Source organism: Pinus tabuliformis, chromosome Q, assembly GCF_031772625.1.
Source record: "Pinus tabuliformis cultivar Carrire ecotype Pingquan chromosome Q, CPIR1, whole genome shotgun sequence".
NCBI classification, from domain to species: domain Eukaryota; kingdom Viridiplantae; phylum Streptophyta; class Pinopsida; order Pinales; family Pinaceae; genus Pinus; species Pinus tabuliformis.
In genome coordinates, this window is record NC_142296.1 from 20020427 (window position 1) to 20092515 (window position 72089).

Here is a 72089-nt window from a genome sequence, read left to right on the forward strand (position 1 = left end):
AGAGCCATTGTAACCTGGAAGCCATTGTTATCACTGTATTGCCTGTATTGACAGTGATTCCGTTCCGCGGACGTTTGGGCAGACCCATGAGCTAGGCCGGTGTATTACCCGCCATCCTTACTGGATGCTATATTCTTCCAGTGACCGCACGATGAACTTGCAGTTCGCGCAACGCCATGAAGTAGTACCATCCGCCATATCCCAGAACTTCAATAACCTCGTACCTCTTGTCTAATTCGAACAATTTCACTTGCGTCAGACGTATATCTTCTCCACGATATTCCACTTGTACTATGAATTTCCCCTTGCCTGGAGACAAATTCGTAAATTGTTCTGTAATTGTTGATCTGAGAAGAGGCGAGATCGTGAACGTTGATTGAAAGACTCAGAATACCGTTGAGGCTGGAAGAAAGCTCTAAAGGGAAAGTTCGCCCCTTTAGCTTCTTCAAGGAATTTGCTCCGAGGTTGTCAAATTTCTTCCCAACAATCTCAGTCTGGCTCCCTCTTGCTCGCTATTTGCAGGTTTAATTGACGGCCAAAATAGTCACAATTTGGCCTGTATCTCTGCCTGAAATTGTTGGAGGTTTCGAGGATTTGTACTGGGAAGGGGGCCGAACCCACGACCGCAAGGATATGGTATGGGAACTGATTTGGTATTGCGCGTTTTATTTCATGTGAGTGTGAATGTCCGAATGGTAATGCTGTGAGTCAAGTATTGCGCAGTTTATGTAAGCAGTCTTTCAAAGCAGTCAAAGTATTGTGCAATTTTCAAAGCGTTTATTTATCATTCAGAGTATTGCGCTGTTTTTCAAAGTGTTTATATATATCAATCAAAGTGTTTGGTATTGCGCGATTTATTACACAGTTTTCTTTTGAATGGTAATGCTGCATTGAAAAGTTATCATTTCAATGCTGATGCTTCTAGCAAACATTAGAGGGATTTGAAGGCTGTAACGTAAGGAAGTTTTTTTTTATCAGCAGAAGTAATTTTTTTTTACAGAATGCATTCAATCATTTCTATGGTAGGAATAGTTCTCACTGGCAAGGAGAACTATCCTGAATGGTCCCGGATGGTAAAACACACCCTCATCTACAATGAGTTGTGGAAAGGAGTATGTGTCGGAGAAGAAGACAAAGACCCTGTGCAGCCTACATCAGATAAAGAGCTTGTCATTTGGGAAAACAAGAACAACAAAGCCTATGCATTGATCGCAGCATCTGTAAATGAAGAAGTAAGTCGTCATATTTCATCTTATTCAACTGCCTTTGAAGCTTTACAAAAGCTGAAAGAACTCTATGACTCACATTCGGCACTTGAAGTTGTTCAGCTCATGATTAAACTCTTCACTCTTGAACTGAAAAATAATGATCCTCTTGCTCTTGCATCTGAAGTAAAGTCTATAATGCATGATATTAAATCCACTAAGGTTGAGCGGGATATCCCTCTTATTGTTTTTCTCAAGGCACTCTATCCTACCTACTCCAATTATCTTGAGTCTTTACAAGCAAATGGAAATCTTAAAGATATAACCTTTGACTCTCTTGTGAAAAAGTTTGCTGAAAGAGAAAAAGCCTTTGGAAAGAAGACAGTTCCTGAATCTTCTGAAGAGACTGTGTGCCTTGCTCATAAAGAAAAGCATCCTGCTCAAGACTTTACAAGAGGAAGAGGTGGACGAAGAGGAAGAGGAAGATATTTCAGAGGCAGGGGGGGCAGACATTCTCAAGGAGAAAAGGCAAATCTGCATTGCATTCATTGCAAACGAAATGGATCACATGATGCTTCTACATGCAAGCTACCATGGGACAAAATTGAGCATAGAAGAAACCAGCAGAAAGGTAAAACTGATGATACAGACAAAGGTAAAGCACCTGAATCCGCTCACTATATTGAGGCACAATGTAACATTGGAGTAAATGAAGATTTGTTTAATGCTTCACTTGCTTCTTCGAAAAATGATTAGTTGCTTGATTCATGAGCAACCTGTCATATGACTCATAGGAAAGATTTTTTTGAAGATTTCACTGACAGTGTTGATGGAGCAGTATACTTTGCAGATCAGTCAAAAATCAAGCCATCAGGGCTTGGCACAATCAGGCTTAAACTGCCTGGTCTTCCAGACTTTCTTCTGGATCACGTTCTATATCTCCCAAAGCTCAAGAGAAACTTGCTGTCCTTGGTCCACATCCACCAGCAAGGTCACTCCATTCATATGTTTGATGGCAAGGTTGAGGTGAGAAAAGCATCTGACCACTCACTTGTCATGAGGGGAATAGAAGAAGAAAGACTTCTTAAACTGCAAGGAACCTCTGCTCATGCACAACATTTCTCATATATTTCTCATCATGAAGAAGGTACACTTCCATCAAGTTTATTATGGCATGCTAGATTTGGACATTTAAACTATGACAGTCTCCGCTTATTGAAGAAAAATGGTGTTGCTGGTTTGCCTACAATTCCTAGGAAACATAAGCAATGTGATGCTTGCATTCTAGGAAAGCATATCAAACAGTCTTTTCATGATTCACATTCAAGAGCACATAGGAAGCTTGAACTCATTCATTCAGATTTATGTGGTCCAATGCCTGTTCCTTCTGCAAATGGAAATAAATATATCATAAAATTTATTGATGATTACACCAGAATGTGTTGGGTTTATTTATTGAAGAACAAATCTGATGCTTTTCAAACATTCAAGAATTTTCATAAGTGGATTGAAAATGATGCACAATCTCATATTGGGTCTATTCGCACTGATAATGGAAAAGAATATACATCAAATGAATTTGAAAACTATCTTCGACAACATGGGATCAAACATCAAACAACTGTGCCTTATAATCCCCAACAGAATGGTGTAGTTGAAAGAATGAATAGAACAATCTTGAATATGGTACGATCCATGATTTTCTTCAAAAATGTAAAGATAATGTTTTGGGCTGATGCTGTTCTATGTGCTGCATATATAAAGAATAGATGTCCATCAAATGCTATAAGAAACAAGACTCCTTATGAATTGTGGTATGGACATGTTCCTTCGGTAAAACATCTCAGGATCTTTGGTTCCACCTGTTATGCTTTAATACCAAAGGTACATAGAAACAAACTTGGTGCTAGAAGTCATAAGTGTATCTTCCTGGGGTATTCAAACACCTCTAAAGCATACCGTCTCTATGATGAAGTAAATAAAAAGTTTGTTGTATCTAGAGATGTCATTTTTCTTGAATCATCCAAATTTGACACTGTTGTTGAGTGGCAACTTGATCGCTTGGATAGATTCACAAAAACGAAATCATTTCAAGAGTTTGATAATCAGATTCCACATCTTGAAGGGGGGATTCCTATACTAGATCAACATGTGGAATCTTCTTCTGAAGAACAATCTCCCCTGCATGAAAATCCAACACCGGATGATCCTTTAAGTGATGTAATTGATAGAATTGGGAGACTCAATCTTGATTCAGTCCCAACTCAATCAACAGAGCAGCCTGGACCATCTCAGAAAGGTCCCCCAAAGTGGCTGACAAAGACACTTGAAAGTGTTCATCCTGATGAAATTGGAAAAACAGGAACCAGAAATACAAACCGACAAGATGGAGGTGATGTAGATGACTCTAATTCACCTGTTGATATGGATGTTACTTATGATTGTGAATTGAACTTGTCTACAGATTTTGAACTAAATTCCTTCAAAGAAGCTGCTTCTCATGATGAATGGAAAGAAGCGATGCAAAAGGAGTATGATGCCCTCATAAAGAATGGCACTTGGAAGCTAGTTGATCCTCCATTTGGAACCAAACCAATTGGCTGCAAGTGGGTCTACAGGAACAAATACAAAGCTGATAGCTCACTTGACAAGCACAAAGCTAGGCTTGTGGCAAAAGGTTTTGCACAGAAGGAAGGGGTCGATTATGAGGAAACTTTTGCCCCCACAGCAAAATGGGCCACCATCCGGACACTCTTTGCACTAGCTGCTCAAAACGGTTGGAAAGTCCATCAAATGGATGTAAAAACTGCATTCTTGAATGGAGATCTAAAAGAGAATGTTTTTATGTCCCAGCCTGAAGGATTTGCGGTGAAAGGACATGAACATAAAGTATGCAAACTTGTGAAGTCCTTGTATGGCCTCAAACAAGCACCACGAGCCTGGTATGAAAAACTAACTGAGCATCTTCTGAAACTCAACTTCAATCATTTTGATCTTGATGATGCAACTTTATTTGTCAAGAAAGTTGGAAAAACAGTTGTATATCTTGTGGTATATGTAGATGATCTTTTAATGACAGGGAACAATGAAAGCTATATTGCATCCATAAAGAAAGAATTAGGAAAAAGTTTTGAAATGACTGATTTGGGCTATGTTCATTATTATCTTGGCATTGAAGTAACCCAACATCCAAAATCCATATTTCTTTCTCAAAAGAAATACATTGGAGATTTGTTAAACAGATTTGGCATGACAGAGTGCAATCCTCTTTCTACTCCAATGGAACAAAACTTGAAGCTCACATCTATTGAAGGAAAGGAATTTGAGGATGCAACAAAGTATAGACAGCTTGTAGGAAGTCTCATCTACCTCACTACTACCAGACCAAACATTTCATTTGCTGTTGGAATCCTCTCCAGGTTTATGCAAAAACCTTGTGAGGGACATTGGTCTGCTGCAAAAAGAGTTCTAAGGTACTTGAAGGGAACTCAAGACCTTGGAATCAAGTATACACAGGTGGACGACTTCAACTTGATTGGATACTCTGATTCAGACTTCGATGGAGACAAAGAAACTGGGGTATATACTTCAGGATATGCTATGAGTCTTGGATCAGGAGCTGTCTCCTGGAGATCACGCAAAAAATCAGTTCCAGCAGATTCCACAATAGAAGCAGAATACGTGGCAGCAGCTGAAGCAACGAAAGAAATTGTGTGGCTCAGGAAAATTCTTGAAGATTTGCAGGTAAAACAAGTACAATAAACTCCACTCATGATTGATAACACCTCTGCAATAAAGTTGGCCAAGAACCCAAAGTTCCATGATCGTACTAAGCACATCAATACTAAATATCATCTGATCCGACATCATGTTGAGGCCAAAACAATCCATCTCTGTCATTGTTCCACAAATGAGCAAATTGCAGACATCTTCACCAAAGCGCTTGGAAGAGAAAAGCTTGAAAGACTCATAATGATGCTTGGACTCACCAACATCCCTTCAGATTAAGGGGGGGAATTGTTGACACCTAATCCTCAGCGGTTGGGTGTACCCGGAATGTGAACAGTCATCAAGAAGATGAACTGATCAGTCACATTCATGTATATAAACAATAGTTACCTAATGAAATATATCAATCAGTTTTTTCTACCAAGCCTGGAGTTACCCTGGCCTGACAGAATTGCATGCATACATGACTTGCTCTTCTTGGAATAACAAGAGACAACATGCAAAAGGCATCCCATGATTCAGGGAGCTATTATTAGCAGCCGAGGGTTACATGCAAAGTTGTTTTAGAAGTTTCCCTCCAAGTGTCGCTTTTTCCTACATTTGTGGTATGCGCGTCATGAGACCAAACTTATTTATTCGACGCATCAGAGATCATTCATTCACATCGATCTTGGATATCTGACATCCCACAACACATCCAGGAATCTTCGACACATCCGACTCAGCTATTCACAGGTAAGTGGCCTCAACTTGTCTTTTTCAGCATCGCTGTCACTTTTTGTGTATTCACTTATGTGAGTGTTGTTTGCTTGATTTCTTTGAATGCTTGTTGTCGTTTACATGTATAATATCTTTTCTTAGATCTGTTTCGGTTTTCGTTGCTATCTCACTGCTATCGCATGCATGAAACTGTTTTGCCCAGACGTTCGCCCAACCTGCAAACTGCCTCACCCACGTGCATGTTGATCTGTTTGTTGAATCTTTCATTCATGTTTTGCATGCACTGTTAATCACTTCCACTATCACTTAGTGTTGCCATGCATTTACTGTCTTAGTTGCTTTCAGTTGTCCGTCAGTGAGTCGGGGCCAACCTTGGCCCAGACTCTGCCCTCACCAAGGCTGCATTGCACAACCTGGGGAAGGAAGGCTCACCTTCCTCTTCAGATTTGCACATTCCTGCCCAGCACTAACCTCCAGGCCCGTTTTGTGCATTTCTGGAGGACAGTGGCTGCTTGGCCCAAGAAATTACGCAAATCTATCCCTAGGCCAACAATCCTTCCCAGCTGGAATTGCGCAATCACAACAGTCAGCAGCCAGGCTGAACTGTGCATTGCAATGTTCCAGCAGTCAGTTAGTCTCCCAGCAACCCAAACTGTGCCTTGTGCAGTCTTGGCAGTCGATCTCCCGACCTCCTGGCTGAAATTGCTCAACCTTCATGATTAGTCACACAGGTATGTTGCAAGTCAGTTCTCAAAGTTCATTTTGGTTTTTGACTGACAAATTGCTTTCCATGAGTGTTGCCATGTCCCCAGGTATTGCAGGTGCTTATCTGCCTCTCAACAATGCAAGTACAATGGTTTCCAAGAGATCAGAGTCAAAGACACCGTTCAGAGCACACCTGGAGATGCAGTCGATCAAGTGTCTATGAGCTTGCCTACTCACGAAGACATAAAGTTGTTCGTAGACAAGGACAACAAGCAACAACATCACAACGAGCAACATCATGAACAACAACTGAAGGCAGCACACCAAATGTAGCGAATGCAAGAGGAAGGTTGTTAACAACACAGAGGCAGAACAAAGTTGAAAAATCAAGTAGATCCACTAATAATAAAAGCAACTTTGGAGACTCAGGGTATGAGGTGATGGCGTGACATGAAGGTCGTGTGAAGACAGAGAATGGAGCGAAGAAGGAGTTGCATGTGTCGAAGCAACAACTCAAGGAAGAACATGAAGTTGCACAGACAGACAAATGAGTTGCAGCAGGATTAGGAACGATAGTGGGCGCAACGTGCACTCACGGATGAAACTGCACCCGTACAAGTTAAAGATCCATCCCAGTAGCTGAAACGAAGCAGACATGGTGGGCAATGTTGTTGATTGCATGCAAGGGATTCAACAACATCCATGTCATTGTACGCACGCATCCAATCCAACCCATTCAACACACTCACCAAGGCAAAGATAAGAAGCAAGTCCAACTGAAGCTGAACATGTACTTCGGCAAGTTGATGCGTATGACCACCAACACAAACTTGAAGATCAACACGGACATTATGCATCAGTGTGTTGCCGATTCAGCCACACCGAAGAAGACCATGTGCATGTTAGTAGACGAGTTAGATGAAGGGGCCGAACCAATGCACCGTTTGCAACAGAGGCAAGAGTTCGCTTCAGCAAGATGTCACCATGAGGTGCATGAACACTATCACAGATGACAAAGCTTGGCATCAGCTCACCGCTTTCACCATCACAAGCATGTCAAATAGTTGGTCTCATGTAGCAAACCGAGTGTCAGTGATGTCTTGCATGGCTTACTCAAGCCATGTTGTCTCACATGGGTACATGTGAATTGTAATGTTGAGTTATGTCAAGTGTAAGTCAAGTCTCAATAGTTGGATGTAACAGTCATAGAGTAGGTGAAGAGTCATGAGGGTAGTTGAATTGTCACAAAGGGGAATGTCAAGGGTCACCCCACCCTTTGCTATAAATAGTCCTTCATAATTCATTGTAATGGCTTTTGGTCAACCAAGCTTCCGATAAGACTATCTTGGAAAGAGTTTAACGCACCTTGGCTTCTCCACTGCACAGAGCTAGTTCATCTCTTTGTAGGAGCAGACAGATGTGGATGTAATGTTCCACTGATGGGGCTAGCAAGTTTACATGGATGTATTGTATGATTGGAACTTACACTTCTTTATATAATAAGAGTCAACACGTTTTCATGCGTTCGTTGTTATTGTAGTTGGACTGCTCCGGTTTCCTTAATGATATATGTTGTTTAACTTACGTATTTGTGTATGAACTGATTTGTATGCAACTCTATGAGTCTTGTTGCAAATATGTTGTATATGATGTTAATGTTGTCCCGTCCGTGTTGACTGCTCTGCGGGACATCAGACAGACCTTTCACATGAACCTTGCTATAACAACTGTTGCACTCGTTCAGACTAATCCGTGGGTGCTGTATGTGTTATCTTACCTTGTATGATGTGATAGCGGCATCTGAGTGGACTACTCCGTCAAAAGCTGTGCATGTCCTTTTATGTTGTGTGTTCCTAGCCGAGTTGGGACTGATCCCTTTCAACCTGAACTCACTTTCACCCTCATCTCATCCCCTATGTGTTAGAACCTCTCATACACCTTCCTTGACTCACTACAGTAGTCACACCCTTGCTACTGACAGAGTTATCTTACTTGCCTCTATGCGACATCGCGGTCAAGGAATTACCTTACGACCCACTGCTGGGACTCCTACACCAAATGGTCTGAGGTCTAATTTACTGGGGAGATCCCCTTGACATGTTGGCTGGTTTAGCACCATCAACATTTCTGGTGCTAGAAGGAGGGCCTGATGACAAGCTGTGTCTCTCATTCAGTTTTGAACCTTTGCACATATTTCATGGAGTCTTGCACTCTTCTTTCCCTGCGATGTTTTTTGAATCGTGAAGATGTATCCATCATGGGGAAGCTTTTCAATCTCTTGTCCACTCACATGTATGATGGTGAAGGCGAAGTGGTCTAGCCTGAGCACTTACATAACTTTCTTTCCATGTTTCATGAGGAAGATGAGTTTTTTGATGAACAGACCGGTTTGTTGCTTGCATTCACACTTCGCGAATCTCCATTTTGTTGGGTGCTCAGCCTACCGGCTAACACCGTGCACTCATTTGAGCACTTCTATGATCTCATTGAAGACATGTTGTATCATTTGATCCAGACCATTTTGACTGGAAACTATTACAGCAATGGAGCGCTCCGCATGAATTAGTTATTGATTTTTGGCAGTGGTTCCATGACTTGCAGTTTCAAGATCCGAGGAGCTGGATGAAATTTTCTTATCTTTGGGACCAGTTTGAGCATTGGCTTAAGAAATCTTCTCATCCCAAGAGAAATATTGAAATCAAGCCTCGCTCAACATTCTTCATTGATGGAGCTGTGCACTCTCATGTGGATGCAGACACCATCTCAACTGGCCGTCTGCCTCCCTCTCATTCAACAACTCCACCACTGCCAAGTGATGCTGAAGAGCATACTCACACACTTGTTCATCCTTCACACTCTCCCAACATCACTTCACTCAATTTTCACGCAAATTTGGTTGTGAGTCCTTCGAGTTCTCATATGCATTCTTGTCTACGACCTCCGTCTTTGCACTCGGGTGTTCCTCCGAATGATGCTGTCTTGTGTTCGTCCATTCCGGACTCTTCACTTGTTGTGAACAAGGAGCAACCCATTAACGGAGTTGGTGTTGCAAAACCAACATGCGTTGTCATTCATGAAGAGTATGAGTAGGAGTTTGAGCATCAACACTCGGTGAAGGATGACTCCTTTCGTCCGAGCCCCCTCTGTTCTTTCCTAACCTCTTTGGTGAACCTGCCATCCATGATTTTGCATGTGTGTCTTCATCCACGGATGCACCCATTGTTGATCGCTTGCAGGACTCACCGGATGTTAGTCCATCACTCGACAACATAGGAGATAAGTTACTCATTGAATATTCACTTGATCCTTCATCAGTCTTTTCCGGAGATACATAGGATGAGTTTCTTCGCTTTCCATCTACCCCTCTGTTTGATTCATCTGGTCATGAGGATGCCGAAGAATTCATTGCTTTTTCAGATCGTGGTGGTCGTGATCCATTTACTTCCATATTTGATCATGATCATGACTCTATCGCAGTTGATCTTTCGAAGCCACCCGTTTATGATGATCTACCTGATGATGAAGTTGAGACACCCAAAATTGTTGAGGCACTTCAGCCTGAGCTGATGGTTATGTCAGGTCCTCGCTCTCTTGGGGATAGTATTACTTCCGATCATGAAATTGTTCAATCACCCAAGGCTCCTCATCACTCATCTGTATGCATTGAAAATCCATCTCACTCACATATCACACTTCCTCCACTTGAACTACACGATCCCATTGCTCATGCATTGGAGTCTTACGTTGCAAGCACTCGTTTGCGATGAAAATTATCTTTGTTTCTTTCGTTTGCTTGCATGTCACAGTCAAGATTGTGCTTACGCTTCAAAGATGCACATAGTATCACACAACACCATGATAAGTCCATAGAATGTTCACCATGCACATGCACTCACTTATGTCCCGTGGGCACTTTGAAACACGAAGTGTGGCTGTTTTCATTGTTATATCTTTCTTGCTTGCTGGTTCGCACAACCGGGTTGCTCATGGACCAAGCCTTCACCAACATGGGTCTACCAATGCGTCGGTGGCTACATTGGAAGTATCACTTCACGTGATCGGACCCATGCACTGTTAGTGTAGGAGTAGGAGTAGTGTTTTCTTTTAGTTAGTTTGCTTGCATGCTTGTTTTCTTATTCGCTTTGTTTGCTTGTTTGCTTAGTTGCTTCGCTTTCGCTTTTGCTTCTACTTTTGCCTTTGATTTGTTGTTGGTTAGTTCGTTTGCTTCGTTCGTAGGTTAGTCTTACATGAAACCATGTATGACCCTTGAAGCAAGTTGGGTAAAGTACACGAGGGCTTGTACAGTTATCACTACTTAGTTATTTTTTATCTTGCCTCTCTATGATGAGCTTGTTACTCTTAGTCCATTATACGTCGAAGGAAAATATGTATTGTTCAAAGCAAACCTTGGTGATAACACAACGCTTGTGCGCTAACTAGTGTCACCTTCTCTAGTCGGTTGTTTTTGGGTTAACCCTTGTCATCTCAGTCAAGTAGAGTAAGGTGAGGGGGGAAACCTTAACAAGCACGTCAAGGATACAATAAATTAATTCTCTGCTGGAACAACCTCTTCTGCGCTCAATAAGTCGGGATCCCTCTTCTGCCTCTGAAATGAATAAGTGTTATGCACACTTAAAAATGAAAAAACGAAAAAAAAAAGGCGAAAGAAGAGAAAGGCTTCCTACGCAGGGAGGTGATGCAAGTAACTCTGCTAGGGTACTGACCAGGCTCGCTCGCAGCGGAGTCATGCTTGTGTTCGTATGTGACTCCAATAGGGTACTGTCCAGGCCTGCTGGTAGTGGAGCAACACCAAAGATGAACCTAAGACTGTGATGACTACACAGCTTGTGCACTTATATACCCCTCTACCCCAATTGAAAAAACTGTGTTGCCTTGGCTTGGAATGTGTGTTAATCGACCAAGGGTTTCGCAGATGCTACATCTTACAATCAAGCTAGTGTGAATCCAAGACGAGTTGAGAGTTGAACAATACTTCTGGAGGTGTTAGACTTGTTTTTAAAGAACAAGGTCCATTTAGAGAGCTAGAGTTCTACCAGTGTGTTGCCAATTGTTGTAGTGGCTACAACCACCCTCCAAAATTTTGCCTTAGCTTGTTTTGGAGCCTCCCTACCAACCTTTCACAACACTTTGTCTTGCTTCATCAAGTACTCAAGCTTCAATGTTTTCCTCGCACAAAAGCAACCTGTCGATCACAGTCGATCCATTCCCCTCACAAGCTGTTCACTCGGACTTGGTCCAGCTGCAAGCTGATCAGCTTCCCCTAGAAAATTGCGCATTTATGGAGGAAAACTAGCCTTCCCTCTAAAAATTGCGCAATCCTCTCTGGCAGCTTGCTGAGCTCTAGGATTGTGCAATCCTACCAACCAATACTCCCAGCAGGATTTGTGCAAATTTCCCTAGTAGGGCTGCTCAGCCCAGGATTTGCGCAAATCTGGGTAGTGGTCATCTGCTCTGCCCAGAAATTACGCAATCCTCCTGGGCAGTCAGCCCAGCTCCCAACCAACTCCAATTGACCAGTTCCATTCGGGACCAAGGAGACTTGACTTGCATGCATGCATGACTTGATCTTCCTAGAATAGCAAGAGACAACATGCAAAAGGCATCCCATGATTCAAGGTGCTATTATTAACAGTCGGGGGTTACATGCAAAGTTGTTTTATAAGTTTCCATCCAAGTGTTGTTTTTTCCTAGATTTGTGGCATGCGCGTCATGAGACCAAACTTATTTATTCGACGCATCAAAGCTCATTCATTCACATCGATCTTTGAGCTCTGACATCCCACAACACATCCAGGACCCTTCGACACATTCAACTTGGCTATTCACAGGTAAGTGGCCTCAACTTGTCTTTTTCAGCATTCCTGTCGCTTTTTGTGTATTTGCTTGTGTGAGTGTTGTATGCTTGATTTCTTTGAACACTTGTTGTCGTTTACATGTATACTAGCTTGTCCTGGCTCTTTTTCAGTTTTCGTTGCTATCTCACTACTGTCACATGCATGAAACTGTTTTGCACGGACGTTCGCCTACTTGCGATTTGGCTCATAAACATGCATGTTGATCTGTTTGTTGAATCTTTCATTCATGTTTTGCATGCAATGTCAATCACTTCTGCTATCACTTAGTGTCGCCATGAATTTATTGTCTTAGTTGCTTTCGGTTTCCCGTCGACGAGTCGAGGCCAACCTTGGCCTGGACTCTACCTTCACCAAGGCTGCATTGCGCAATCTGGGGAAGGAAGGCTCACCTTCCTCTCCAGATTTTCGCGTTCCTGCCCAGCGCTGGCCTCTAGGATGTTTGTTCTGCATTCTTGGAGGACAGTGGTTGCTTGGCCCAAGAAATTGCGCAAATCTGTCCTTAGGCCAGCAGTCCTTCCCAGCTGGAATTGCGCATTGCACAATCCCAGCAGTCAGCAACCAGACTGGACTGTGCATTGCACGGTTCCAGCAGTCAGTCAGTCTCCTAGCAGCCCAGATTGTGCCTTGTGCAGTCTTGGAAGTCGGTCTCCCGACCTCCCAGCTGAAATTGCGCAACCTTCATGATCAGTCATACAAGTATGTTGCAAGTCAGTTCTCAAAGTTCATTTTGGTTTTTGATTGACAAATTTCTTGCCATGAGTATTTCCATGTCCCCAGGTATTTCAGGTGCTCATCTGCCTCTCAGCAGTGCAGGTACAATGGTTTCCAAGAGAGCAGAGTCAAAGACACCGTTCAGAGCACACCTGGAGGTGCAGTTGATCAAGTGTCTATGAGCTTGCCTACTCACGAAGACATCAAGTTTTTTGTAAACAATGACATCAAGCAGCAACATCACAATGAGCATGACCATGAACAATAGCTGAAGGAAACATACCGAATGCAACAAACGCAACGAATGCAACGAATGCAGCGAATGCAAGAGGAAGGTTGTTGACAACACAGAGGTGGAACAAAGTTGTAAAATCAAGCAGATCCACTGATAATAAAAGCAACTTTGGAGACTCAGGCTATGAGGTGACGATGCGACATGAAGTTTGCGCGAAGACAGAGAATGGAGCGAAGAAGGATTTTCATGTGCCGAAGAAGAAACTCAAGGAAGAACATGAAATTGCATAGACAAACGAATGAGTTGCAGCAGGATCAGGAACAATAGTGGGTGCAACGTGCACTCATAGATAAAACTACGCCCGTACAAGTTAAAGATTCATCCTAGTAGCTGACACGAAGCAGACATGGTAGGCAGTGTTGTTAGTCGCATGTAATGGATTTAGTAGCATGCATGTCATTGTACGCACACATGCAATCCAATCCATTCAGCACACTCACCAAGGCGAAGACAAGAAGCAAGTCCAACTGAAGCTGAACATGTACTTCGACAAGTTGATGCGCATGATCACCATCACACACTTGAAGATCAACACAGACACTATGCATCAGTGTGTTGCCAGTTCAGCCGCACACAAGAAGACCATGCGCATGTTAGCAGACGAGTTGGATGAAGGGGCCAAATCAATGCACTGGTTGCAATGGAGGCAATAATTCGCTTTAGCAAGATGTCACCATGAGGTGCATGCACACCATCACAAACGACCAAGTTTGGCATCAACTCACCACTTCCCCATCACAAGCATGTCAAAGAGTTGGTCTCATGTAGCAAACTGAGTATCAGTGATGTCTTGCATGGGTTGTTCAAGCCATGTTGTCTCACATGAGTACATGTGCATTATAATGTTGAGTCATGTCAAGTGTAAGTCAAGTCTCAATAGTTGGATGTAACTGTCATAGAGTAGGTGAAGAGTCATGAATGTAGTTGAATTGTCACAAAGGGGAATGTCAAGGGTCACCCCACCCTTTGCTATAAATAGTCCATCATAACTCATTGTAAAGGGTTTTGGTCATCCAAGCTTCTGATAATACTATCTTGGAAAGAGCTTGGACAGTATTGTAACGCGCCTTGGCTTCTCCACTGCATGGTTCTATGTTTTGATTTTGTAAATTGTAAACAAATTGTTCCAAATACTCCTCTAAACTTTCATCCTCTTGTTGATTCATTCTAAAGATATCATCTATAGAATCTTTCGATCTACAATAAGGTTGGTATTTCTTTAGGAATATTCTTCTCATGCCATCCCAGTCAGTTATTGCATGTTCACCAAGTCCCATGAACCATCTTAATGCTGATGCTTTTAATGTTGTTAGGAAGAGTCTAAGCCTATGGGCATCATCTGTGTAACCATATGTTCGACATACTATGTCAAATTCAAACAAGAATGAATCTGGATCTTTTGAAGCCATGCCATAAAAGTTTGGTAACACAGATGGAGTTATGTTTTTCATTTTTATTTCCTCATCATAATTTTCCCCTGGTTCTTGAATAGGAAATTTAAAGGTTGACTCTTCCTCCTCTCTTCGACCTTGATTTTGTGGTCCTCTTGCTGATCCATCTCCTTCCTCGGCCATTTTGATAGGTTCCTCTGTTGATTTAATTTCTTGTTCAGTATCACTTGTTTCAAAGAGAAGTTGTTCTAGTGATTTTTCTCCTTCTTAAGATTTTTCAAAATCAGTAGGTTCAAGGAGAGATTGTTGAGTTATTTTGCTACTTTCTCTTGTTATAGAGGATTCAGGGAGATGTTTCTTCTGTGATTCGTGTGCCAACAGAATTTGTCTCTCAATGAGTGTGAGTCTTTGCCCTGATTTCAGTTTATCCTCTAATTTTTGTATGGTGACTTTCCTAGCTGGTGTTGTGTGTTCAACTTTTCCTAAAGGGTCTGCTCCTAGTGGTGAACTAGTTTTTGGATGGGGGTTTTTATGAATCTACCTTTATCATCTCTAGATCTAGACATAAGTAAACATGACTTCTAAAATGATGAATCAAAATTAAATCTATGTTTTTGTTTATGTTTTTTTTTTTTTTTTTTTTTTTTTAGAAATCCTTTAGTTGCGCCTCCCCGGCAACGGCGCCAAAATGTAGTTACCAATCCAGGGGTCTAGATTAGACTAAATTTAATGTCAACCAAGGTAAGTAAACTTAGAGGCACGTGTCTAAAATTTATAGACCTAAAAGGATCTCATATACCTAGATAAGTGTCTACTGTGACAAGCTACAACACTCTTTTACAAGAGATTGGAATATGTTTCCTTTCACAATTTAAACACCTATATCACCTAATTTAATTAGTTGTTCTAAAACAAGGTGTTACTAGTCTGAGTTTTCAATCCTCTTACAAGGATATAGTTCACAAAAACTCTTTCCGGCTAACACACTAAGCATTCATGAAAACCAAAAACTCTTTTAAGCATACTAAAACTCAAATTCATGAAAACAAAGTCCATAGAGATACTTTGAAATTCAATGTTCAATTAAACCTTTTACAATATCTTTTTCAATAATTTAGCAATTGAATTTTCAAGCTATCACCATGAATCATACAATAACACTCGCCATAACTTCTAATTGAATTAATAAACTCACAAACAAGGAAATAACATCAAACGCTATTCAGATCTGAAGGCTAAATCCTATGAAAATGAAACAACAATGTACCAATCTTCACGTAGGGCCTTTCCACGCTTCGATGGCACACTTAGAAAACTTCAGTGATGAAAACGTTAACACATAAACACTACAATTGATGAAACGCTGCCTGTGATTAAGTTCTGGAAAATTAATTACATACTAGAACAAAGTTATGGAATACACAGTCTTAAGTCTGACCTTCCTCCTATTTATTACCATTTACATCCAAACGCACATGCATTATCGCTTTAGATGTTTCTGCTTTTACAATAAAAAAGGCTAGGTTCGTTTTTTCTAATCCTAACTGATTTCTAAAACAAAACGAAATCAGTTTAGGTAACTTCAGATTTTTGCTGCTTTTACAACCAAAAAGGCTGGGTTTGACCAGCATTGACCATGTATTCAAGAGTTCCAGATTCGACGCTAAATAGATCTTTCACCATGTATGTACATCCTAGATCACGTCCTTATCATCTTTTTCGATTTTCCTGCCATGCCACGTGTCACAACATAAACCAATTACAGGAAGTCATGACATCCCGTAATTTTGTTGAAAATTTCCAATTTTTAACATAAAAATCCACAAATTAAATTTAATGTAAAATAACAATTATAATGCTTCATTAATCAATTTCAATGGACTATGAGGGGTTTATGGGAGAAAATGATAGATAAATGATGGATTTTTAGAAGAAAAGAATGGCAATAAAATAGTACCAATAAAGCCTATTGTAGCTGCTTGATCCTGCCTTTCACGGCTTGATCTTTGCTTCCTCTTGCCTTCTTTGTCTTTCTTGCTCCAATGCCAAAATTGCTCAACTGATAAAGAGTGTCCAAGTGTCCAAGAGTGAGTGAGAGAGAGAATAATGAAAGAACTCCAAAACTCAACTGACAAGAGGTTACCAACTAATCCTCAAAAGCCTTTTCTATGAATGAGACCTCTATTTTCTTCATTTTCCATCATTTTCCTTTAATTTTCTCTTCACATACAATCCGTGACCTTTCACATTCATTTTCTCCTAATTTCCATTATTATCATAAATAAATGTGTCAAAAAATTCATTTTATCTTTCCAAAGCCTTAGCCATGTCCTTTGTCAATTTCCTTAGCCATAAAAATCAAATGAACATCCACTACGATGTCTTGCCCAACATTCAGCATGGAATAAGTGTCCCATCAACTGTGGTTATTATTTTTTCCTTTATTTAATTTTATTACATGGAATTTTCACTAGGGTTGTTAAATGAAACGCTAAAAAATTGTGGGCCCAGATGGGGTTAGTTGGAACATTAACTTATCGAGGTCGTAATTTTGGCACATGATCTTCATTAGACACACACCACAACCCATTAGAAATGTCTATCTGAGGACAAAAACTTCCGATTGCAAATGTGGTCTTTAGGTCACGTTTTCTAATTTACCCAAAAAAATGTCGTTTAGGGCGCCTCAAAATGACTGCAAAAACTCAGGGCTCGAAAAATTTCCAAAAATAGAAAATTTCCAAAATAGGAAATTGTGCTATAATAAGAACCTGAAAGGAAACAATGTTGGGAGTCTTAGTGGAAAAGGTGGGTGGCCACAAATATCCACCCAGATCAAAGATTGAAGTGGATTCCCACCAAAAGGAGAGATTTTCTGGTAGATACCCTTCTCTTGATGTTTAGGCTCTCCAATCACCAAAACGTTCCTTGCCTATGGATTCACACTAGGCCTTATTTTATAAGCTTATCCTTAAAGAGGCCATAAATTAGAAAGAGAAGAATTAATGGAGTAAGAAAGAGTTTGATTACCAACAAAGTAGACTAGTCCCTTGTCCCTTGGGAGAATGAAGTCTATGATTTGATAGGAGAACCAATAAGTTTCTAAGGAGGCCAAAATTTTGATGCCCTAGCAGCCAAAAGTTTAAGCAATTATCTATGCAAAGAATAACAAATCTTTTATGGGAGAGCCAAGAAAGGTTCACCAATAGTACATTCATTCACATGCTATGCAATGAGTACTACATGCAATATAATCTATATACCAATCAATATGTATTCAACAAATTAGGGCACAATAACATAACCTAGAACACACATTATTCCATACATTAGACATGGAGAAATAGATATTCACAAATTACGTATACTTACAAGATAAAATGCAAATATTACATTCATTGATTCAAAGAATAGCTCAAGGGATGAGCAAAATTAGCTCCAAATGTAAAAATGCATTCATAGATTCCAAAGTTTCCACAAGAGAGAAGGTCAAATTCAACGAGAGAGGTAAAAAAACCTAAGTCTGTGATTATGAATGATTCATCTACTCATATGAGGATTTTTTACTCTAATTTGAGCCTAATGCCCCTAAAAATCATAAAATAATGTGCTAGGTCACAACCTACCAAGTACCCAATGAATAAAACTCAAACTAGCCCACACATGTGAGTCGTAGGAGGGATAAAATTAACATCATCCATGCATAGGATTTCTTAGGGAAAGAATTGAGGGGTCAGGGTGAGATGATGTGAGTAGACGCCCTCTAAAATCATCTCCTACGAGTCAACCCCTAGGTATTTTTCAATCTCCCTCTATGGACCCTAATTTTCATTTTGGGGCACAAAAGTGGTCTCATGGGTCTCCAAGTGGTCAAAATGCCCATCTCTGCTCCAATGCTGAAGGATTTTAAGGTGGTACTAGCCCTCCCATGTCTCAAGGTGTGAAACTATCCTCCTTTGGGCCTTGGATTAGTTGTCAATCCCTCATGAAGTGCTAAGTCGACTGGGCGCATGCCAGACTAAGTGCATCATCCCATAAAAGTCATCAATATAAGGCAAAGTGCTGGAACGTTGTGGGTGTTGGAGGTGTTCATGGCCATGCGTGATGCTTTGCTCGATCTCAGAGCCCCATGACTCTTAACGGTCTTCCTATGGTTGTCAATATGCTCCTCTAAAGGACTTGAGCCTCAGTTAAGTTGCCTAAGCCATGGCTATGGAACCACCTAATAATTACAGACAATATCCAATGCTAGCATATACATCATCATACACATTTAATCATTTTTGTATCTAAGTGAAGCAAGCTTGTGAACAGTGGAAAATTTGACACTTCAAACAATGCTTTCCTTCCAAAATCAAGGCTTTGAACTCAAAGTAGTGTTACCTTCCTGGATAGGAGTGGCTAATAAGCCATCTTATTAGGTGTTTACAACCCCTAAAGAGAAATGACATGTCCTTGGTCCACCCTTCAATAGATAGGTGTCATGTGAATAATGATGAATAGAGGGGAGAAGAATTCGTGGTCAAGTGCCATGGTCAAAGGGACAAACTATGGCGAGCTCCTAATCTTGAGCTAATAGATGTGGGGAGGAAGAAATTGTGCATGTGTGAGTTACCAACTCGACCTTTGTTTTTCCACCCTTCTTGAGTATCTTTATTTTTTTCCTTATTTTTCTTTGTATTACTACTTGTAGCTCAAGGGTTAGAGCTTGTTTTGTATGATGTATAACAGTTATTACCCCTCTTAAGGGTGAGACATCTCATTTCCCACCAGGGGTTGGGACATGCAAGGGTTCCTTCTCGTAATATAAAGAGCAACATGTGCTCAAAAACTAGGTGATGGCCATAATGAGTGAGGTAGAGATCATGCTAGGCTTTTCCCACATGCTAATGTGTATGTCTCGGCCATCTTTTGCATTTTGATCTTTTTTTGTTTTTACATGGTGTCATCATATACTTTTTCTTGTTCTTTTAGCTGCGTCAACCTTCTAGCGCCAGGTTCCGGGCCCTACCCAAGTATGAGGATGTATGGTGCCAATCTTAGAGAACCAATGGTTAGTTGAACCTAAAGAAGGGAGGTGGAATATAAGCTTGTAATGTGAGATGGAAAGTGGTAAGTATGGAATAGGGAGATATGGGACTATGCTATCTCAATTGGGTTTTCCCAAGTAGTGCCCATCCTATACCCATTAGGACAATAGGGGAGGTTCCACTAGATTATGATGAAATATTAACCTCTCATTAAAGGTGAGGGAACAAGATGATAGTCAAAACCCCTCTTCCTTCCAAGTTACCCCATAATACATGCCAAATGCCCAAAATACAAACAAGCATAAGCACTCAATTGCAAAATGAATAAAGTACCTTTTGATCAGAAGCCCACCTTCCAACATGCACTCTTGACAAATGGGCGATGAAACATATGACTGATGTAGGTGGCAGATACATGAATATCACATCATCATTGACTACTAATTGTTGTCTGGGACTATTGGCTGCTAGCTGGAAGAGATGGTAGGAGAAACATTTTTCTTATGGAGTCACCCACTTTTGGTGGGTAACACACCTCAAATCCCAAAATAGTGCAGCTCACCTTAGTTCTGCATGTCAAACTCACTCCTTGACTAGATTCTTACAATCACTAATCAAAATAGCATCATCAACATATAATACTAGATCAATGGAGTCATTAATTGTTGTTTAAAATAAACACAACATATTTGTCAAACCGTCAGTACCAAGTTCTTGAGCATTATTTCAAGCCATACATTTCTCTCTTGAACCAATACACCATGTCATCTCTCCCTATTACCACAATTCATTTTAGTTGCTCCTTGAATATTAATTCTTTGAACTCACCGTGAAGAACTATTATCTGCACATCCATTTTCTCCACTTCCAAATCATAAACCATTGTTCATGCCGAAAGCAAGTTGATAGAGACCATCTTGGCCACTAGAGAGGTCTCCTCATAATCAATACCCTCTATTGGGGGGTATCTATTGACTATCGAATGAGCCTTATACCACTCCACATTACCATCTACATTAGTCTTTTTTCTCAATGCTCATTTTCATCCAACCATCTTCATTCAAACAAATATTGTTTAGTTCCAAGGCCTTCATCACGGATTTATCCTAGTGCAGGGCCTCCTGACCCTAAAGAGCTTCTTTGACACTTCTTGGCTCATGAACTATGGAAGATAAAATAGCTAAAATAATTGGTTCGTAACCATGCCTATCAAGTTCCTTTCACTCACAAAGGTTCATCCTCAAATTTTTCCTTGACCAAGGTGATCATGTTTAGGATACATATTTTCATTTGGTCCTAATGGTAAATTTTCTTTAGGATGATTTTCATCTCCTTCCTTTTGATTTTTTGTATTCAACCTTTATGACCACTATTCAATTTGATCTTTAGAGCTTGAATATAAATCTATATTGTTACATGTTGCACCTAAACTATTGATACATATTATTTATGTTGATCTTCATGAGATTGCTCCTCCTTGGAGATCACATTTCCACTGTGGGCATGCAAATACCCAAACAAAAGCCACAACGCGTAGCCCTTGGGTCCTTATGCATATCCAATGAAGGATGCACTTCATTGATTTGTTGTCAAGTTTTTTTCTACTTGCGTTACATATGTGCATGTAAGCCTCATACCCACAAACAATAAGATGTGAAACCAAGGGATTCCCTCCACTCGAAGTCTCTTTTGATGGCTCACGACCTAAAACTGACATAGATGATGCATTGGTCATATCGTTTGTTGTAGTAATTATTTCAACCCAAAAACTTTTGCTCAAACCAATACTTTCTTTCATGCTTCCACTGTTTTCTTCTCAAGGTTTGCTCTACCTCTTAGCAACACCATTGTTGCAAAGGGTATGTGGGGTGTTGTCTTCTACCCTTCCATACCCTAAAATATGAAAAAAAACCCCCATGTTGTTAGAAGAATAATACTCACCACCATTATCACTTATCAAAGCATCCACCTTCTTCTCACATTGCCTTTCAACCAAGGCAACAAAGGTCTTAAAAAACTTCAAGCACACCACTTTTCCTCGTGAAATAAACCCATGACTTTAATGAAAACTCATGAATTGAAGGTGTTAAAATAGTGAGATCCTCCGATGGAAGCCACATAAACAAGCCCACAAATATTAAAATGCACCAATTTAAACACCTCTCAACCTTTGTTATTACTCAAGGAAAATTTAAACCCTCTTATGCTTTTTGAGCATATATGCCTCACAAAACTTGGAAGGTGGACTTTAGATCACCAATTCCACATACTGTTGGAAATAATATTGAGAGGGGGGGTGAATCAGTGTTATCAGATCAATAATTTTATTTCTCAAACAGATTTGTATATGCTACTTCAGCTAAGTGAACTAGCGTGTACACACGACTGTACTTAAAGCAACCAGCGTATATGCAAAGAACTTTTGATTTACCCAATTTATCATGCATTGAACTTTAACTAGTATATCAAAGATTTATTAAAAAATGCAGTAAAAGCATAATAAAGCATAAAACATAAGCAACACACATGAACACCAGGATATAAGGTGGAAACCCAATGTGGATAAAAACCACCTGCTGTTGTCATCTCTGTTTTCTTTTAATAATAAGAAAATATTTTTACAATCTTGTATTGGTACAGACTTATACCAGTACGTAGGCTTCTACCTGCAGAAAGTTACAACCTTCTCTCGTTCTACAGCTTCTACTGGAAGGGAGCTACAACCCCCTAACTCTTGTACTAGCCGATATGTTTATTAGCACGTAGGCGGCGACCTATAGAAGGATACAACCTTCTTTCTTCCTCCAAGGACCACGTTTCATAAATTTTCAAACTGGATCCATCAACAACATCATAAGTGCAATTCAATCATCAAATACATCTGCATCAACCAATCACTAAAACTCAATCATCACTTTCTGAATCAACCACAACTGAATCAATCAATCAGTTTGATAACCCATCATCAAATCACAATCAATCTAATCATTCAGAATACTGTCACCAGAATACAGTAACCAGAACCCAGAACTCTGCAATAGCAAACAAAAACAACTTAAACATACTTTATGAGGTATACGCTACTTCCATGTGTCGAACCTGCGTTTATACACGCTTTTATCAAAGCCAACCAATGTACACATCTGCAAATATTAATTCATAATTATGCAACTATTTCGGACTTCAGTTATACCAAGATCATAATATTTACAGAACAACACATGCATCAGTATTCAAATCTAGAATATACATGATTAAACTACATAATTATAATTCATTTCAAGCCTTAAGATCTCGATCCATCATTAGATCTTATCCTTCATCAACCACTAAGGTTCATCCTTGGTTCAGATCAAGCACAACACCATAAGCCAATAACCTGCATACTAGATCTCACACTTCATCAGATATTCGATACTTGCACACCTGGCCTAATGATATTCTCTTTCTTATATAGTTTTAGGACTTTCTCAATACCATGGACCAAAACCACTTAGGACCAATACCTTGGACCAAATACCTAGGGTCAATACCTCGGACCAATACCATGGATCAAAATACCAAGGACCAAATACCTCGGAACAAAAACTTAGTTTTCCAAGATATACACGTTTTTCCTTTTGTGAAAGTGCGTGTGTACATTTACGCTACTTGTGTTCAGTGAAATTGCATGTATACGCAGCTTGGTCAAGGTGAACCTGCGTATACCTCTCTTTCTTCATTCTTTGTAGTCTGATTTGTAATTCTTTGCTGTTAACCTGCTGTACTGTGATCTTTCATCTGAATGAATTGCCATCAAGGATAACACCTATATCATAATGCCAACAATCTCCCCCTTTGGACTTGATGGCAACAACAACACCAAGTCACTCTCCCCCTTTGACATCAAGGGCAAAGGGTCATGCTCCCCCTTTGACATACATTATGCTGGTCATGCTCCCCCTGAGTACATGTTGAATTCTCTGATATGCTGAAATGTACTAATTGAGCTCCCATGATTGAATCCATGCTCCCCCTAAGCACAAGCAAATTCTGCAAAAAGATTTTCTAAAGGAATAAAATGACTCTATAACTCAACTATGTGAAGATGAGCTTCCTATCACCAATAACTCATACATACATCCATCTCTCAACCAAGTGGGGATATACCAATTGTTTATACATGACAAAAACAAAAAATATTACGTCATCCATCCCATGTAAAGTGGGGATATAAATTACATCATTTGTCCAAGAGGACCCATTCAAATGTATGAGAAAACATATCACTACCTAGACTTTTACATGACTTGAGCAGCAAATGGTATAAATATTTGAAGCCATAGCTGGACTCAGCAACCATAATGCCAACAATGCTGAATGTATGTGAAGGCTAATGCTCCCCCTGAACCGGTGCTACCTGTGCATTGTTAACAGGTCAAAGATCAAGGCATCTTTGTTAGTCAGATAAAATTAATGAACAGATCATATCATCAATATCAGCCTGAGCACCCATATCAGAGCCTGCCCCACTGGTTTTCTTACCTGAAAAACATATACGCTCCTTGAACCACAGAAACCCACGTGTGTATGCGACTACACTTCAGGAAACACGCGTATAATCACCTTTTTCTAAAAAGTTTGATTTAACAGCAGGATGATGTAGCAACTACTCCCAGCTTTTGTCTGAGATATTCAAATGTCTCTCTGAGCAGTGGTTTAGTGAATATATCAACAACCTATTCTTTGAAGGGAACATATTCCAATTTGACCTTTTGTTCAAGCACTTGTTCACGTAGAAAATGGTATTTGATGGGTATGTGCTTGGTCTTGGAGTGCATAACTGGATTATTTGAAACACTAATGGCACTTGTATTATCACATAGAATGGAGATGGGTGGAGTACATGTGATCTGAATGTCTTGCAATGTTTGCATCATCCAAAGTAGTTGTGTGTAGCAAGATGCAACAACGACATATTCTACTTCAGCTGTACATAACGCAATTGAACTTTGTTTCTTGCTGAACCAAGACACTAACCTGGAACCCATATAGAATGCACCACCACTAGTGCTTTTTCTGTCATCAACACTTCTTGCCCAATCTGCATCTGTATATGCATGAAGAGTAAGATCTGTATCTCTAGGATACCATAAACCAAAGTTCTGTGTTCCTTGAAGATATTTGAAAATCATTTTGACTGCCGGAAGGTGTGATTACGTTGGATTTGCTTGGAATCTTCCAACTATTCCTACTGCATGCATGATGTCAGGTCGGGTACCTGTTAGATAAAGCAGACTGCCAATCATGGATCTGTAAGTTGGTTGTTGTATTGCTGCCGATTCATCATTTGAGCTGAGACTGCATCCTGTTACTATTGGGGTACATACAGGTTTAGAATCTTCCATGCCGTATTTTTCAAAATCTGTTTGAGATATTTGGTTTGTGAAAGAAAATACCATCTTTATTTTGTTGAATTTGTAGACCAAGAAAATAGGTAAGTTCACCAAGCAAAGACATTTCAAATTCTTACTGCATTACTGAAGCAAAATTTTGACTCATGGATTCTTCATTGCTACCAAAAATAATATCATTAACATAAACAACAATTATTAGCAATTTATCAGTGTCAATATTTGTATATAGATTGTTATCTGCTTACCCTTTTGAAAAACCCTGTTAGTGGAGATATTTGTCAAGGCAGTAATACCAGGCCCTTGGAGCCTGTTTTAGACCATAGAGAGCCTTTCTAAGTTTGCATACAAGTTTTGCATCATTTCCAAGAATGAATCTTTCTGGTTGTTCAATATAGACTTCTTCTTATAAGTCTCCATTAAGGAAGACATATTTTACATCCATTTGGTATACTTTGAATTTCTGAAAACTAGAAAGAGCAAGAAACATCCTTATGGGTTCAAGTCTAGCAACATGTGCAAAAGTTTCTTCAAAATCTATACCTTCTTGTTGAGCATATCCTTTACAAACAAGTCTAGCCTTGTTTCTAATAACTTCTCCATTTTCATTCAGCTTGTTTTTGAATATCCATTTAGTTCTTATGATATTTTTATCATGAGGTCTATGAACTAATTCCCAAGTATTATTCTTTTTAATTTGCTCAAGTTCTTCATTCATGGCCTTGACCCAACATTCATCTTTGCATGCTTCATTTACATTTTGAGGTTCGGTGGAGGATAGTAATGTTAGATAGCTTGAGGTTTCTGTAATAGTTTTTCTTGTATGTACACCTGCCTCTTTTTCCCCTAAAATTTGAGTTTCTCGATGATTTTTCTGAACATACCTGGACGAAGTCTTTTCTTCTACCATTATCTCTTCTTCTAGTGCGTCATTGGCTTCTTCTTCAGAATCATTGTAATTTGATGTGGGAAAATAATCTTCATCTTCTTCATTGTCATAATCTTTGGTTTTTATCTGTTTTGGATTTTTACATGCTTCATCAACTACAACATCAATACTTTCAACAATTTTCCCAAGTCTTTTACTATAACATTTATACCCTTTACTTCGAGAGGAGTAACCAAGAAGAATACCTTCATCTGCTTTGGGCTCAAACTTACAAAGTTTTTCATCAGTCCTTTTGATATAACATTTGCTTCCAAAAACTTTAAAGTATTTTACAGTAGAAGTCTTACCATACCAAAGTTCATGTGGAGTTTGAGTGTTGTTTACCCAAACATTTGCTTGGTTGAGAATAGTTACGGCGGCAAATGCAATTTCACCCCAGAAGGTTGTAGGTGTTCCAGATTCATCTAGCATAGCTTGAACCATTTGTTGAACAGTTCTGTTCATTCTTTCTACCACTCCATTTTTCCTAGGAGTCTTTGCAGTGGAGAACTGTCTTTTTATTCCTTATTGTTCACAAAAGTTAAAGAATTAATCCGAGGTAAATTCCCCTCCTCAATCAGATCTGAGGCATTTGATTTTGCGATCTGATTCATTTTCAACCAAAGCTTTGAAGGCTTTGAACTTTTTAAATGTTTCATCTTTATGCTTTAGAAAACCTATCCAACACATTCTAGAAAAATCATCAATGAACAAAATAAAGTATTCTTCTCCACGAGGTGACTTTTTCCTTGATGGTCCACACAAATCAGTTGGACAAATTCAAGAGGCTTACTAGCTGACCCTTCCTTTTCAATAAAGTGAGCTTTGGTTTTCTTATCGAATTGACATGGTTTGCATATTGTATTTTCAGGGATGTTGATATCTGGAAGATCATGAACAACCTGGAATCTGCATACTTTTCTTATTTGATAAAATCTTAGATGTCCCAATCTTCTATGCCACAGCCAGTTTTCATCATTTTTGCGTAGATAGCACCGTTGTTGTCCTCCCTTGAGTATGTATAAGTTGTTTGGAGTTCTTGTACCTTTGATCACGGTTTCTCCTGTATCAAGCTCACGAACAACACATCTGTTTGATCGAAACACCACTTCATTTCCTTGATCACACATTTCACTGACACTCAACAAGTTATGATTTAAACTGTCTACATACATAACATTCCCAAGTTTAACCTTTTCTTTCAAGAAAATAGAACCTTAACCTTTTATGACTGCAGGAGTGTCGTTTCCAAATGAGATATTCTTTCCCTTTTCTAAGGCATTATATGAGTGAAGTTTTTCTTTGTCACCTGTCATGTGTTTTGAGCATCCACTGTCAATGTACCACTGATTTTCTTGTCCTTCTGCATACAAAGTTATACCACATCTTTCTGTTTGAGGTTCTTTCCTTCTCCGTATCTTGGGATTTAATGGAGTTTGCTCCTTTTGAAATGTTTGCCGAAATTTGCTCTTGCATTCAGATTCTTCATGGCCAAAGTTGTTACAGATTGAGCATTATATTTTATTTTCAAGAAGAGAAAAGTTATTATAGGAACTTTTCTTGATCCCCATCACATTCTTTTGCTTTTGTGCTTCTCTAGTCATGATGGTTTTGTAAGCAACACATTGAGCAACTTTGTGTCCAAAATTATGACATGAGAAACATTGACCATTAAAGAAGTTCCTGCAATTATCAAATCTATTGCCCTGGTGATTGTAGTTTCTATTGATATTCATCTTTTGAGCAAATTGAGTATGATTTAACTGAAGTTGGTTGTAGTTTCTGTTCATCCTTGAAGCAAATTGAGTCTGATTTCCCTGGTGATCTGCTTTATGCCTTTGCTGACGATTGTCATACTGTGCACTGTTCTTTGCTGCATCAAGATAGCTTTTAATGGAGGTTGACGGCTTCTGTAATTGAGATGCTTCTTCAGTATATCCAAGACCTGTTTTTATCAGAGGAGAACGCTGCACTTTGATAATTTCATTTAAGGTTTCTGACCCTTTAGCAAATCTAAAATTGAGAGATTTTGTTTTCTCAAGATCCTTTCTTAGACCCACAATTTCACATTCTAGTTTTTCATTATGTTTTTCTTTCTCAACAAGTTGGTATGTCAAGGTATCTATAATTATATTTTTTTCTTCTAAATAGATTTTGAGTTTAGAGATTTCTTCATGAAAGTAATCTTCTTCTAAAGCATCCCAAAAATTATCATCGCCATAAGCCATTAGAAGTCTATAGTCATTACTATTTTCACCTTCATCACTATTTGATAAACCATCACTATCTTCATGAGTATAGTAACTATTTTTACTTATATTGTTTTCTATTCCATTTTGCATATTCATTTCCTTTATCATATTTATCTTTATGGGGACATTTGTCAGCATAATGACCGACTCTACCACAGACAAAACATTTGAAGGGTAGTTTACCTCTAAATTTTTCGGAACCCCATTGAAGCTTTTTGACAAAGTTTACTTCATCTTCTTCTTCTTAAATATGTCATGATTCATTGAGTTCTTTCTTTCCTTCTGTTGAAACTTTAAATGCGGCTTCTCTCGTATCTGATGGGCCTCCTTTTCTCATCTCAAAGGTAGTTAAGATTTCGTGAAACTGTGTCATAGTGATAGTCTGCAGATCCTGTTTTTCTTCTATGGCAGATACTTTTGATTCAAATCTAACAGACAAGGATCTTAAAATTTTTTCAATTAAGGTAACTTCCTTTATATTTTCACCCAGATTCTTCATACAATTGACAACCTCATCTATATGTAAGAATTAACTAGCTATACTTTCATCATTGTGCATCTTAAGATTTTCATATTGAATTCCAAGAGTTTGAAGTTTAGCACATTTTACCTCAGAGTCTCCTTTGTAGCTTAGAACGATTTTCTCCCATATTTCTTTGGCTGATTTGAGCTTCATAACTTTGACAAACTTTGATTGTGATAGACTTCCCAATAATGTATTGACAGCGTTGGCATTGGTTTCATATTGCTTTTTACCTACCATATCTGTAGGAATTGCTGATGGAAATATATATCCTCCTTCCACGATTTCCCAAACATCCGTTCTAAGTGATTGTAGATAAGCTGTTGTTCTTATCTTCCAATACACAAAGTTGCTCCCATCAAAGATTGGTGGTTTGATGGATCCCACGCTTTCTTAATTATTCATGATGATGGATCTCCCTTCAAGCGATCAAACTTCTTCTGAAGGACCTGTTCTGATACCAATTGTTGGAAATAACACTGAGAGGGGGGGTGAATCAGTATTATCAGATCAATAATTTTATTTCCCAAACAGATTTATATATGCTACTTCAGCTAAGTGAACTAGCGTGTACACACGACTGTACTTAAAGAAACCAACGTATATGCAGAGAACTTTTGATTTACCCAATTTATCATGCATTGAACTTTAACCAGTATATCAAAGATTTATTAGACAGTGCAGTAAAAGCAAAATAAAGCATCACACATAAGCAAGACACATGAACACCAGGATATAAGGTGGAAACCCTATGTGGGTAAAAACCACCTGCTGTTGTCGTCTCTGTCTTCTTTTAATAATAAGAAAATCTGTTTACAATCTTGTACTAGTGCAGACTTATACCAGTACGCAGGCTTCTACCTGCATAAGGTTACAACCTTCTCTTGTTCTCTAGCTTCTACTGGAAGAAAACTATAACCCCCTAACTCTTGTACTAGTCGATATGTTTACTCGTACATAGGCGTCGACCTATAAAAGGCTACGACCTTCTTTCTTCCTCCAAGGACCACGTTTCATAAATTTTCATACTGGATCCATCAATAACATCATAGCTGCAATTCAATCATCAAATACATCTACATCAACTAATCACTGAAACTCAATCATCACTTTCTGAATCAACCACAACTGAATCAATCAATCATTTTGACAACCCATCGTCAAATCACAATCAATATGATCATTCAAAACACTGTCACCAAAATACAGTAACCAGAACCCAGAACTCTGCAACAGCAAACAGAAACAACTGAAACATACTTTATGAGGTATACGCTACTTCCATGTGTCGAATCTGTGTGTATACGCGCTTTTATCAAAGCCAACCAGCGTACACATCTGCAAATATTAATTCATAATTCTACAACTATTCCGGACTTCAGTTATACCCAGATCATAATATTTACAGAACAACACATGTGTTAGTATTTAGATCTAGACTATACATGATCAAACCACATAATGATAATTCATTTCAAGCCTTAAGATCTCGATCCATCATTAGATCTTATCCTTCATCAACCACTAAAGTTCATCCTTGGTTCAGATCAAGCACAACACCGTAAGCCAATAACCTGCATACTAGATCTCACACTTCATCAGATATTCGATACTTGCACACCTGGCCTAATGAACTTCTCCTCCTTATATAGTTTTAGGCCTTTCTCAATACCATGGACCAAAACCACTTAGGACCAATACCTTAGACCAAATACCTAGGGTCAATACTTCGGACCAAATACCTTGGACCAATACCATGGATCAAAATACTATGGACCAAATACCTCGGACCAAAAACTTAGTTTTCCAAGATATACGGGCTTTTCTTTCTGTGAAAGTGTGTGTGTACGTATACGCTACTTGTGTTCAGTGACCCTGCGTGCATACACAGCTTGGTCAAGGTGAATCTGCGTATACTTCTCTTTCTTCATTCTTTGTAGTCTGATCTGTAATTCTTTGTTGTTAACATGCTGTACTATGATCTTTCATTTGAGTGAGTTGCCATCAAGGACAACCCCTATATCATAATGCCAACACATACAATATTCAAATTAGTGCACAATTCTCATAGGTTCTTTTCACCACAATGTTTCGCTCTACATTGCCAATATCCAGGACTTGGGTAGTCACATCTATCTTATATAAACTTCCAGGTTTATCACTTTGGCCAATACACATCCTCTCAAACCATTCTACAACCTCCTTTAGAGAAGATTGTGTCAACACTTGCATCGATGATTTGGCTCATGTCAAGTAAGTTTTATTCTAATTTTGACACATTATACACATAGGGAATCCACTATGCACTAACTCATCTTTTTATTGGATTTTTACATTTCCATGTCCAACAACTTCATAACTAGAATCATTTCAAAGAAATATTTTTCCTCCATATGGCTCTCTATGATCCATGAATCACTCCCTATGAGGAGTTATATGGAAGAAAAATCTTATATCGATCTACAATGTCTCATCATGCACATTGGTTAAAAAACATACCAAAGAGAGATATATGTTTCCCTCACAACCTAAAATCCCATCAATCAAATCCTTCCTATTTCCTTCTTTCTCCTTCAAAGAATTGACCTTGCAGTTGCTCCTCTCAGGTTATCTTCGATAACACCTCTAGCAGATCAACGTTTACTACTTCCTACTTTCACTGGCATATCTCCTAGATCTAGAATTCCTCCTATTAGATCTTTCATTGTTTCACTTCTTAGAGTGACCCCTAGTGGCAAAGCTTACAAATCAATGTTTATTTTAGAAATTCTTTTTTTGGTCTTCCCCTACAACGACTAATCCATGATCTCATCCAACTTGAGATTATCTAACTTTGTAGCTCTAATGAAGACAAGTATTAGATTCTCCCAAGTATTTAAAAAACTAAAAGAGAAAGAATATGCATAATTTATTGTCCTGTACTTCACCACCAATGGTCTTGAGTTAATTGTTATAAGCAATAAAAGCATTATGGTGATTTATAACCCTATCACCATCTTTTATCTTCATCTTTTATCTTCAGAATCTACACTTCTACAGAAATATCAAATTTATGAGAAATTTAGCCCCATGCAACGAGCCAAGCTTATTCCAACACTTCTTATTTATTATAATGTTCCGGAACACATAGTTTATAAACTAAAACAAATAAAAATAACCTTATCATTCTTATCATTGGCATCTTAAACCAATCCTTTTAATTAAAAATATTAAACTTCACATCTCTAATAACAATTTTTTTTCCCACATTCATTAAACAAGCCAATATTCCATCTTCAATTTTTACAACTGAAATGACCCTTGAATTATGCCATCTCTGACTACTTACCATTTCTGGTACCAGGTATATCTATCTATCTTTCTTTCTTTTATATCTTTAAAGAACACAACAAAAACGTTTTTATGAAGACAAGTGGTTATTTGTCTTGTTCTGCAAAAATAACATAGAAACAACTTTAACATAAAACAAAAAGATAATCCAAAAAGTTATTTTCCCATTCTATTTACAAGATAGGTGAATATGTGTTGCTTATATGAATTATATATAAGGAACTGTATCCATAAGAATATATAGTATATAAGTACAGTACATGTGTTAGATGCATGGATAGGACAGAATATAGTCTGTAATTTATGAGTCCGTGTGTAAATGGATACTTGGAAGAAAAGTGCAAATCACTTACATCTGTAAATAAGTAACAGGCGTCGAATGCATCACTTTCATGAATTTCAACTTTTAGCTTCCAAGTATTGACATTTTCCAACAAACATGATGGTGATTGGGGATGCCTGCAAAAGTAGAGTATCTCTAGATCTGAATGAATATGTGCTCAACTCCATCGTGGTCCATTTCACGCAGGGTCCAGGTTTTGCTCACATTTTTGGTTCCATAGAGGGCAGCCAAGTCGTAGTCACCCAGAAATCCTTCAAATTTGAAAGACCCGTTCTCGTCCGTGGCCCCTCGGAGTCGAGTCGTCCAATCGTCCAACAGTCTGTCCACCACGTCTCCTGCTGCCAAATTGTTGAAGGCGTTATCTGTCAGACACATCTGATAGCACCCGTACGAATGCATAGCAGACCACATCAGGATTCCCTCCACACCTGGATAAGAAAACCCCTCTCGCAATATCTGCTCCAGATAACGAGCCTGGCTTGCAAAAAAAATTCCCAACAATAAATGATATATTCAATCCACAATTCATTAACTTGATAAATTCAATCCATTTATACCTGTGTCTGTTGGTCGAATTTGCTGCTAACATCGACTTCCGTGAGCCAAATGGGCAGTCCAAGGGTTCTGAACTTGTCCAGCACTGCTCTCATTAATGGAAGGTTTGGTTTGCTGAAATGGCTTTCAAGGCCAATGCCTTCAATTACCCGCCCCGAGTTTCTGAGCTCCTGCAGCTTTTCAATGTATGAATCCACCGTACCCTGTGAGTCATCACATGTCTCGATTATGTTATAGTCGTTCATGAACATGGGCGTCCAGGGATCGATCTCCTGGGCGGCCTCGAAGAAGAAATCGGAAGCATTAGGGCCTAGTTTGTCCTCGTAAAAAGAGAAGTGCAGCAGCTCGTTGCTCACGTCCCAGTTGATAAAATTCCCTGCGTATCTGTTCACCAGAGACTCGATTCTCCGAGAGACTGCTTGCTGGAGTTGTTCCTTGTCGAGGCTCATAACCCATGAAGGGATGTATTTTGGGTCTTCCCAAAAGATATTGTGCCCTCGAGCAGAAATACTGTTGGCATTACAGAAAGCCAGCATCTCATCTGCAAGGCTGTAATTGAGCTTGCCCTGTTTTGGCTCTGTCGTGTACCATTTTAGCTCGTTTTCGAATACTGCCGTGTTGAATCGCTTCACGAACCACCTCTGTTCAACGAGTTTTCAGAACTAGAATCACCATGAAATTATAATCTCAGCACACTGAAAATATTTAAGAACAAAGTATCTAAAAATTGACCTGATATGGCTCGTTTGCAAGGATAGTCTTGGCTATTGCTGAGCCAAATGGAAACTGCCGTGATTTCTGCTTCACTATCACCTCTGCCTTTTCCAGTCGATTCCCGTTCAAATCCGTCACATGAACAATGGCTTTCTTTTTCCTTTTCTGTCGATTCAATCCAATCCCACCATTAAAAGTTTGATTCAGTCCCATCATTTGTACTCGCATTGACTGAGAGGAGGCACAACTTTTATTTGACGAGAAGCAATCGCAATCAGATATACTTGACGAGAAGCAATCGCAATCAGATATACAGTTGATTCCACTATATCATTTTAAAATAAATGACATTAAATTTAAGTATTAGGGGTTTACGCAGTGTATTATATTAGATATCGTTTTTGGGATACATGACATTAAATTTAAGTATTAGGGGTTTACGCAGTGTATTATATTAGATATCGTTTTTTCATGATTTTTGAATTGTTCACTTAGCACTCATTGATATCGTTTTTTCATGATTTTTGAATTGTTCACTTAGCACTCATTGCATCGGGTGATGCTCACAGGGGTGAAGAAGTGGGATTGAAACTAGTGAAATGAATCACATAGCGTCAATCGTTGGGATCGAAACTAGTGAAATGAATCACATAGCGTCAATCGTCACTTCCGGGGCTTGCACCCGGTAACCAGGACTTCCCGGGAGGTCACCCATCCCAGATCTCCTCTGGCTCAAGCGCGTTTAACTGTGGAGTTTTCCCCACAATCAAGCCCACTTAGCTTGCTATCCCATTTTAAAATAAATGACATTAAAATTTTAGGATGTCGAAGTCATCTGTTTTTTTTATTTACATTTTCATTAATTTTGTTTGAGATTAGCATGGTTCACCCCATTATTAGAACTAAGATTTTTAACAAATTCTATTGATATAAGAATATAAGAATTAGAATTATAAGTAAGTAAGATCCCTCACTAAGATTTTCAACAAATTCTCTTAAGAATTATAAGTAGCTAAGATCCTTCACAAGTTTAAGTTGTTTAGGGCCAGAATTATAAGTAAAGATCTTTGAATAAATTTCATAAGTTATAAATTTTAAGTTGTTTAAGGTTCTGAATCAGTTTATGTATTTGTTTAATTTGCAAAATTCAAAATTCAAGTATTGAAAGAAAGTTTTTATTGAGTTGAATTTATTTATATATTTTTATTTAATTTCTATTTTATATAATTTCTATTTAAAATTCAAGTATTGAAGGAAGTATTTATATATTTTTGTTTAATTTGTAATTTAATTTGTTTTCATTGAGTTGAATTCATTTATATATTTATATATAAAAATTTAACTGGTTAACTTAAATAACAAGAAATTCATTTATATATAAAAATTTAACTGGTTAACTTAAATAACAAGAAATCAAGATCTTACCTAAACTCAATTTATTACAAAATTCAAATATTGAAATATTTTTCATTAAATTGAATCCATTCAGATATCAAAATTCAATTTAAATAACCAAACAAATCACTTCTTACCCAAAATTACATCACCAAATTTCAACAAAAAGACTATTTTCATCAATTTAACCTGCAACTTTCGATTTTCACAACGTGAATTTAACCCAACAAACATATCAAATCATTTCAATTTTCACACAGTGAATGATTTGAATTTAACACAACAAACATATCAAATCAATCAGCGATCAGCCGAATGGAGCACGAATGAAATAAAAGAATATAAAGTAATGAACTATCACGGGTGATCACGGGATAAGCAGATATTAGGTAACCTGAACGAAATGGACAGAAATGTTGAAAAGGGAGTAGTTACAGTACCATTGTTATTCTTTCTTCTTGTTGCAAACGCCATTCATCATCAGTGAATGGTTGCAGGGATACGCTATCAACCAGTATTTCAACATCTGTATTGTTACTCTGCAAGTGGCAGCGCAATGGTCTCAGTCGTTCTAATTTTAGCGGAAGAATTGTAATCCAAATTAGAGGCATTACTTTGACTGGAAAGCATTCGAAATAACCTCGAAGTATAACCAAGAGTAAGAGGGAGACCAGTCAGGAACGAATCCACCCTTGAGAAAAGACCAGCACCCACTTGTAGCATGAACATTTCCAGCACATGTGAAGCTCACATTGTCCATCCCCACAGTTGCCGTAACTAAAGCAGAGTTCCCCAACCTGACCTGCACCCACGCTGTACACATTGAACCCCACACAGGCCATATCAAACTCAATAATGTTAAAGGTTTCTGAAGAATATCGATCTTGCACAGCAGTATCTGGTAACCAATTTAGTACCTGACAAAGCATACTTGACATCTTGCCTTAAATTTCCCAAAGTTTGAGCGGGCGAATGAAAGCTTTCTTGCCGATTTGATGCCACTAGATATTTGTTGCCATTATCCTGACTCTGTATTTGCAATGCGACGCTCGCGCTCCCGAAACCAGTCCACCAGTTGGTTCCATTATCAAAACCTGGATTTCGAATAATCCCCCCACCGTAAAGCGGCGCTGCAGGATAGGGTTCACACTGCAAAACGAAATATAATTAGCCAGAAGGGTCCAGTCTGCAGGGCTGAAATGAAAGCATTGAGGATATTGAGCAGAAGAATATCAATACCTGTGTATAAGCAGAAGCGTCGTAATATGGTGCCTCTGTAATTTCAGAAGCAACATACCAAACCTTAAACTCATATGTATGATATGATTGCTAAACCCTTCCATGGAACTTTAATATTCTTTAAATTTTATATCAGAGAAATAATGGATTTGTACATAGCAAAGGGATAATTTCTTACCATTTGAAGCAACCGCTGTATTTGTGCACAAACTTTGCAGAGAGCAGAATATAAGAACATGACTGAAGTGTACCAACTTCATTCTTCGACTAAATTCTGCAATGCTCGGAGCAGGCCTAGCCATGGCATCAAAATTGGGGAAAAAGAGCAACAGGCAGAGTGATGATTCTTGGCAAAAATCTGATTCAATGTCCAAGTTCTCAACTAAATGCTGCCCCATCTTCGTCTGTGTATATGGTTGCACCGCTGTGTCCTTTGTATTTAGTATTTAAAAAATAAAAAATCAAGGGAAACCTTTAAAGTAGGGCTTTAAAGTAGGACAAAAGCAGCTTAGTCAAAGCCCTATGGTGCACCCCCATCTGGATCCACTTATATTCACAACTGGTTGCAGACAGCACTACAAACAATTAAGTATTTATCATGCAGATTATGCTTTTAAGGAAAGCTCAAGCTATGAGCCAACGTTTCTCTTTCTCTGTACAGCCTGGAGCCTGGACTAACGCTCCCATTAATTCCAATTTCCACCCGATACCATTCCAAAAAATACTTTTCACCCACTGCATTTGTCTCTGTAATTGCGCCTATGAATAAAAACAAAAAACAGGAATACACTAACGCACATGAGTCCTGCGCAGTGGTGGGTGCTGATTTTCAGAAACATTCCATGGTTATGCAATTGTGGAGAATATTATAATGGACTGACTAACTACCAGAAGAAGATTAAAGTGTGGGTGGCCATAAACACAACCGACCTTGCACATAAAACGATTCTCCTTTTGTTTTTGGTTGCTGGAAAAGCGAAAACTCCCGTGCAATCACATGACAGATGATGCTGATGATGCAGGATCTGGACCTGGACGGTGCATGAATGGACGAATAGTGTCCTGTCCTCAACGATCTCATGTCCTGGAGGTCCAGTCATTCAAAAGACGCCATGGCCAATTATTTCCTTCAAAGGGCATGCGGCGCAATGTAGATTTTTCTATATGTCTGCGCGCAAGAGAACAAAGTTTACACTGATCGATTACAATTTCTAAAGATAAATCATAGCAAATCTCAAAATTACCAGTGGTGGACATTTCTTTATAATAAAATGCAAACAAATCTCAAATTTACCAGTGGTGGACATTTCTTTATACTAAAATGCAAACAAATCTCTGCCCCCACTTCGAATGAAATGAAACGAAACACGGTGGAAGACAATATTTATGGAAATCTCTGTCCCAAATTCGAACTGAAACGAAACAAAACACTGTTAAAGACGAGAGTTATGGAAATCTGTGTCCCAACCTCGAACTGAAATGAAACGATCGTGTTTTGTTTAGTACTTTTGTTTTCAATTACAGGGCTTCTGCAACTTAATTCTCATTCATGGAAATTTTGTTGTGTTTTTTTTTGGCCACGATTGGGTTAAATTTGGCTGAAGAATTTATTGAGTTTAGGACAATTTGGCGGGTAGAAAAAAATGTGATGTTGTGCAGCTGGTTTGGAAAATGAATCATATCTCATAATTGATGTTCGCAGACATGCAAAATGGCCTCTAAACCTGACTGGCCCCATGCCGCAATTTCGAAAAACTGAACTCTAACCTCTTAAATCTTTTAATTTTGTAATTGATGTTCGCAATTACAAAGTTAAAAGGTAATTTTAGTGTAATATTCATAACGTGTGGCCTTCTAATCTAAGGACAAAAGTGGACCAATGGTTGGACATAAGCTTTTCATGTATGGTGGTCAAAAGTCTCTTAGGCTGAGTCTAAGGCTAACCATCATAGGTAACTAAAGTTATTTTAGAATTGACTCCTCATACACTTACCACTTCTCTTGGATATCCTAAAGGTAATTTAGGAGGACATGTGATGTGCCCTTTTGACCTCAACATTCTCATGTGACTCTAATTTAGGTTTATGCTTTGTATATCTTCACCTATGTTTATGGTAATGTGTGAGATTGTTATCTATATATTTTTATATTATGAGTATAGAATTGTTTTTATTAGGAAATTTTCTTAAGTGTTGAATATTTATTGATATCTAATTTTTTTTAGAGTGTAAAATTGGAAAAAATATTGTATCTCAAAAAATTTAATCTCTCGGAGCTTGATAAATCAATGGCTAATGCAGATCTATACTATATTTAGTATAGATCTGCATTAGCCATTGATTTATCAAGCTCCGAGAGATTAAATTTTTTGAGGTGCAATGTTTTAGTATAGTATAGATCCGCATTAACCATTGATTTACCAAGCTCTAAGAGAGATAAATCTTTTGAAGTGCAATGTTTTTTCAAATTTGTCAAAACATATATATATTTGAATCCATAAAATGGAAACATGCTTGAAAGTTCCCTTGGACACTTGGATTGTGTAAACTACACAACTTAAATTTGCAATTCTAACAAGCTTTTAAGTAAAAATGATCAAAAAAATATACTTGAAAAATTACCAAAATGTAAAATAGTGAGACTACTTGAAATGTTTTAATCATAATGAATTAATTTTTTTTATTTTTTTATTTTTTATTTTATTTTATATATTATATATAAATATGTATAGCTTACATTAAAATATTTTACTTAATATGGACATTGAAATATTTGATTTATGGACCACATTATCCATGTTAAAATGTTTTTATGTCATTTCTATCTCAGTTGCAGAACTACAATATTTCAAGAAGCTCCACTATAATCTTGAATTTGAGGCTAAGAGGGGGTGCCCAAGGATCTAGGAACCTTGGAGGTTTTGTCTCCTACAAGGATGTGACGCAAGAGAAGGGCCAAAACCCATCAAAACCACCACAGTACAACCCTGGACCAACTTCATCTAGCACTGGCCATGGAGGTAAATCTAACAAAGTTAAACCATCTCTTTTCTATTTTCCAATCGAGGGCAATAATATGCATATTCAATGGGTTTTGGCCCAAATCTGATGCTTTGCTCCAGTGGGTCTTCACAACTTGGACCAACGATTGTGATATCTATCTATGTTCCAAACACTTCTTTATTGTCTAGAGAGAGTATTGAAAGATGGGCCTTAGTTTTGGGGAAGAGTTAGGCTCTTTATTACCCCATGGTTCCCATATTTTCACTCCACAACAACAATAATAACAAAAATGCTAGTATGGGTAAGGTTTCCAAACCTCCTGATTAGGTGCTCAAAGGTTAAAGTGTCAGAATCTTGACAAACTTAGCTTCAGATCAAAGAGTTCGTCACTCTGATTCCAACGGTGTGAATGACACTCAAATCTAAGCTCATATGCAGAAGTTAGAGCAAGTCAAAGTTCAAATTTGACTTGCTTATATGGCAGGATTAGATGATGTGGCAAGGTCCTTCAACAAATGAAGAGGCGCCAAGTGGCAGGGCGCCATTGGCCTCGCATATTGCATGTCGTGGGCGGGTCGTGTTAAAGAATTGGCCCCAAGCAAGGCCAGGGTTGTGATGCGATAAATCACAGTCGTAGTTTGCAACAGTGAAGACATTGCAGAAATCAGCCCCGACAGGTATTGAGTTGCGATGCGATCGCAATCGCACATCAACAATGGGAAGCATTGAAGATAATCGGACCCCAACATACTTGGGTTGCAATGCGACATCGCAATCACAAATCGCAAAACGCTACAAAGTCCTGCATATCCAAGACCCTGGTATTCCACCAATTGCAATAAGTTCTCGGAAGCGAGAGGTTCATCAGTTCTAGTTTATAGTGTCATCGGGTCTGCCAATATCACAACCGCACATTGTCGCCTTATTCACAGAACATAAGCCCGCAGGACTTCCCCAATTGCTATTTGCGATAAGACAGTCGGTGCCGACGGATTAAGGCCCATCGCGCGGCAAAATTCTCACTCGGTTAGTAGAGTATTGGAGCAAAATTGTGGGTTCCTGTCAGATGAGGAGCAATTTGTGGAACAAATAGTGAGAAAACTAGGAGAAGTCATAACTTCTTCATTTTTCCACCAAATTGGTTAAAAAAATATGCTAGATAGCCATTTTGGAGTATTCTAGACTCATTGGAGCAGGTTTCATAAGCATTTGAGCATTGTAAACACAATTTTTTACACTTTTGAGCATAATAGAGAGGTGCAAGCCATTGGAAGCTAAACCAAGGAGACGTAGCCCAAGAGGGGTGAACTCCTTTATCATGTGTTTGTCGTAATGTGTTTTTGATGATGTTCTATACATGTTTATGTTGTGGTTCAGTTTCTGGTTTATGTTAAATTGCTCATAAAATTAACATAAAAACTCTTCATTTCACTTGCAAAAATTGATGATTCCTTAAGCACAATGAAAGCATTTTGTTTATAATCTGAGGAAGGTCTTAGCACTACAAACTAATATTCTAAATCAGATCAATTTGGTATCAGATCACTAGCATGTTTGCTTTGTGAAAAAATGATTTAATTATTTGTAAGTTTATGTCATGCTTACAAGGTTAAAACTCAAAAGAGGTGAAGGAAAGCTGGTTGGAAGCCCTGAAGTTGGGTCAAGGGAAAGCAGAGTGAGGTTTCCACAATCTCCAACACCACTCCAGCCTCAAGTTGCAGTTGAGACTCCTTAGATCATGTCTCGTGAAGGAGAACCTACAAACATGACAGAAGATGAGAAGACCTTCAGAAAGGCTTTCTTTGATATGACAGAAATGGTGAAGGTCCTCTATGAAGAGAGGAATAGCAGGTTGCAAGGAGAAAGTTCCAAACCTCCCAACGGAGAAGGCTCTTCAGGAAGAGGTAATGGTAATGGAGACAAACCTCCACTCTCTCCACCATCTTCTTCATCTTCTTCTTCACAAACATCTTCACACTCTTCCACTAATACAACCCTTACTCATACCATGACTCATACTCATCATCATTCTTCAAAGGAACTGGTAAATCACATTTTTTAAAAGTTGATGTTAAATTCGAGTTGCCTATGTATAATGGTGAAGTGAATGCAGAGAAGCTTGATAATTAGATTTGTTAGTTGGAGGTCTATTGCAGGATTCAAAACCTTCAAGAGGATGACATAAAGATTCAGTTAGCTTCCTTGAGAATGGAGGGTGGAACACTTGTATGGTGGGAATCAAAGACCCAAGAGGAGATTTAAAAACACGGTAAGATCTCAATTTCTTTGAATGATTTCATTACTGCAATCAAAAGACAATTCTACCCTCTAGCTTACATGCAGAAATCCATCATGAATTGGCAGAACTTTAGACAACTAAAAGGTCAAAATGTGCAAGATTACACCCAAGAATTCAGAAAACGGTCTCTGATGTTAGCTGTAGATTTACTGTCACATGACACTTTGCTGAAGTACATAGGGGGTTTACACAATTACCTTAGGCATACTCTCTTAATGTTTAATCTCAATAATCTAGATGATGTGTGTGTGCAAGCCATCATCTTGAGGCAAGAGGGAAAAACACCCTAGAAGAAGGTAGTAAAAAGCCATTTAAGGATAAAGAGAGAAAAGGGTTTCAAGGGGAAGAAAAATTCATCCATTAGAAAGGAAGGAGAGAAAACAATTTGTAAACATTTTTCCAGAGAGGGTCACAATGAAGTTCATTGTTGGAAGCTTCATCCCGAAATGAAACCAAAGAAATTCAACAACAAAGGAAAAGAAAAGACAGCTGCAATCACTCAAGAAGAGGATTTGGGATCTGAATCAGGTGATGAAACAAAAATCACAGCCATGGGGTTTCAAGGAAAGGAATCCATTGTCAACACTAGTTCTTCAAACTCACATAATGAAACTCCAAATGAAAAGAGGAGAACAGAACTGTTTCACATAAGGGTGATATCGAAACATAACAAGGTTGATACATTGTTTGATAGTGGCTCTCAAGCCAATCTTATCTCTAAAAACATTGTCAAGAGTTTAAATCTGGAAGTTGTTCCACATCATAAACCATATCCACTTGAATGGGTATGTGACAATGCGTAATTGCAGGTTACTAGAAAGTGTAAACTGACATTCATTATTACTGCAAATTTCATAGATGAAGTGGAGCTTAACGTTTTACTGTTAGATATCTGTGGCATTGTTCTGGGCAACCCATACCTTTATGATAGAAATGCTATTTTCCATCGACATGAAACAAATATAATATATTCAAAAATGGAGTAGAATATATTGTGAGAGCTCATAGCCATAAAACAATTTGTTCACTTGTTATTATAGGGCAGATGAAATAACTGGTGAATTCGAGCAAGAATTTTATGCTTCTCATGATGAAACTCGAGAATGATATTGATTATGAAGCATTTGATGGTTGTAATTTGAATTTGAAAACTGATTTGGTTGACGTTGTTAACCAATCTGATGAAATGTTTCAGGAATCAAAGTGATTACTTTCCAAGAGGGGAATCTAACCTGAGTTACAGTTGCAGCAAAAGTGTCTTCTTCCTAACATTGACCTATACAGGATGTCAGTGATGGAAAGCGCAGAAAATAAGACGCAAATCCAGGGATTGTTGAATAAAAGGATGATTCGGCCTACTCCTTTATCGTGTGGTGCACCTCTTGTTTTGGCACCCAAGAAGAATGGTAAGCAATTCCTTGAATGGGATTCAAGAAGTGGCTTTCATCAAAGTAGAGTTGTTGAAGGAGATATATAGAAGACGACATTCAAAACCAAACAAGGTTTGTTTGAATGGCTTGTTATGCTTTTCAGTCTTTGCCATGCTCCTACTACTTTTACGCATATGAAGAAAGATGTATTGAAGCCATTTCTAGACATGATAGTCTACTTGGATGCCATTTTCATTTTCAGAAAATTTCATTATGAACATATCATGTGTGAGAAAAAAATAGTTGATGTCGTATGTCAAGAACATTTGTTTCTGAAGATGTCAAAGTATATGTTGGATAAAAATTCTTTTATGTACTTAAGCCATGAAATGGGCTCTTCCAAGTGTGTACATGTTCCCAAAGGATTTTTGGCAGTATGGGTGGGACGTGGAGAAGGTGAGTTGAAGTTAGACCTCTCCAAGATTGATGTCGTAACAGCCTGTGGTGGTATTGACTCCATTCCTGCAGACGGGGGTGAAAGAATCATACATTCCTGTGAAGCCGCAGATGCCTTTTCTCTGCTCGCAATTTACGCAGGCATGCTTAAGATAGTCATTTGGATAAGAGGTATTTTAGGAGCAGCCCAATGTTGGAAGATAAATTTTGTTGATTTTTCTTCTGTTGTAGTTCATTTGCATTCGTATTGTGCAAAAGGTCTTCCAGTGGGGAGGCAAACAACAAGAGGCATTTGATACTTTAAAACAAAAGATCAATACAGTTCCAGTACTTGCACTTCCAGACTTGAGACATTCATTTAAGTTTCAAGTTGTTGTATGTGACTATGCCATGGGTGTAGTCTATTTGCAATATGGTAAGCCCATTTTTTTTCATTCAGAAATTTTCAATGATAAAGTGTTTAAGTTTCAGCAACAAAGGCACTTCCATTGGATGGGTTTTCTTCTACTATTCCACTCAGTCAAAAGTTATAAGAAAGGTATAAGAAACAAGTTTGTTGATGTACTTTCTAGCCCTATAGTTTGTATAACTACTTTCCTCAAGCATCATTTTGTTTTACATGAAAATTATGTACAAAAAAATACATACTTTCAAGATATATATTCAAGCTTGAGTCAAAGGAATCAAGTGGAGGAATTTGTTTACCATTTGTATCATAATGTATTGTATCATCTTGGTAAGAAGGATGTTGCTACTGATAGCAGCCTAGAAAAGGCCAAAGAGTTCATTGAATGACTGCAAATAGTACATCAAACAGTGCAAGAACAACCTGAAAAGGTTAAAGGCAAATACACAGAAAGGCAAGACAAGAATCATTGAGATCACAAGTTCCAATTCAATGATTAATGGATCGAGATTGGAAAGGTGAGGGAACTATATCCTCACCTGTTGGTCAATTGAAAGTGATATTTTGGGGTCCAAAAGGCTTCCAGTGGGGAGGAGTGATCAGGTGCTCAAAATTATGCTCAAAAATCGAAGTATCAAAATCTTGACAAACTTAGCTTCGAATTGAAGCGTTCGTCATTCTGATTCCAAAGGTGTGAACGAAATTCAAATACGAGTTCGTATGTAGAAGTTAGAGCAGGTCAAAGTTCAGATTTGACTTTTTTATATGGTAGGAATAGATGATGTGGAAAGGTCCTTCAACGAATGAGGAGGCGCCAAGTGGTAGGCCACCATTGGTCCCCACATATCGCAAATCGCATGTCGTGGGCGGGTCATGTTAAAGAATAAGCCCCAAGCAAGGCTAGTGTTGTGATGCGATAAATCACAATCGCACTTTGCAATAGGGAAGGCATTGCAGAAATCGGCCCCGACAGGTATCGGGTTGTGATTTGATCACAATCACACATCGTTGAAGGGAAGAATTGAAGATAATCGACCCCCAACATACCCGAGTTTCGATATCGCAATCGCAAATCACAAAACGTTGCAAAGTCCTGCATATCCAAGACCCCGGTATTCTGCCGATCGTGATAACTTCCCAGATGCGAGAGATTCATCAGTTCTAGTTTATAGTGTCGTCGGATCCACCAATATCGAATCGCACATTGTTGCCTTGTTCACAGACCATAAGCCCGTCGAACTCCGCCGATTTCGATTTGTGATAAGAAATTCAGTGTCGATGGATTAAGGCCCACCGCGCGACAAAATTCTCACTCGGTTAGGGGATTTTTGGAGCGAAATTGTGGGTTCCTGTCAGATGTGGAGCAATTTGTGGAACGAATAGTGGGAAAATTAAGAGAAGTCATAACTTCTTCAGCTTTCCACCAAATTGGTTAAAAAAAGAGGCTAGATAGCCATTTTAGAGTATTATGGACTCATTGGAGCAGGATTCATAAGCATCTGAGCATTGTAAACACAATTTTTTACACTTTTGAGCATAATAGAGAGGCCCAACCCATTGGAAGCTGGACCAAGGAGACGTAGCCCAGGAGGGGTGAACTCCTTTATCATATGCTTGTTGTAATGTGTTTTTGATGATGTTCTGTACATGTTTATGGTGTTGTTCAGTTTTTGTTTCATGTTAAATTTCTCATAAAATTAACATAAAAACTCTTCATTTCACTTGCAAAAATTGATGAATCCTTAAGCACAATGAAAGCATTTTGTTTATAATTTGAGGAAGATCTTAGAACTGCAAATTAATATTCTAAATCAGATCACCTACCCCTTCCTTTATGGCATCATAAGGTTCTTGATGACATAGGAAATATACTGGGGTCTTTTAAAAAGATGGACTTTGAAAGAATGGAGAAAGGGTTTTTCACCTTTGCATGGATTTGTGTAGAAATAGACCTAAGTAAAGGTTTTCCTGATTGCATCTAGCTGAAACATCAAACTTTGAGTGGACCCAAATGTTGGACTGTGAAAACACAACATTCAGATGTCACCTATGTTACCAAATACGATATATGCAAGACACATGCCCTCAGGCACAAAAACACCCAATAAAGAGAAAAGGGATGTATTAGAAAGAAAAGAAGGATGGCAGCCCTTTGATCCCTTCCACATGGAGGAGGAAGAAGAGGAAGAGATAAGAACCCACCTCATCAAGGAGAGGAGTAAACTCAGTCATAGGTTGGAATTGAATCCAAAACACAATTCTACATAGAATTAGAAGCGATCCAAATACCATAATAACAAAAATTAATGGCACACAGAGAGGATGGAACAATGAGCTCAAAGAGGGCTCGTGTATAGGAAAGCTCAGACTCTAACAAAGAATCCCTACTAGAGACAACATCAAGTAATATGGCAATAGTACCAGTTGACCCACACCTAAGCGAATGGTAGAAGGTACAAAGAAAGATAGGGATGACAGAGAAGTTAGGCAACTACTATAAGACTTAACTTCTCTTGATATTTTTTATTTTGTTATTTTTTCAGCTTTTCATATGCTTGCAAGCCAAAAGGTTCCCCTTATTGGAATGTGGATAACATCTATAAAATGTAATTTTGTTCCTTTTTCAAAAGTTGAATAAAATTATGGTTTTTTTTTCCTTTGGAAAAAAAAATGCATCTCTCTCTCTCTCTTGCATGTCTGATTTATATTCTAATAGAAGAAAATTATATATATATATATATATATAATTTTCTTCAATTAGATTATTAAATTATAAATTAGACATGCAAGGCATATCAGGAAGCCTCCTCATTGTCATGGCCTGCCACAAGTGAAACTAGGCTAACTGTAGTAGAGGTGTTGTATAAATAGTTTGTCTATCAAAATGAGAAAAAATAATTCTACTAGTTGAGCATCCCTACACCAAGAAAAATTCTTGGGACCATTGTCAAAACCATTACATATAGTTTGTTGGATAATGTCATTTTTCCTTTTTCAAAAGTTGAATAAAATTACAGTTTTTTTCCTTCGAAAAAAATAAAATAAAAATGCTTCTCTCTCTCTTTCTCTAAACCAAGAAAATTGTAGTAGAGGTGTTGTATAAATATTTTGTTTGTCAAAATGAGAAAAAATAATTCTACTATTTGAGCATCCATACACCAAGAAAAATTCTTGGCACCATTGTCAAAACCATTAAATACAGTTAGTTGGGTAATATTGGTAAACCATAGTTGTAAACTATATAAGCAAATAAAATAAAGTTACTTAATCATAAACATAAAACATGAGACTTGGGCATGCATCATTCATGAGAAGACTTTGTCGGGATTGAATCCTATGCTCTTGGGTATGTTGGAGAGTGACGCCCACATAGAAGATGCCTCTTAATGCAAGCTAGCAATATGCATCTTGGCTTACCAGACAAGAGATTTGGTATCTTTGAATTCAATGGATGTCGTTGAGGAGGGCTATCATTTCATTGTGGTCCTCATGTTTCTCTTTGATTACACGACCCAACAAAGTTTTCATTTTCCAGTGAAGGGTGATGGAATGAAGATATTGTCATCTATGCCCCCTATTATGGCTAAGATCTAAGACCTATCCATAGACTTCAACTTGGATGGCTTGTCATTCAATTGCTATGAAGGCTTTAAGATGTTGGATTTCTCCTTGAAATTTAGGGGGGAGTAATAGAAAGATAAATTTCAACAACTAAATGAGCTTGGGATTAGGTTTTGGGTCTGCCCTAGGAACTGTGACCCCTAGAATTGCGCCTTGGGAACATTCTTTTCCTTGGCATAATCCCCAGATAGGACCAGAACCCAACACTAGACTTACAGAGAAGGGTGTGAAATAATGGATGGACAAGAAGGAGGTTAAAACAAAGCAGGTCGAAGAGAAAGGAACAAAGGCCGAGCTGAACAAAGGGGTGGATATAAAATAAAATTAACTAAGAAAAGCAATGAGGGAGAGCTCTAGGTGTAGAAGAGAGTCAGAGCAATGAAAGCAACATGAGTAGCCATAGATTGTTCAACCTCAGTGGTGCCACATAGAATCCTATAATCAAAATATTAGAAAAACAATATTGAACATATAATACTAGCTAGAGGTGATGCCCAAAAGATAATTTACCAACTTGTGGACTGTGTGTTTTCTCTAAGCGATGTCTGCTAAGTCCTAGTGTCGACCCCCTCGTTGGAGTTCACTCAATCTAGTCGGATGCACCCAGTGTTGTGAAATGGAAACGACTTGTCCAATAAATTATGTGATGACAAATATGGAGGTCCAGTCTAGGAAGGCTTGGGTCTTCCTTCACTAGAGTGCCAAATAAACAAATGTTGAGGGGGAGAATCTCGCCTGCAACTTGGTGAAAATGTGGAGATGGCAAAAAATGGTAGAACAATCCTGAGTTGGGCATGAAGATACAGAGGTAGTGGGGGTTTCCATATTAATTCATTGTATTGTCATGACTCATAGCACGTGTGATTACATGGGGGGTGTTGGCCATGCCACATCCCTCTTTAATGCCAATATTTTTTTATTTTATTTTTTGTACTTTTAATTACTTTATCTCTGTAAAGTTGAAATAAAATTATGTTACTTAACATAGACATATTTTATTGATCACTCTGAGAGTAAAAGTGAAATAGTTTTACCACATGTCCGTCATATTGGGTTGTAATATTAACAATGAATTGAGCAAGCACTGTAAGTGTGGAATTTTTTATGTTTTATAATACTTTTAATTAAAACTAACCAAATACATGGATTCATTTCTATTTTTATTATAGATAACATTGTTTTTTATTTATAGTATATTTTATTTTTATTTTAAAAGGGACACGTGTCACTTAAAAGTTGAGCATGGAAGGAATTACACATCTTCATCATATTGGGGTTGTAAACACAATAATATTGATTATGTTAATTTTTATATAAAACTTTATGAATATATTTTAATATATTTTTGGTTATTATATTATGTTGTGGATATATTTTTGTTTTTGTGTAAATATATTTTTATTTTTTCCTTTATATGGTTGTTGGACATATTTTACTTTTATTTTCTATTTTGATGATTTTTATACTTTGTATTTCTTTATCTACCTTTGTGTGGGTACATGTTTTAGAATCACATTATGCGTATACATAGTAGCGTACTTAATAATATACTTTAAATATCAATTATATTTTCTATTTATGTGTAAGTATGATTAAGGATATTTTTGTTGCTACACCGTGCAACGATGTACGAGCACTTTTGGTATCATACAATTAGTGCTTGTTGACCACTCTATGTCAACTACCCTATTGCAGTACACATTTTCGCAAAGGAATTCCATCATGCTCGAGCATTCATATCATCCTAGATTCATCATCATCAGTCGTCAATTTGTTAGAGTTGTAAAGTCATGCTGCAAAGGTTTTAATGTAAATGATGCTAGTAAGACCATATGTATGTAACAACCTAGGTAAGCCCACCATTTTAGTGATGATTTTCACCCTAGGAGGTATTTCGTCTCACTGATTCATCTGTGTTTCTAAACACGGATGACTGGTTGAGTTTTTCCCTTCAGCCTCACCCCAAAGCTAGGGTGGAATTTGTCGTCAAGATCTTAGGTGAGTCCTAGTGTTATCAGCAGAGTCTTCTGTAAAAGTGATTTGGGAATAATTTAAGCTAATTGGCTAAATTATTTTATTACAAGTCACTTGGTCGACTAGATCATATTATGTCACAGAATTGGGTAAGTTATTAAGGGTCTATGTCTAAAAGTGTTTTCTCATTTCAAGGATTGAATTAATTATAATATCTTGGTGTAAAAATATTTTGGTGGATGGTCCCTCATATTTAGACACCATGGCCTAAATATTCAAGGGTGGAAAAAATTATTAATACCCTTTAGTATCAATTATTTATATTTTTCTAACCAAAATAAATTAAAATCCTAAGCCATAAAATTAATTAATTTTTATTTTTGGTTTTCCCGTAAAAAAAGTGGTTGAATAATTAGCCGAAATTTGGTCAGAAAATAAAACTGAGAGAAAAATAAATTCTCTACAAGTGAAAAATATTAAAAAAAGGCAGGTGCACTTTCCAAGAAGGGAATCTCCACAAATCAAGCGAGAAAATATTTTTGGCCTAGAAACAAGGAATTAATTCACATAAAAATTGTTTTTTTAATGAAAATCAAATTTATGGTCCAAGTTGGTTAAGGGAATGGGGATTTTTCGAGGAGAAAAATTGAAAAAATATTTTTTGGACCAAGAAAAAGGCATCATCAAGGAATTCGATTTTTTTCTCAAGTAATCAACGGTGAAGATTCTTTTGACATGGATCAAGCATTTAATCAACTAAGATCAAGTCAAATTTGTGCACCTGTTAACTCACAATGAACCAAGGGGGGCCCTGGGGTGAACATAAGTTGTTGATTGACCCTTATTTCAATTTCACTGCCACAAGGTATCATCCTTTTAAACGTGGAACCCTCAGCGAGAATCACCACGTTGTATCCCCCCCTGAGTTAACTCACTACGGACAAGGGGGGCCTCAAAGTGAATGATGGTTGTTGGTATGGAGATGCTCCAATCAGAGGGTGACCCAATGAGCAGTGATAATCATGTCTGTTAATGACCCCCGTAAAAAGGGAAAGCTTTGCACCAATTTTTGTTTTTTCTCCACCATATGTTCTAGTTATATTGCACATTTGTTACGATGGTGAGCGGTGGATGGTGACAAGGTTATACATTGGAACCACGACCAAGTTGGACTCTTCTTCACAGGCACATCTATACTACATACTCAAACTTCCCATCTATGGGCGATGGGTGGTGGTAAGGTCAAGTAGCACCCACATGGCCTCCACATCACCCCAACAAGTCATTAGGAAGGGGGCCCACCTCCAAGTCCAAGTCATGTCACTCGAGCTTATTACCATTACAATGTTCATGTTTAAACAAAGGAAAATAGGTAGTGACTAGTGTCATGGATCCATGTGGAAACCACCATGTGGATTCAGTGTGGCACCCACTAGGTTCCTCCTTTTAGCATTATACCATATTTTTATGTTATATCTAGTTCATGAGTAATTGGAGGTATCGCACCATTATTCATTGTTGACATGCCTTGGACCCCCAAATTACACTTGAAATTAAAAGAAAAGCAGCTAGTTATATGGTTGTTGCAAGAGTGTACACTCGTGTATCACCCCCATATACCAGAGTCCTTGACTCTATCTTTTGCGTAGAGCATCTAGTGTTGGACCCACTAGATGTCATCCAGATTTCCACATCTTATCCGAGCCATGGTGTATTTGAGCCTCCAAAGAAGTATGCACCCTTGCCATACCCAAATTTCCTGTATCATTGGATAATCCAACAATGCTTCAAAGTAATCCGGTCCTAGATGAGTTTTGGATTTATTTTAAGGCTTGCAAAATAAGAAACTCAAAAGAAATTAATAGAGTTCCCTGAAGAACTAGTGTTTCTACCAAAGTACCATTTTTCTAAGATAATGGTCAAGACCTGAGAAAAATCATCAGAGGCATGATGCCAAGTCCAAATGAGTCCAAAGACACAAACAAGGCCCACTTTACATCAAGTCCCGAGCACAAAATTAAATGGTTCCAAAGGCAAGATTTCACAAGATTGCTATAGACCAAGCTTTAATCAATGAACCTCATGATATCACAACAATATACACGAGTGCATAAACCACAAGATTATCACATCAATCTTAAACCAAGTGATTTTCAACATTTAACTGAATCCTCATTTAACATGAAACACATGAGATATGCTACAATATTAAGTATGGTGATAAACATGTCAGGTAGTTGGAAAAAATTCATAAACATGTTAGGTAGTTGGAAAAATTGTAATAACAAGTTAACAAAATGACCTCATACAACTAGATGTATTCATATAAGTAACCTTACAGTTCAATATAACCATCAAATAGTGCCAACAGTTCCCCTGACCATAACAACATATAAGGAAACTCACCATGAACATTCAAAGAATTCATCAACCTTCTATGAGTAGTGCTAAACCATAAATTTACCAAGTAACACTTCAAACAATTTCATCATCCATAATTCATTTATGCAAAAGTAATTATACTTATCTGAATAACTTGAAATGGTTGGAAACTGAAGGAGAGAACTCTCCACCCAACCATAGGCCAACTATACCATAATATTTATTGTATATGACCACCCTTAATCCATATCTAAGGTCTGAGGGGATGCTTGCTTAGGGAATTGACCAAAGGCCCAACTGGGGTATTGCTTAGTTCTAGTAGTTTGAATCTACTATCTAAGTGGTTTATCAACTGTATTTCAAGGCAAGAACTGCAATATCCCATATCCCATTGTCCAGGTGGCTTATCATCCTTCCGAGCAAGCACCAAATTGGTTCAACTAACCTTCCTAGTGGTTTATCCTTACAACAAGCACTTGAATGGTTTATCGGCTCATTCAACAAGCACTAAGTGGTTTATCAGCTTATCCAAAAAACACTTAGTGTTTTATCATCTTACTTAACAAGCACTCATAGTTCAATCCTCCACCGATCCACCCACTAGCCATTCAATCTTGGACACCACAATCAAGCAGCCTCAACACATGAATATAGGGGAACACACCCCAAATTTTAGGGTATATCTCTTAGTTGCAACTCCAGCATTTCTCCCACATTCATGCTTAGTGTTTCAACATTATTTCTTCACTATTATCTCTTCTCTCCCATTTTTCCTTCTTGCCTCTTGCTTTTCTTGAGGCAGTTCATATCCTGTGGGACTACTCACTTCACCATTCCTCACATTTTGGGACAAAGCATCTACACTTTCCTCCATCTAATCACATCTTCACAATGTGTCAGGTCGTGGCTTGGTCCATTATGCCCCCAGATACCACTCTCCCACTTGTCTACTCTCCCGTAGAATTGGATCCGTGTGTGCCTCCCTTCAGGACAATATTTCATATTTTTATTATTTTCAAGAAGACAACTTGATATTTAAATCGTCCACATGATTTATCTTAGCAAGTTGTGGTTGCTACGCTACCCTTTATAAATATGACCACAAATACAAAAATATGGGGTAGAAAGGCAAGGTTGTTACAAACCCCACCCCCTTAAAGGAACATTTTCCTCGGTGTTTTTGTAATTAGAAAGAAAAAGAACAAAACTAAGCTTTATAATCACAACTATTACATCCACTTAATCATTAAACAAAACCGATAAAAAACCCTTCTTTGTTCTTACATCTCCCAGGTGGTTTCATTGAGTCCAAGTGCCTCCATTGCACCTTGAACTATGCTATTACTTGATTTTGTAGCATGGTTTTCCTCTGATCCAGGATTCCCAATGGTTTTAGTTGGAACTCTCCCTTTGGTTCCACATGTATCACAAACTAGTTAATAATATGATTAGTATCGTGTACTTACTTCTTAAGTAAAGAAATGTGAAAAACATAATGTTCTTTCACTATGGGTGTGTTGACGGTGTTGGATGTTGCCAATAGTAAGGGGGTATCCCCGATATGAAGTCTCAATTAGACCTCACACCGTTTAAAGTAGGAGCCCCAACTGGAAAATTAGGTTAGTTTCCATAATCTTAAAGATTTGCCTTGGATGCAATAAACAACACAAGAGAAACACATGTATTTTCGAGATAAACAAGTAAGTTAGCATTGTGATGTATTCAATTGCAAAGTGTATAATGGCTCTTTCACGGAAAGGAAGAGAAAGTGAGTTTTTAAGATAAAAGTAATAGTACTCTCATAATAAAGACACACCCATACATCTGAAAGAATCGTTAGTAATCTTACAAAATAGTTCACAAATAAATAACAATCATGAAAGAAAAAGACACATGATTCAAAGATGCATACTAAATCCAATGGAATAGTTATTTTTCGTTAGTATGTAGGAATGTAAACATATACCACAAAAAAAGAAAGAATAGTCTCATAATCATTCACGACATATGCATGAAAAGTGTGTCAGCTACAAGAACTTAGAATTATAAAGTGAAAGTCCCAAGATACACCATTACAATGATAAAATACTTATTCCAAAGTGGAACATTAAGCAACTACTTGCTTCTCAAAAGCATAATCTTCTCTCCTATGCCTAGCTTGAGAAGCCAAGGTGATACTTCCTTTGCTTGAGCTATGAGGGTGTATATATAACAAATGAGGTGACTCTCCATCTCCCTTATGACTCTTGAGTTCTCCTCATGACTCTTGAGCTTCCATGTGACTTTTCAAACTCCTACGAGACCTTTGGAATTCTACATGACGTTTCACATTTTTATGTGTGAGCTTTGGACTTCCACATCTTACATTTTCTTATTTTCGAAATTACATAATTACATCCATAATGATGTGGCAAAATACAATGACACATATGACTCTTGAGGCGACACTTAGATAAGCCATGAATTGGAAATGATGACATGGAACTTCATTATGATGTGTCAATGTCAAGCCCTCTTCCTTGTTGCCATATTTGTGTCTTCATGATGGATCTTGCAATTACTTTATCTTCATCCTCCAAAAGGCTAGTTGATGTAGAGTCTTCCATGTGATCTTGATCTTCAATATTTTGTTATGATCTAGTGTCCCTTCATCTCTTTGCTTGATGGTCTCTTTCTATCTTCAACTTTACAAGTGTCTTCTTACATGATTCTCTTGGCATCCTCCTTGAGCATAATCCTATCATGTTAAGATAACAACACCTGCATATGGAATTCACTCATGACAAGACAACATCAGTCAAGAAATCTCCTAGTCTATCTTATTCCTCATGCAACACATTGATTGATCTAGGACAAAGTGCAGGATTAAGGAGGAGGCTCATGGATTGCACAGTGCACAATTTGAGGAGGTAGTGATGTAGTTCTCGTCATTGTGACTGCATAATGCGTAGTGGATTAGAGACTAGAAGGTAGGACTGCATAGTTGAGGGAGTCAGTGATGGAGTAAGGTAGAATTGTTCACTGTGATTGTGCAATTTGTAATTATGGAAGGAATGAGAGAGGTGATTGCATGGTTGAGCAAGCTAAGGAGTGAGACAGGCTTGAATGTTGACTAATAGTACACATTGCACAGTGGAATCTTAACTGGTTAGTGATTACACAGTTTGCAAATGCAAGAGGTAGGGATTGAGCACTAGGATTGCGCATTGTGTAGTCCTTGGAGGCAGTGATTGTGTAGTGCACAGTTCCAGGAGGCAAGGATGGTTGGCTGGGGCTTCAGACTATGCAGTGTGAAGTTCAGAAGGATAAGATGAGGTGTGGTTGGTTGGGAAAGTTGCGGAGATAGACAAGCTTTAGAAATTGACTAAGTGTGGGATCAATAAGGTAGAAAGATAAGACCAGAACTAGACCTGAACATGATCACACACTCATAAATGATCAGACACATGTCAATGAAACATGTAACACCCAAAATCAACATGCATCGATTGAAACAATAACAAAATGACATTTACCTCCAAGTGCAATACTTAAGGTACACTTTGCGACACAAGTGTCATCTGCAACAAGAAAGTGCACAATAATATGGGAATAGGTCTAATGCATATCTATATGACAGATAAAACCCATTAGTACAAGATAAAATAGAAAACATGCCTCTTAAAGATGCATTATAACTCCCTTTTACAAAAATTGACACTTCCCTTAACAAAAGACGACACTTGGATTTTCTTCATAAAGGGAATTGGAAACTAAAAGAAAAAGTATGGAATGTCTTTAAAAACTGTAAATGACAACTCACATGATTAAAAAGAGGCTCCAAAGTTTGAATATAGGCCAAAATTTGGAGGGTGTTGTAGTAGTGACAACACTTGGTGACACACTGGTAGAACTCCAGCTTCTCTGCTCTGGTCTATCTTTAAGCACATGGTCTAGTCTTTCAAGAAGTATTGATTCATCATGTGGATCACTCCAACTTCCCCATTTAACTCGGTTAAAGATGTAGTTTCTTTTGTTCCCTTTCTCGGTTAAACATATTTACAAGCTTGTCATATCACAATTTTTTCGATTTGGGAGAATCGTAATATGTAGTTGCAAGGTTTTAAATGATCAGAGTTTTAGTTTCATCTCTGGTGTTGCTCTACTACAAATATTTGAGTCGAATAAACATCTTTTTTTTGGCTGATGAATGCGAGGGAAAAGGTACCATTATCTAGATATTGTCACATGTCCTTATACGAATATGTGGTTGTGTTTGTAGGGGTAGCTTGTTCAATATTGTACATTTCAATTTATTGTTCCCATCCAGAAGATTCCTCTTCTAGTGAATTAATCACTCCTGCTAAAAACCGAGAGAGACCATGGAATTTTATAATATGAACTTGTTTGAATTCTAGATCATATTCTTTAAGACTTTTCATCCAGTTTTCCCTCCTCTTACCCAAATCTTGTTGTACAAAAAGTGATCTAATCATTGGGTGAGGCACAAAGATAATGACGTGACTTTTAAAAGGTAAGGCTTAAAGTGTTTCACCGCCATGTATACTGCACAAGATTTTTATCAATGATGATTCATTTCGAATCCCTGTAATCCAACACTCATAAATGATATAGGTCACTCATTTCCTTGATCATACTTTTGAGTAAGAATGACTATAAGTGAAGTGTTAGAAGCAAATGTATATAAGAAGAAATCTTTGCCAAAATATGGACTATACAACGTTGGGGATTTGAAAATTGCTTATTTAATCTAGGTTAAGGCATCTTTCTCCCTTTGATACCACTTATAAGTTGCATCTTCCTTAATCGTCTTTTGTAATGGCTTAACAATATTTGCATAATCTGAGATGAACTCTCAGTGAAAGTAATTTTCCCCAAGAAGGATTCCATTGATTTCTTATTCACGGGAAATTGAATTTGAGCAATAGCCTTGACCCACTCCGAGTCCACTTTAATTCCACTCTTAGCTATAATGTGGCCCAAGAGTCTTCCCTTGGACACTCCGAAGATGCTCTTCTTAGGATTTAAAGATATGCCTTATCTTCGACATTGCTCAAAAATCTGCCTCAGATGACGAGAGTGATCATATATTTTCTTTGAAAATATTGTAACAACATCTAAGTACACCACTACACTTTGTCCAATCAAACGTGGAATGTGATGTTTGTATCTCGCTAAAAAGTAGAACTTGCATTGATGAGTCCAAAGGCATCCACTTAAATGCAAATGTGCCGCACTTATTCCTAAATATGGTTTAATATGTGTCGGGTTCCACTACTAGAACTTGGTTGTATCCAGAAAATCCATCTAATAGTAAGAACATCTTTGACCCAGATACCGTTTAAAGTATTTGCTCCACATACAACATGGGACAGTTTTCCTTATTTGTATCCCAATTGAGGTTGCATAAATCAACACATAAGCTTATCTCTCCAGATTTATTTCTCATGGGAACCAAATTGGAGACCTAGGTAAAAGGAAAAACTTTGGATATGATCCTAGCATCCAACAATTTCCTTAGTTATTTATGAATCAGGGGTTCAAGTGTAGGATGCAATTTTCTTAACTTATGTTGAAATGGATTTACCCCTTCCTTGATAGGTATCACATGTTGGATAATTCATTTATCAAATTTTTTTAATTCATCTCGATACTGCTTAAAAAGATAGATAAAGGCTTGTCGCTCTTGAGGTATACAACACATACCGAGATTCACATATTTCGGGTCATCTTTTGTACTAAAATTTACTTGTTCATGCGATAGTTTAGAATTGTGGGTCTTTGCATTAGTTGGTCACTTAAAGTGGTTCTATAGATCATAAAGCTTCTCTAAAGATACCACACCTTTGCACATGGGATTTCCTTTTCTTTCCTGAAATGATTCTTGCAATGTCTTCTAGTGCTCATCTTCATCGATTTCCACATCCTTAAATATGTCGACATTTTCCATGAAATATAGTATACGTTGGTCATCATTGAAGATACAAAAATTAGTAACATTATCAGGCATATATGACTTATAAATAATCTCAACTGAAAAACCATCTCTTAGTGGTAATAACCTAGCAGTAGTGTTAGCTATTGTGTCTACGACTACATTATGAATTACGAAATAAGGTGTCATACCTCTTGCTGATAGTTTCTAAGATTAGGTGACACACAATGAATAATATTGCATACCTACTGTGTGACAAACTCTGAGTCACCAATTACCTTAAGCACATCCATCTTGAGATCTATGGCTTTCTTTAAACCCAAAATGAGTGCTTCATATTCAGAAACGTTATTTGTGCACTCAAATTCCAATCGACATGAGATCAAGTATTTGTTCTTTTACGGGTCTATTAAAACACAACCAACGCCAGAACCCTCTTATGTTTTCAAACCATCAAAATACAAAATCTAAATGTCAATAACATTAGGGTTAGTTTTACGCTAAGACTATTTAGATTTATTTTACAAAAATCATAAGCATTAGTTGGATTCCATGGAAGTATTTCCAACTATGTATATGGTGGTACAGGAGATGGATGCACAATATAACATATGTGATCAAATTCAATAAAAAAAGCTCTCAAAAAACTTTTTCACATAACTGATAGGCTCATTAGGAGCTTCAAGCGTCATGACTGTATGTTTCATAAAAGGTTCACTCTTGAATCGAATTTGATTATTCTTGCCATTGTACAAAGGCCATAAATTCTATCATTATGTAGCAAAATATCCCTACAAATTACTAGACCAATATATACTCAACAACAAGCCATAAGCTTCTAGAATGTCCACAATGACAATGCCAATACATTGGTGAACTTTATGGTTTGATGATAAAAAAATTAAAACATTATTAAGCTCACAAACTTCCTGTACTAGATATCTATCTAACTGAATGATTCTGGCATCATTATTTTCCCATTTGCATTGATTTTCTTTGCAACAGATAGAGGCATGACATTCGTAGAGGCACCAGAATCAACTAGGAAATTATGGACATTATAATTAAAAATATGAAAAGTTAAAAGAAAATGGGTGCAAGTGGACCTAGCATTTACATTAGTTGTATTAACAACCCATTCAAGCATGGGAATTACCAGATGATGCTTGGGAAATGGAAACTGTTCTACCTAACGGAGGCTAAGATGCAAATTCCTTAATGATCAACTCATGTTTTTCCTGCTATCTTAGTTAGCTCATATATGGAAATATTCACACGATCTTTCTTCATATCCTCAAGAATATTAGCGAATATCTTCATCTTGAGCAGGGTGTGTTGAAGTGGTAGGTGGTGTGACTTTGTTTGATATCCCAGGGGTGACCGACTTGTTCTTATTATTTCCATAAGCATTCTTTTGAGGTTTTGTACCCATGGATTTTTTCTGAGTTCCCTGAGCAAGATTACTAGGAGGAAAAATCTTTCTTAACAATTTATTTCTCACATCTTTCTCAAACACAGTCCTTTGCTCCTCAAGTTATATTTATTAGCAATTTTTTATGGAGGACCATCACCTGTTGGGAGCTCGCCAACACCTTGTCGATGATTGTTGAATATAAGATCAAATGTGAAAATTGAATCACCAAAATTTGGTTTTTCCTCTGTTGAGGTGGATTCATCTGTCTCTTGAGTCCGTTATGAATGCTCTTCCGCTAATAAACTTTCTATAACATTTGCTCTACAACATTCATGTTGTGTTTCCGTTGAGGACATGTTTTCTCTAAATGTGCTTCTTGATGAAAGGCACAATAATTATCCATGCCCAATTTCTCAACATTGAACACAACATTGGAGCTTTGTGTAGACTTAGTCAATTGATTGAAGTTATTCTTGAAAAATGACTTGAAAGACTTGTTAGTGTTAGAAGCCTCACTTGAATTCCTCTTGAGTTATGATACTTTTTTGGTTACCAACTTCAAGGATTTAGTCAAGTTGTCCATGTCAAAAGTATATTTCTCTTTCGCTTTAGTGGAAGAGGCTTGGGACTTTTTACTTGCGTCTTTGGATTCCTTTGAATCTTTTTGATAAAAAATAACCCCAATAGACATTAAGTCCTTCTCAATAGAGATTTCTTCTGTAAAGTTAAGAACCAAAGTATATTTTGTAGCACGCTTGAAAAAAATGGAAAGTTTAGTAGCCAAGGAAGCAATATAGTAATATTTAGTAATTGAATCGTGTGATTGTACATTCGTGGGGAATTTGTTCAAAATACATGTGAATATTTGATTGAAATCCTTAACCTTTTATTTATCCCCCATATTAATGTTTCCAAGTTCCTCAAGTAACATGGCTGTTGTTTTATCATCAACAAACTTTTCTAACAATAATTGTTTAAACTCCCTCTAATTATGGATTGAATTTAGTGGAAGGTTATGGTACCAAATTGATGCTCTACCTTCTAGAGTGTATGGAAATAATCTACAAGCAACATCATCAAAACGTACCTCTAACATCTGTAGATGCAAGTAGAAGTCATCAATATGGTCTTCGGCCTTCACTTTCTTATCAGGATCATACTTTGTGAGAATAATTTCCGGGTGCTTTGGAAAGAAATGAAGATTTCCTAGAAGAGTGAGATGCCCTTGGGCCATCCAATCCAATTGTTCATCCACCATGTCTTCGTTCTCCTCATCCTCCTCACCCTCTGATTATGAAGACTCTTCTCCTGTTCATATCGAAAAGTGAAAGTACTGGAGCCAGGGGTACGTAAAGTAAGGTTAACACAAGTTGTAGGTCAAGGGCCGTGATTCGAATTCGAAGGTCCCGGAGGGGCTTGCGCTTCCTAGTGCAAGGAAGCAGTAAAGGTCTTGTCGGAAGGTGGGTAAATAGGTTGTGTGGAAAGGCAGTAATCAAGTAAGGTTCAGTTTGGTTGATCCGGTCCTGCTGAGAAGAGAAGGTGCAAAGCAGTCCCCACTTGAGAATTTCATAAAGTGGTCTAGGACTACAGGTGTAGGTCTTCCGGTGGATACGTAGTGATGGTGCGCTGTATGTGATACTGTCTGTAAGCTGGTGAATCCTGTCCCCGTCTCTGTCCAGATTTTCCTCAATTGGTGGTGGAAGATCCCCTTTCTGACGTATCCCTTCTGAAGGATCAACTGAATATTTAATAGTTTCATAAACCATTTCTTCCACTAAAGAAACCAATACACCACAATGGGTTGTTTCTTTCTTTGTTTGCTTATGAGGAATAAAGGATGTGACTAGAAGCAATCCAATGGCTCTAGCAAACTGACGAGTAATAGGTCGAAGTGCTTCGAGTTGATCGTAAGTGACTTCGTATTCCAACTCTAGACCTTAAAGACAAGACTCTCCTTTCTTATATATATGACTTGGAGTTGGGCTCAGATGACTACTTCCTTGCACAAAAGGTTCTTTATGTGAATGTGGTGAGTTTTCAGCCATAAAAAGGTTGCCCTCCTTCTAGTGCTAAAATGGTTGATGGTTTTGGATGCTGCCAATAGTAAGGGGGTCTCCCTGATATGAAGTCCCAATTAAACCTCACACCATCTAAAGTAGGACCCCCAACTAGAAAATTAGGTTGGTTTCCATTATCTTAAAGATTTTCCTTAGTTGCATTAAACGATACAAGAGAAACCCATGTGCTTTCAATATAAACAAGTAAGTTAGCCTTGTGATATATTCAATTGCAAAGTGTATAATGGTTCTTTCACAGAAAGGAACAGAAAGTGAGTCTTTAAGACAAAAGTAATAATACTATCTTAATAAGACACACTCATACATATGAAAGAACCATTAGTAATCTTGAGAAATAGTTCACAAAGAAATAACAATCAAGAAAGAAAAAGACACATGATCCAAAGATGCTTCTAAAGCCAACGAAATAGTTCATTTTCATTAGTATGTAGATACACAAATGTATACCACAAAAAACGAAAGAATAGTCTCGCAACCATTCACGGCATATGCATGAAAAGTGTGTTGGATTCAAGAGCTTCAAATTATAAAGTGAAAGCCCCAAGATACATCATTACAATGATACACCATTTGTTCCAATAGTGGAATGTTAAGCAATTACTTTCTTATCAAAAGCCTAATCTTCTCTCCTATGCCTAGCTTGAGAAGTCAAGGGGAAAAGTCCTTTACCTGAGCTAAAAGGGTATATATATAACAAATGAGGTGATTCTCCACTTCCTTGTGACTCTTGAGCTTCCCTCATGACTCTTGAGCTTCCATGTGACTTTTCAAACTCCTATGAGACCTTTGGACTTCTACATGGATCCAACCAAAGATATGGTTATAGTAGTTCTAGGATATTTATGAAGGGTGATGGTTATGAAAATCTAGATTAGTTCTTATGTGGAATCACCTGGAGGGTAAAAAGGATTATAGTGTTAGAACTTAAGTCAATAAAGTTCCTAACCACAACGTGGTGGAAGCTTCTATAATGGTGAATTAAGTTCATATAGATTGATCCCTAATATCAAAAGTGTTGAAGATCCTTTCATAGAGATACACACGCATGTTTTAGTGTTTCGTTACCCTCATTGTATTAGTTAATGCTTATGATTCAAGTTTTTGGAGAAAATACTTTATTTTTATTATTAGATAAAATCTATTTTTTGTAATATTGTGTGAATAATGGCATCTAGAAAGAAAAAAAGAAAGTGGAAGCCTTAGAACCCAACATATATTAGAGGCCATCTATAACAAGGCTCATTGAACACCTATTATAGTGTATTGATATATTAAGTTCACACGAGAAATTTCCAATTGGGGTTCATCTATGCAACTCTACTAGATGTATAAAGTGGTCACTCATCTTATTAAAACCCAAAATTGTATTGGAGGAACCCATGACCAGAGGAGAAAGGGATCATGGTGATATGGATAATTACACATTAACTAAACAAAAACCAACGTATTCATTTTCCCTTTCCCATATAAGATGGAACAATTGATAGATCGTACAAATGTATACTACATAAATCTACTCCAAATTGGGAGACTTGATGGTTTTTTTTATGCTGCTAGCATACAATGGATGTATAATCTTCCCGCTCCCACTTAGAAATTAATATGAGAGTCATTGGAAGCACATAGAGAAACCAATGACCCCTAAAATGCTAGTGAAGTGATGGGATAACACCAAATCATTCGAGAAATTTAGCTAAGGGTGGTACTTTGCTTAGAGTTTCAAGTTGTTAGTTAGTAAGATTCCATGGTCCTAACGAGCATATCATATAGAGAGGAAGACATAACCCATTTCTACAAGAATTGGATCCTTGTGTTCTAGGGATTTATGAAAACAAAACCATCTTCAATGAGGTGAAGATCATCTCCAACAACTTGGTCCATACAATAAATAAGTTCAAGAATCCTTTCCTTGGTTAATGTTTCAAATTATTTATGGCCTCCTAACTATTGGATTGCTAAGTATGTTATTTTAACCCATTCCCTAACATGTCCTTTGGGTTGGATCTAAAATGTATCTTGCAAAGCAATGTATTTTGCCAAGAATATTTAGAAAATGAAGCATGTTCACTACTATCCTAGGATTTGTAATGAATTTATTGCCCTACTCTATAACCTATGTTTGAGGAGTGTCTATATGTTGTTATGCATGCTTTGTGTCTAGTTGGTGTTATAGTTGTGGCATCATGCATGGTATCTGGATGATGATTGAGATGGTGTCTATATATTGTTATGATTATGATTATACATGTATTGTTATATACCTTTATATACCTAGGGGGGATAATATGGGGTACCAAGGGAGGTTCCCAAGGTAATAATGTAATAATGGGATGGGCCATAGTAATAAATAAGGTGGTTAACCCATATCATGTAAGGGACCACAAGTAGTAAGTAATAATGTAATGGGCCCATGGTATTAGTTTGATGGTATGAGGGAACCATGGTAATGACCCATGGTATTGTATGTATGAGGCCTATATAGAGGTTAGAGACTCCACATCAAGAATGTCAAGGATTATTGTATGAACAGGCATATGGTTTGTGGAGTGCTCTCATTCCTTAAGGAGTGAATGTATGGTGTTGCCCTACCTTAAGGGTTTGATCAATAAAGAATCATTTCATATTATTTCTGGGTTTATTTGCATTATCTTATATTTTCATATCAGATCTATAATATTTCTAGGTCAGATCTATAACAAGTGGTATCAGAGCACTTTCTTGGGCAAACCGTGGAGATTTTTTTTTTTTTTTTTTTTTTTTTTTTTTTTTTTTTTTTTTTTTTTTTTTTTTTTTAATTTTTTGCAGGATTTCGGGGGCGGCGATTTTGCAGATCAGATATGTAAGTTTTGGTGCAATATATGTAAAATATAATTGCATATCTGGATTCTATGTGAAAAAATACCCGATTTCAAAAAAAAATCGGTCGAATCGGAGTCCAGATGAAGGAGATATCGCTGATTTAAAAATCAGTGGGGTTGCAGACAATTTTTCAGGGCAGCGAGTTTGCGGCACATATCTGGAAATCCTGGTGCAAGATCTGCAAAATATAATTGTAGATCTAGATTCTATGTGAAAAAATACCTGATTTCAGAAAAAAAAATCGGTCGAATCGGAGTTTGGATGAAGGAGATATCGCTGATCTAAAAATCAGTGGTGTTGCAGACCATTTTTGGGGGCCGCGCATTTGTGGCGCAGATATAGACACCTTGGTGCAATATCTATAAAATTTAATTGGAGATTTGGATTTTTTGTGAAAAAACACCCAATTTCAAAAAAAAAATCATTTGAATTGGAGTTCGGATGAGGGAGATATCGCTGATTTAAAATCAGCTCTTTTTTGCAGAAATTTTGGTGACGACGGGAGAGTTGCAGCGCAGATTTGAAATTCTAGTGCCTGGATCAAGATTTCTATCACATGGGCAGATGCAGAATGATTGTTTCATTTAAAAAAATAGGTCATAATAGGGATTCTGAGCAATATTGACATAATTGTGACCATTTCAAATTTTCGCCCATTTTTTCCTTTTGGTGATGGCGGGCCTAGGTCTGAATTTGAGGGACTTGTATAAATTTGATGGCTCTTATCCAGCCAAATGGCTAGCACAAATGGAGAAATTTTTTAGATGGCATTACATCAGGGATGATGAGACTCAACTGCGTATGGGAAACATATACTTGGACAATGAAAGACGGCAATGGTGGCAATGACATCAACGTTGCTATCAAAGGCCCTTGACTTGGGACAGATTCACAAAAACTATTATGGACCACTTTGACCGTAAAACTAATCTTGTGGATAAGCTCACATAGATAGACACACAGCCTAGCAAAGATTTTATTTTACAGAAAAGAAGGAAACCAAGGAACCTAAAGGGTTATTTTCTGCTGGTATCTCCTTATTGCAGGTTCATGGATTGATTCAGAAGGAGAAGATCATTGTTTCTATAAATCCTAGTTGCAAGCATAATTTCATCAATGTTAATTTGGCAAAAAAATTGAAAATTCCAGCAAAACACATTGAACATACACAAGTGGATAATGAGGATGTTCTAGTATATAAGGATTTGAAGATTTCTATGGATAAGTATGTGTTGCATGGTGATTTTTATACTTCAGAGATGGATAATATGGATGTTGTTTTGGGATATTCTTGGATGGAATCTGTGGGTACTATCAATATTAATGTGCAGCAGAAATTCCTGAAGCTCTGGTATAAAAAGAAGAAAATTACATTACAGGATATTTCCATCAATAAACAGGTAGAGTACATGGAGGCTGAAGCAGAAGATGTTCCAGGGACTGACATATCAGATGATGAGCCTTTGATGATCGACAATCAAACACAAACAGAGGCTGAAGCAGAAAAGGTTACAGGTACATCAGATGAGGGCTCAGTGGTTGAAGTCAGATTGGAAAAGAAGACACCACAACAGGCACCACAGCAGCGTGAATTAAAGAAAAAAACACCGTGGGTTAAAACTTCAACATATCATCACCCACACCAACCCGCAAGAAAACAACCAACAAGATGGCAACCAATTAGCCACACAGACAACAACCCCCGTATGACGGATAGCTTGGAGCGAAGATCCACCTACTACACATCAACACAGAAGAGCTGCCATGGTCAACTTCCATCTCAAGCGAGTGAGGCACCAGCGAGATCGAGGGTTAACCTTTATCTTGGATGGCTAGATGCACGTGCATGGTACCAGTGGACTACTCTTTTGAGTAGATCTTATTATTTGTGTCCTTCCCATGTTTCGGGGACGAAACATGCTAAGGGGGGTGGAATGTTATATACCTAGGGGGGATAATATGGGGTACCAAGGGAGGTACCCAAGGTAATAATGTAATAATGGGATGGGCCATAGCAATAAATAAGGTGGTTAACCCATATCATGTAAGGGACTACAAGTAGTTAGTAATAATGTAATGGGCCGATGGTATTAGTTGATGGTATGAGGGAACCATGGTAATGACCCATGGTATTGTATGTATGAGGCCTATATAAAGGCTAGCGACTCCATGTCAAGGAATGGTGTCAAGGAATAATGTCAAGGATTATCGTATGAATAGGCATATGGCTTGTGGATTGTTCTCCTTCTTTAAGGAGTGAATGTATGGTGTTTCCCTACCTTAAGGGTTTGATCAATAAATAATCATTTCATATTATTTCAGGGTTTATTTGCATTGTCTTATATTTTCATATCATATCTATAATATGTTTGGGTTAGATCTATAACATGTATTGTGCTAATCGGGTTGCTCTTGCAGACGAGATATCATCCCTTGAACTATACCGAGGTATGTTGATTATGTTTATTTTTTGGTTTAGCTGACATGGTATGATTGCAAGAAGAAGAAGAACATCAAATATGACTAGCAAAATAGTGGACTAAAGTACATGAGATTCTCCCTATAGATCAAATGAGAAACATGGTGATGGGTACTCTCCTGACATAAAAGACACATTGAGAAGTTTGAAGGAATAAATAAGAAATTAGAAAGCAAATAATGAAAAGATCATTCAGGAACAGGAGAAACAAGCAGAGGTTAATGCAATTATCCTTCAAAGTTTGTCAATCTTGCAAAGACAGGGACCACTTCGGATCAGTCATGGATAGGAGAATAGGAATAATGGATCATATGGCAGTAGGTCTCATGGTGGTAACAAGTCGGATAGGGATGACACAATCAGAGATGGCAGGTTCTTGGATACAATGGATAGGAGAGGTGATGGACACAGGTTCTATTATAGTTATAGTTCATACATGTATCATGGTCCTCATCGTTATCATATTTTCAGGAGAAGTGACAAGGGATATTTGCAAGATGTGTTTAAGAAATCCAAGCCACCTACATTTGATGGAGATTTTAAGAATTCAGAAGATGGATAGGCATGGTTACTCGGGATGAAAAAGTTCTTTCAATTGCATGACTATACAGAGAATATGAAGGTTAGAATAGCTATCTTTAGCCTCAAAGGGAAAGCATACATCTGGTGGGAAGATGTGAAGTGGGTTAGAGACATCAGGACACAAGCGTTGATTTGGAATGAATTCAAGATACTTTTCAGGAAGAAGTAGTCATCAGAAAGATACTATGACAGTAAAACCAAGGAATTCTATGAGCTAAAGATGGGAATGATGACAGATGAGTATACGACCAAGTTCCTAGATTTTTTGAGGTATGTACCGTATCTTAAGGATAAGAAAGCCAAATTTAAGAGATTTGTCAATGGATTGTCATTAGAATTTAGAGATCGGATTGAGTATGATGAGCCTCGGTCACTTGAAGAAGTCATTGGAAAGTTGAAACATTGTTATGAGCAATCAAGGCATAATACAGAAACTGAGCAAGTTTGGAAAGGGAAAGATAAGACTAAAGGTAAATGGCATCCAAAAAGAGAAATACCCATGATACAGGTGAAAAAGAGAATGTTGTACCTTACAAGAAGTTTAATGGACCTCAGCCTGGAGAACAACAAAACGGATGTGATAATAGGAGACAGTTACAGTGTTGGACATGTGTTAAGGAGCATATTAAGAGATATTGTCCACAGAATCAAGGTGGTAGACCTCATATATAAAGTGCACAAGAAGCACAAAATCTTGGGGATGTTGAATAGAGAATTTCTCGGATCTATGTAGCATTAGATAACAGGAAGGCAGACCACTAGGCATTTATTATCGAGATGGAGGGTAAGTTATGTGATCAAGTTATTTCAATTTTGATTGAACCTGGACCTAACTATAGTTATGTTAATCCTGACCTGGTGGATAAGTATGTTTTGAATAAAGAAGTACATGCAGAATCTTGGTTAGTGCAGTTGGCTACAGATACAAAGAAAAGAGTTCATCATTTGGTAAGAGCTTGTGCATTTTAGTTGAATAGTATTCCTACATGACTGCATTTGAATGTAGTTCTCTTGGGTTTGTACATTATGTTATTGGGTATGGAATGGTTGTATATTCACGGGACTACGATGGACAATTATGATAAGGCTATTAAGTACTTGGATGATAATGGGGAAAAGATAATCTTGCAGGGTAAGAAAAAGGCAACATCAGTCAGAATGGTCACAGTTATGCAAGAAAAGTGTAGTCACATGAAAGGGTGTGTGTTATTTGCAGTACATATTTTTAGTGACAAAGTTAAAGATGTTGAGGATGTAGAAGTCTTGAATAGGTTCCCGGTTTTACAACAGTTTCAGGATGTATTTCCCGCAGATATTTTAGATTTGCTGCCTCACATGGAAGTGGAATTTTCTATTGAGTTGGTACCACGGCCAGAACCAGCATCTAAGTCACCTCACAAGATGAGCACTCCAGAATTGGTGGAATTGAAGTTGCAGTTGAAGGAAATGCTTGATAAGGGATACATTAGGCCAAGTGTATTGCCTTGGAGTGCACCAGTATTGTTCGTGAAGAAGAAGGATGGTACTCTCAGGTTATGCATTGACTACAGGCAGTTGAATAAGGTAACCATCAAAAACATGTATTTGTTGCAAAGGATTGATGATTTGTTTGACGAGTTGAAGGGAGAAGCAATGTTATCAAAGATTGATTTGAGATCAAGATACCATCAGGTACACATCAAAGAAGTGGAAATCTACGATATTGCTTTCTAGACCAAGTATGGGCATTATGAGTTTGTTGTGGTTCCTTTTGATTTGACTAATGCTCCAGCTAATTTTATGTGCTTGATGAATAGTGTGTTGCATCCTTATCTGGACAAGTTTTTAATTGTATTCATTGATGATATATTGATATATTCTAAGAATGAGGAAGAGCATGTCAAACACTTAGCAACAGTATTGAGATTGCTAAGAGAGCATCAATTGTATGCCAAGCTTAGCAAATGTAGTTTATTTCAGACAAAGATACATTACTTGGGGCATGTTGTTTCCAAGGAAGGCATAGTAGTGGATCCAAAAAATAATAGAGCTATCATGGAATGGGCAGCTCCTAGGAATGTGGATGAGGTCAGATCATTTATGGGATTTTTCGGCTACTACAAGAGGTTCATTAGGAACTTCTCACAAATTGCATATCCTATCACATCATTGCAGTGAAAAGGGAAGAAATTTGAATGGACGGAGGAACGTGCAACAAGTTTTGAGCAATTGAAACAGTTGTTGACAAATGATCCAGTTCTAAAGATTGTGAATCCATATAGAGAGTCTGTGGTGGGTATAGATGCTTGTAAAAAAGGACTTCGTGGAGTCCTTATGCAGGAGGGACAGGTGGTATCTTATGAATCAAGGAAACTGAATGAGCATGAGCAAAATTATGTTAAACATGATCTTGAGTTGGTAATTGTTATCCATGCTTTGAGGATGTCGAGACACTATCTTCTAGGTAGGCGATTCATCTTGATGAGTGGTCACAATGGATTGAGATACCTATTTGACCAACTGAATCTAAATGCTAGGAAATCTAGATGGTTGTCCACGATCACTGAGTTTGACTTTGAGATCAGGTACATTAAGGGAAAGGAAAATAGGGTTGCAGATACTCTTAGCAAAAGAGTACAAGTGAATCATATAACAACTGTGAGTTCTTATGGGATAGATTTATAATATTGTATCTTACAGGCAGGGTAGCAGGATGATAGGTATAGGGAGCTCAGGAACAGGTTACAATAGTAGGATGCAGGTGATCAGGATGTGGACCATTGTCTTACAGCAGATGGTTTGATCAGGTTTAAGAATAGGATCTATGTGACGGACAACAATGAGCTCAAGAAGCTTAACTTGAGGGAATTTCATGTTAAACCATATTCAGGTCATCTGGGATATCAGAAGATATTAACAACGATGAAGAATTTCTACTTATGGTCGAATATGAAAAGGGAAGTGGTAGAGTTTGTGGCTAGATGTTTGGATTGTCAATATGTAAAAGCAAAGTGTAAGCATCCAGGTGGTTTATTACAGTCGATTTTGATTCCATAGTGGAAACGGGAGGTCATTTCTATAGATTTCATCACAGATTTATCAATGACATCTAAACAACATGATTCTATTATGGTTGTGGTTTACAGGTTGAAAAAGGTACCACACTTCATTCTAGTGAAGTCTACATATTTAGCTAGTGACGTAGCATAAGTCTGCATAAGAGATATAGTGAAATTTTATGGTGTTCTGGAGAAGGTTGTGTCAAAAATAGATGCTAAGTTCACTTCCAGGTTCTAGAAGAATTTATTTGCAGGTTTGGGTACAGAGTAGGCTTTCAACACAGCTTATCACCCGCAAGCAGATGGACAGTCAGAGAGGGTCAATAGGATACTGGAGGATATGTTGAGAATGCATGTTATGCATCAGCAGAAAAAGTGGGAAGAGTATCTTCCACTGGTTGAGTTTGCTTACAACAATGGGTATCAGGAGTCATTAAGGATGAGTTTGTTTGAGGCACTATATGGGCAAAGTAGTAATACTCCTATTATATGGAGTGATCCAGTGAACAAGGTATTGATAGGGCTAGACGTGATGGAAAACATGGAATAGGAAATGTAGGTTATCAAGAAGAATATAAAGGAAACACAGGATAAACAAAAAATTTATGCAGATCAGCTTAGGGTTTTTAAGGAATTTCAGGTTGGCGAACTGGTGTACTTATGCATCAAGCACAAGAAAATATCCTTGAGGATTGGCCCATGTGCGAAGCTAGCACCTTGGTATTGCAGCCCTTTCGAGATCCTTGAGAGGATTATACGAGTGGCTGATTGACTCTCACTAACTCCAACAGTGAAAGTCCATGATGTTTTCCATGTTTCATTGCTTAAAAGATATGTAAAGAATGTTGGTCATATTATTGATTGGTCTGTATTGCAGGTGAAGCCAGAAGGAGAATTCCAACCATAACCTCAATGCATTTTGCAGAGAAATATGCTCATGCTATGGAACTGAGCAATTGAGCAAGTTAAAGTGCAGTGGAACTTTGGGCCCGATGAAGCTACATAGGAGATGGTTAATCAGATGCAGGTTATGTGTCCTTGATTGTTTGTCGGTTGAGGCAAAAAGGTTTTGGTATATGTATATATGTATATGGACGTAAATACACCATAAGTTGTTTTATAGAGCTACAATAAGCAGTATGGGTGTCATGTTGGTTTGCTTTTTAGCAAGTTTTTCATTGTAAATATTACAACAAGCTAAGTTATAATCTCCATTGGTAGTATGTTTTGCTTTTCAGCGGTCTTGTTAGTTGTAAGTGTCGTTGAAAACTTAGAACAGTGTTCCCCTAAGGGGGATGGGTCTATAACAACCCCAAATTAAAAATCCATGTAATAAAGTTAGTAAAGGTTAAAATAGACCAAGGTCATGGGACACATATTCAAGCTTAATGTTGGGCAAAACATCCTAATGTGTGTTCCTTTGGTTTGTTATGGGTAAAGGGAAATGGAAAAGCTTTGAAAAGGCAAGAGGCATTTATTTATGAAAAAAATGGAAATTATGAGAAAAGGAAGGTGAAATGTCACAGGTTGCTTGTGAGGAGGAAAATGAAGGAAAATAATTGAAATTTGAAGAAAATAGAGGCCTCATTAATAAAAAAGGCTTCTAAGGATCATTTCTCAACCTTTTGTCAGTTTTAGCTTGGAGCTAACTCTATTCTCTCTGCTCTCTCACACTCTTTCACACTTAGAGCATTATTGGAGCACACTAGCATTGGAGAAAGGAAGGCAAAGGAAGGACATGAAAGCTAAGGGAAGCAAAGATCAAGTAAGGAAGGGTTGGATCAAGCGGCTATAGCGGGATTACTTGCAAGTATCGAGTTGTATGTATGATTTCCTTGCTAGTTTTGGCATGCATTGTAC

General features: G+C 37.8%; 1 protein-coding gene across 1 annotated transcript; it reads right to left on the reverse strand.

The window, feature by feature from the left end:
* Positions 1–32232: 32232 nt before the first annotated feature.
* Positions 32233–37413, reverse strand: LOC149218075 (endo-1,4-beta-xylanase 5-like). Its single transcript, XM_089383797.1, has 9 exons — positions 37265–37413; positions 36513–37093; positions 36335–36369; positions 36013–36244; positions 35736–35908; positions 35536–35634; positions 33719–33865; positions 32989–33627; positions 32233–32905 (listed from the first exon to the last, which is right to left on the reverse strand). Exons 2-9 carry the CDS (start codon positions 36730–36732, stop codon positions 32567–32569), a joined length of 1884 nt encoding a protein of 627 aa, XP_089239923.1. The 5' UTR covers positions 36733–37093; positions 37265–37413; the 3' UTR covers positions 32233–32566.
* Positions 37414–72089: the final 34676 nt, after the last annotated feature.

Coding starts and splice junctions, on each gene's coding strand:
- LOC149218075 (XM_089383797.1), bottom strand. CDS start 36,732: ATGGGGCAGCATTTAGTTGAGAACTTGGACATTGAATCAGATTTTTGC. Junction 36,370..36,512: donor TACAGCGGTTGCTTCAAATG/GTAAGAAATTAT, acceptor CTGAAATTACAG/AGGCACCATATTACGACGCT. Junction 35,909..36,012: donor TGTCAAGTATGCTTTGTCAG/GTACTAAATTGG, acceptor CAATGTGTACAG/CGTGGGTGCAGGTCAGGTTG.